Raw genomic sequence first — 72,089 nt, forward strand, 5'->3', positions numbered from 1 at the left:
TCATTGTATCGAGTTACCTATAAAAGACCCAAGGTCCTGCAGTTCTTCAATGCGTAATTGTTTTGTCAAAATAATGAATGTAACGCACGTTCTGTCTTTAGCAAATCAAACCAATATCACGGGTAACCGATACAAACCCGAGATTTGTTAAGTAATTAAATGCTTAAATATGGAAAAAAATGGAAGTTCCGTGCGATTTTTACCGCTTTTTGTACGTTGTTTAATTGACAATTGTTCCGACGGAAAAGAATTAAGTTCAGGGCGATGTTTAGTCCCCACTTTTGAAAAGTGCTCTATAGACGATTGTGCCAACGGAAGATACGAAAGCTTCGCGAGTATTCAGCCTTTTCTAAGATGTTTCTAAAATTATATACACAGTTCCGCGAAAAGTGGATTCCCGAGATTCCTCCGTGTTCCGCATTTTACTGAAGTAGTTTTTTCGTGGAAACTCTTTCCGCGAAAAATGAAAATCCCGATAGTTACTGTGTCATTTTATCTATTTTTGCTGGGGACACTCAAGGCTTTCTTTAAAAAGGCTCGCACGGAGGGGAATCGCTTCACAGCAGACACAATCGTTAAGCAAACTATTGCTCGTATATTATTGTTTACAGCACGTGTTTAGTACATTAAAACATACAGCGCGCGAAACTGCGCATGCCGCAGTGAGTGGATCAGTAAACATCCTTATCGCACCGTATGTGTGAGTATACCCTCCGCCAATAAGGACCGTCTATTTATATGAAATAACTTGTTGATCGCTACTTGTTTAATTGTATGTGTAGTTTGTGCTGGATTAATACAATTGGGAATTGAAGAGTCATGGATTGGTAAGTGATATTCAATACGTTAGTTAATATTGGGCAATTTCAATTAGGTTAAACAATAAGTTAAGAACTTTCCTCGTTTGCTCTATATTTTATTTAAATCCCTACCACTGCTTTTTACATTCTTGAATTTTGTTCACAGATTGTGGAAATGAATGTTTTTAACTCTTTTGTCACATACACTGCATTAGAAAAGAACGCTATAAATCCGATTGCAAAGCGCCATTACGTATGTGGAGGCATACGTAAAATACAGCCTTTGTTTGATTATAATCATAATTTGAAATGGATACAATTATGAAGCGTTTGAAACACAAAAAAGATATTATATTATGTTTAATTTATTTCCTTTCAATTTATTAAAACACGCCGATCACTTAAATCGAATATTTATTCTGCAATAAATTATAACAGTATGAGTGTTTCGAGTGAAAGCCATACCAGTAACGGACACTGATTCGAGTGCCGCTTGAAAAAAGCTTTGTGCAATATTAGTTGTCCTTTCATTATAATAAAGCTGAAGTGTTTCTTTCTCAACTTTGGGCATTTACTGACACACTTCAAAAGTGCCCCAATCAGTAAAGTAGTTATATAAAGACGTGTTGAAGTCACCTATGTTTAAAGTTCGGTCAGTGTAACTTGTTTTTGATTATCATTGAAAATACGAACTTAAAATTTTCGTATTATTTTGGTAAAGGTTCATTATAGTGATGTGGTCTTTTGATAATAACACTAATAAGTACTTACATAAGTGTGCGTTGACCCATGAGACTGATAAAGCGTATTTACGTGGAATCTTAAAATAAATAATTCCTAGAAAACGAAGAAATGCATCCGGTATCTCTATTTGATCTACATACACATATACGTATGCTTTACATTAGATGCATGACTCATTATTAATGGAATGTGAAAGCTTATTCAGTTCAATTATATGTTAAAGGGACACTTGTTCACATATAGTAAAAAAAATTTTTTATCTAAAAGAAAGTTAAAGATAACTTTCAAGCATGCATATTAGCGTTCCGGCAAGAATTTAGTCAAGGTTCAGTAGTGAATACCCGCAGCTGCCTTACATATAGTTATAGAGCTTAAACATTCACAAACATAAGACATGGACAATAAAGTACGGGGGTTGGGGAAGTTCTGATTTTGCAACTTTATGGACATTGATACACTTGCGCTTCGGGCCTTGTTGAAAGTACTGCTTAAATTATATTTATGTCCTATAAAGCTTGATTATCCAGTGGTATTTCAAAAATATAGTAGTTAAATGGCATTTAATATATGAACATCTTCACCCAGCTCAATATATATTTTAAGTTATGACCATAGAATAGTTTTAAATAGTAGAGCTGTGTTTGGCATCATATTAATAACAATATAATGTAAAATTACATGTAAAACGACCAATTATTACATGGTTCTAAAATGAAACAATATAATATTTCCTCTATACAGCATCCATGTTTCTTTCTGTTGTTTTTGTTTTCGTTTAACTTACGAAATTTAAAAATTAATATTGGAATATAGTTTTTACAAAAGAAGTATTGTAGTTTGTAAAAAAGTATGGGCTTGTCCTTTTAATTTTTTTCAATAATCTTGTCAGACGTGTTTATAGATAAGAGCTGCGTTCTGTGAAACGGGGTTAAATGCATGGGCGTAAATTGTCGTCTCGGATAAGCCTTGTAGTCAGCTGAGGCTAATAAGGGACAACACTTTCCAATTTTATATAATTGTATGTGTCTCTCCAGTCTAGACGGAAAGTGTCGTCCATGATTAGCATGTGCAGAGTGCACAGGTTAATCTTGAAGGTACCGTGTGTTCATGCATTAAGTCCCGTTTTCCCAGAGCGCAACTTATAACTTATTGAGCAGCGTTCGGAAAAAACTGGGCTTAATGCATGTGCGTAACGTGTCGTCCCATATAGCTTGTGCAGTCTGTACGGGCTAATCAGGGACGACACTTTCCGCCTAAATAAGATTTTTGCTAAGAAAAGACTACATTTAAACGAAAAATGTCATAAAAGCGGAAAGTTTCGTCCCTGATTAGCCTGTGCGGACTGCACAGGCTAATCTGGGACGACACTTTACGCACATGCATTATGCCCAGTTTTCTCAGAACGCGACTCAATTGATCTTGATATCCTAACTTACGCTTATGTTGTGTGAACACATTACTATCCTTCGAAATTGCTTCTAGCAGACATTATTTTGAATCATTTTTATTTTGATAACCTGATTTTTTAGTTAACATGCGCGTTTACAATTGCGATGAACTGTAAAACAATTTTATAGATCTAAGGCATCTTAGAAAAATGTACAGAGTGCAGCATATTTTCGCTCTTCAAGAATATCACATTCGAGGGCCCACCAGGTTTGATCCAGTCCGCATTTTGTTTGCCGATGTATAATATATTTATAGTATTTGTTCGACTGCGGTATTTGCCTTAATACATATAGCTCTCATAATACATACATGCAATACATAACATATCTTCAGAAAATTTATTCATATACGTGTTTATGAATACGTCTCGACATTTCTAATTTTATGTATATTTGTTAAAATAGGTAACCTTCACAAACGAATTCGTACCGAGTTTTTTACATTCAGTTACCTCTAAAGTGGAGTTAACATGTGACTTAATGTTAAGTTTTATTTGCATAAAGGTTTGTTTCAGTTCGCGATTTAAAATATAAACAAACGGGAAAGTATTTGAAGAGGAAATGATAAGTTACCATAGTTGTTCCGTTATGTGCAAAGCATGCGAATGGCCATGTGTATCATATGGGAACATCATTTACAATATAGGCAATGTGAAACTTCATCTGCATTATTTTTTAAATAGTCTCTGAGAATGTGTAAGACTTCGGGTGTTTATGATCTTAAGGAGCGAACATTTTTTGCAATTTTCTTGTTTTTTCTTTGTGCAATGTTTCGATAAAAGTTTTCTTTATTTTCTGTGACGTCTCTTAAAATGTACCCTGGAACCTTTTTTAATTGCAATTCAAATTTAATAGCAACAAACACGCGATTTTTATTGCTTATGCTATTGAATATTTTATTTGAATATTTTATTTGAATATTTAAGGAATTGAAGATAAATGAAGTGACTATTATTTACTTCTCCTTCAATGTACTTGTTGTGCGCAAAAAAACGACGTTGTTACATTTCAACAGTAATGTGTTTGTTATATTTTCAGCCTTAGAGATTTGTTATTGAAAACGTATATGTTATATTTAAGTGTTCTTGTTAAACCCATTTATACATTTTGGTGAAAGGATGTGACAAAACATTTTTGTGAGATAAAACCCAATAGTATGAACGGGTTCAAACGAGGTCCCATAGCAAGCGTACTACCACCAGGCCACTGTTATCACTTATGTTTGGATCACACATTTATTTAAATACAAACAAAATTGTGTTGATATATTTACGCGAATGATCAATTTTGACACATTCTAATAACATGAAACATATATCGCATCTCGAATTATTATGCACTTGCTCTTCAATGGTTAAATCATCAAAACGATTTTGCCCAAAGTATGTTTGGCCAGTATTGGGACAGTTTTACTATTTCGGTAAACACATTGTGAAAACAGGAAAAGTACCAACCAAATGATGACACATTTATTCATATATCTATAATGTAAAGCAACGATATTGTTTTTGAATACGTTTGGGGATTATATCCGGTATTGTACTCTCAATGTGAGTTATATAAAGAGTTATAATATTTAATTACGATACACATTTTATCCAATAAAGATTTATTGAGTTTATAAAAGCACTCACGTAGTTAATGGTGTTTGATGAAAATATTAGTATAGAATATTAGATATACCCATACCGTTAGTATAAATGTTACCAACTGCGTTTTGGAAAGCCACGGTGTACATAAACTTTTTATTGCATTATAACTTTTTGACATAAAAATTCCACTTTCATTATTTTATTTAGGTTTATTAACAAGCAAAAAGCGTGCGGTTATAAAAATATTATTTCAGCAAAATTATGATAACATATCACTGGGTTTTATTTATCACTAAAATTGATTCCTTTTTAAGTGCTAACTTTAATTATGTTCACCCATCTCTTTTAATTGCGCCAATCTCATAATAATTATTATTATTGTAATTCATAATATTGTTATCATTTATTTTTTGTTTCACATTTACGTTCTATATTTCAACTTTCGTTTTAGTTTCTTTCGTTTTATTGGCATTAATCAAACGTACACTACAAACATGAATCAAAAAAGTACCATACCATAGATTAATTCACATATGTTGTTCATTGGACCATTCTGTTTATTTGAATTAATTTGTATATTTAGTTTTGTATTTCGGTTTGAAAATAGATATGTAGTAACACTGAACAAATTAAACATGGCCAGGTCCCTTTCTTATGCCGAACATCGTTTCATACATAAAGTTATTTAATAGATTTTTTATGACATGGAAATGATTTCTTCTTCTTGACTTTAGTTAAAAATATACATTGTATTGCAAATATATATTATGTCATTTATAAAATAATTATTTTAATGCATAGATTTTTACAATAACAAAGTGTTTGTAATGAAACTCCTCTTCATTTTGTATACTTGTCTATCAAGTATTTCATAGAAGTGCAATTTTATGATAATATTGTTTGCATGTTTTGATTTCCAAATAATTGGAAACACTTTCATAATTTGAGTATTCTTACCAAGATAAACATCAATCGACGAAACATGATTAAGTGATCCTTGATAAATTCTCAGAAACGCCAACCATTATTTGACACTGTTCACAACTTCCGTTGAAATCCTAGAAGTGAATTGAGTTTCCCCTAACTTTGACTTCATGTTCATTACACAACTGTAGTAAAACAGATGTAGGAAAACAACAATAGGTACAATTAAATTATGATCGTTTTGGGTCAGAGCTTTATTAGTTACCCTGATCTGAATATGCAAGTATAAATACAGTTTTTAAAGTAGTATAAAATATGTATAATTAAAATAGTAAGATCAAACTTTTAAATAAAGGACCCTCTTGCTAGCAACGATTACTTGTTGGTTGGTGCAGCTGTATTGTTCACTTTGTATCCATATGTTTTATCAAATATGCAAACTTTGCAAACGAGTATGTATATGTGTTTTTAAGGAGCAGTACATGCTGACGGTCGAATACTTGTTTCTACCATGATCACTTTGCAAATTGTGTTCGGCTTCACTGTGGCCGTGCTTATGGCATCGATGGCTGATTCCATGGTCCAGGGTTTGTATATATATATATTTTTCGCGTGTTACCACTGTTATTTGGATGCATTTGGATGAATAACTTGCATCATTGTTTATGAATATGTGATCATTTATAAAGTGCAAATATACAACAATTCTACTATGAAATGAATTGTCTTACATTTATTGCAAATTATTCCTGTTTTATTAACATAATGCTTCCTGTTGTTGTTTTCCAGAACTAATGAATCCAGCCACTCCCGGTGCGTGCGTTGCTGACGACCTCAACATAACCTGCAATTATACCGGCAACCAACCTAAACCTAGACTTGTGTTTAAATCCGACCCTGAAAGGTCACACTGGACCCAAACCGACGAAATCGTTGCCACCTTCCATTTGTCGAATATTTCGGCATATGACAACTACGTCAATATCTTTTGCTGCGTGGAAAGTTGCGTCCCGTTCGCACCTTTTCGACAACCAGCTATACTCCGTGTTTACAGTAAGATGTCATTATTATTTAAGTAAGTAGTTTGCATGCTGTGTAGTGTATAGTACGACTGCATCAACATCCGGATATTCTAGTTGAAAATACTTTTAGAAAGTATCTATTATTTCAGTTCTGTAGAGCTCAACCAAACACAACGTGCAAATGCTGTAATGTTTGAACGTCACTTGTCCGCCGTTAGTCGCCGCGCGTCGTTTGCATTTCCTTGCATTTTCCAAGCGGCCACAACTTCGACTTGGAAAAGGGATTGTTTTACATATGTCAAAACACTATGATTAGCCTTTAAATCAAATATTTAACACAATCCACATACAATGTATACGAGCATTTGTCTTAATTACATATAGACCGAGTTCGAAACTCAATCACGTGGAGTCAAACACTTGGGCACCAAGAAAATTATAGAAAAACCTTGTGAACACACTAGAGACCATATGCATTAATCAATCTCTATGAAACGTGGTCAAAACATTTTTTACCGTGACATCTCGGCCGAGTTTAACATTAAGTTACGTGGAAAAAATTAAGACAATGATTTTAAAAACTCTTGAAGACACATGTTATGCTCAACCTTCGTCAAACTTGGTCAAAACATGTGCTTAATGATATATCGAAAAAGATCGCAACTGGATGACATAAGATTGAAAGGTCTAGGTCGCTACGTAAAATTAAGAGAAAACATATTGACAATTATTGCCACCACATGTATTTGCTAGTCTCCTAGAAGCTTGGTCAGAATATTTGCTATATAATATCTCGGACGAGTTCAAAACATGGTCACATGGGGTTAAAATAGATATTTGTTCGATTCAACGAAAACGATTGCCAACAATATAGAGACATTTTTATTGCAAAATGTGCATGATATTTGGTCAAACATTTCCAGTAATGATGTACATGTAAGTTGTGACGATGAGGTTAAAACCTAGGTCATTATATATAGTTTAAGAAATTGTATGGAAACACTATAAAACCTATTTGATTGTCCAATGATTGTGAAATTTGTATGCTACTTGGCAAGATCATTTGTTCCAGAGATATCGCCGACGCTTGCAAAACTAGGTCACTTTGATCAATACAAATATAGCTTGAGTAAACATGATATATCGGCCGTGTTTAAATCTGAATTAGTTGTGGTAGAGAACAATCCTATTTGGTCATATTAAAGAAGAATATTGTTACCTCTAGAAACCACATATATTGGTCAGTCTTCGTGATACTTGATCCATTTGTCCAAAAGATGTAAGAGCTGAAATAAAAATTGGATTATTGGTGGGTTTAAACAAGATCAAATAGTCAAACGGTTAAAAATACTCTAAATACACCATTGACTGCAAAATTGCGATGAAATATGATTAAAACATTTTCCTAAATGATATCTCGGCCTAGTTCTTATAACACTTATAAACACTGTAGAACCAATGCATGTTGCCCAAACTTCACGTAATTTGGTAATAGCATAAATTATAATGATTTTTCAGCCATATTCAAAACTGGTTCTTGTGTGGTCGAAAACTAGTTCACTTGGTTATGTTAAAGGATAAGCAGGTGAATGGGGTAAAGCGATTATCGACAATATTAAAAAGTATATAGTAATTCCATTGATTTCAATACATTAAAAAAGCTATGAGTCAAATAAACGTCGGTGTACAAGTTTAAGGGCCAAACTTAAAACTGCAGCGCGGCTAAATTTAGATACTTATATTGAATATTACAAATATAAAATTTGTGCAACACGATGTGTTTCTTTGTTAAATTATTATTATCGTTAATAATTTCAAACCATTGATATACAAACATAATACTAAATTTATATACATGTAATGCATTATGACTACAACAACCATTTACCATAAATGCATCAATGACCAAGATTAACTATTAAATGATATTAACTGGATACTTCTTATTGCAATAAACACATGCATACACATATACTGTGGGTAGGAGGACTTTTTGATCTCAAAACAGTTATAGTTTCTTTATTTTTTGTCATTGAATTGATACTTATTAACGATAACGGTTGATGGATTCATATATAAAAAGTAATCCCCAGGTATGCCCAATTCTGACCTAAGTTTAGAGTAAATTTTGACCTTAGTAGGTAAGACTCCAGTGACAATAAATGAGCAAATAGAAGAACTATATGATTTTACACAATAAGTATCAAACCCCTTAAACGTTGGACATGAAATGCGTCATCAACTTATTGATTACAAGAAAACATGCGGACAAAATAATTAAATCTAATAAAACGTTTGGAATGATCTCTGCAAGTCTTCAAATTATGTCGGACAATGCTGCCCGCCGTATATTTTCCAAACGGTCGTCAATTTGAAAATCTACCGGCAATGCACGACAAGTGCGACGGCCTTGTTGAGTACATGTTCCAATCCGAGTGATTAATCTTAAACTTAGTCACACCGCTTTTATATCATTCGGGTCAAGTAACAGCTGACGACAGATAATGGATCATAAAAGACATTGCATACAAAATCACCTTCTCAAATAACCATGGTGTTTTATAAACACCTAAACATTCTGTGACGTACCACTTTGGGAAATACGATTGATAGGATTTTATAATTAATCACCAGATTGCTACTATGATGGTTTCCATGGAAGCAATGCCGACATAATGTAAAAAAAAGCTGCATTGTAACTGGAGATGTAACAATTACAGATTTTGAAACTAGAAGAAGATAAATCGAAATACAGTCGAAACCGATGGCCATCCGGAAATCGAGCCATCCGATATATAATACACTTTTTTTTCACATCCAGTTGAAGATTACACATATTGTTTGAACTCCATTGTGTACACACCGGTCTTACTGACAATAACGTAGTGACAGTCACCATCAATGTATAGAATGCTTAAACTCCGTACTTCTTTGTACTGCTTTCTGCTTTTGAATTAACAAGTACCAAATATGTACTAAATACTTTATGTACCTTTATTTTATTTTATGTCATCTTTTACTCAAATCAATTAACGATTGATAACCAATTATTGTTGGCCTTTAATCTAGCTGTCCTAATCGTTTAACAGTTTATGCAACCCGAAGCGAGTTGGAGCCATTCAAACAAAAGAACGTGTGAAAATTGTGACCGGGACTGTCACAAAACAGTTCGAGCCATCCGATAATTCGAGCCATCCGACACAATTTTATATGAATATATAGCAATACAAAATCGGTGCTTTGATGAGAGTTCGAGCAAACCGGAAATTCGAGCCATGCGATTTCGAGCCATTGGGTTTCGACTGTAAATCGATTAATAAATTTGAGTCATTTATATTGCCACCTTGCTACTTAAGAGCAAGGTTATAATTTAACTAAACAATTACTTGTTTACTTGATTTCTGGAAAGAGCCCGATACAGTTTGGAAAAAAAAATCGACTTAACCTACAAAGGAAAAGAAACTTTCCAAGAAATACTTTAAAATTAGGCACAAATTGCATCATACAAATGTTCTTAGGGAAACCGGGCCTATACAAGGCCTCTGTCAAATAATGAAAACATCACTGAACGTGAGCAGGCCGATAATAAAGTTCACGCCAGCAATTATACTTTTGTACGAATCCACAATTAGGTATATCATGCTCCTCAACATTTTACAAATAGATGATGAGAATAATGTTTATGACCGACTTAGTCATATCTCGGGAACCTAGTATATCATGCACGTCCGAATATAAGTTATTAATTCTGTTCAATAATACAATACTACAAACTAAAAGAAGATCAATCAATCTAATTATTTATGGTTTTATTTTCTGTTCTGTAGATCTACTACTTTAAGGAATGAGATTTTGAAGGTAGCATTTTGGACTTTGGTTTTTGGTATTAAATATAAGAATTAACTTTAAAAAAACATTTGCAAATGGTACCGATTATTTTAAATAACCAAAGCAGAATTGTGATTTAATTTAGATTTAAAGATTTATATGAATGTATGCACATGAAAAGCGAAATTCATCGAAACATATAATTGGTAGCATTTTTCAAAACACAATTTATTTTTCATAGAACGTGGCTATACCAACTATAATACTGAACCGATTCATTTATTAAATTAAAGACGCTGCTAGTCCTATTGTTTCGGCAACATACGCAATATCGAAAATGATAATGATAATACTGAATTAATTTATTGTAATTCAAAGTGAATAGCTGTTTTTCGGAACAGTAAGACCAATAAACTAGCATGGGATTGTGATATTTTAATTATTAGAACATTGAGAGAATGTTGTCTTAACACGGTATTATTAAAACATCAATCTTTATCATGTGATCAAAGAATGATTTTTTAATAAACCATTTAAATTTGAAATATTAACGACAAAAAATTGATTGAAATAAGTGAAGCATTATAATTCGGTAATATGTAACGGCAATTGTATACATGGGATATCTCCGGGGCATTGTGCATCATAATGCTCAATGGTAGCAAACATCGATAATACATATTTGATGTGCACATTGGGAACAAAGTGTAAAACATTTCTTACAACATAAGATGTTTTAGTAACGAAATTGGCATTCAACTTCATAGAAACCACTAAAATGCATTGGACTGTTCTTTGGTCTGGGCTCTAGTTGTAACATGAAAATTGCAGGGACGGTCTCTTTAAAATGAAGTAACTGCTATCACACTGTTTGTGCTCTCTCCATTTGTTGTTAATTAAAAAAGCTATTTTCAACGAACTCAGTTTTTATTTAAAGCAATATGATTGGTTTTTCATTTTATAATTTTGCGGTTAGATGATTTATCATCCCACATTGGAGCTATTATAGTCCAACAAAAACCTAATATTATCACGTCGCTCGATCTTTGCAATTCAGTAACTGTTAGATTTATAGCTCTCATACGTATTGCTTAAATGTGTAGCAATCACGTTATTGTGATAGGGAAGTGAGGAGGATCCTCTACGACTCCCTTATGTATACGGTAAGCATGCGCACAATTTTCTGTCCAGTTTTCAACAGACATAACTTGTGCAATTCACCTTAATGAAGACGTTTTTGGTACCCTTTCATGAACGCATATGCGAATAACCTTATTAATGTTTCCGTTTGTGTACGCGTATGGTATAACCCCCCTATTTCTATCTAGTTATACAGTTACTTTGTTTTACAGCTACTTGGTATGTAACAATGCTATTTCTGCTTTTTCTTTTGAGTTTTGTTTCGATTCTTTTTTTTTGTTGTTTTGTACGAAAAAAGTTACACTTATGATAATTATGTTGCATGTTGTTTCCTTAATCTCGGAGTACAAATGTCTTAATACAGTTCGCATTTTTTCCTGAATCGTTATGTTATTTATGTATTTCATACTTATAGTGTTTAAATAATTATCAAATTAGTATATATCTTCATAATATATGTATTATGCTAGTTTAGGTGCAAATAATTTGGTCATAACAATTGTTGCATATTTGATTCATTTTAAATACATCACCTATTACATCTTGATTATTGTTGATCTTACTTTGAAATTGCTTGAAAACATAAAATACTGTCCAATATTAACTTTAGGCTGATAGTGGTCGCAATAAAAATAATAACTTAAAAATATAATTGTGGTATATAAAGTCACATGGTAAATATGCAATAAATATGTTGCTGCAACAGTTCAGTCATCCAAGCGCTCTCTGAATTAATTGTCATTTTGTTTAAATCGCAGGTCAGCCTATACCACTACAAAATTTTAGTTGTGAAGTCTACAACTATCATGAACACATGTCATGCACGTGGTACCTGGGTCAGAAGTATCTGAGTACTCCACCAGGCATCGAATGCAATTTGTAAGTAAAGCTGTACATTTAAAGAACGTATTATGTATTTATATATTAAACGACATATCGATATAGGAACAACTATGAGCAGTAGATATAGTGATTATAATACCCTTCCCAGGATACAGGATGCATCGGAATAAGATGGTAAATCAACATCGCAGAGCGGGAGGTGGATTATAGGAATGGCATTTCTGCTTCCTAGGAGGATATCATGTCAAAGAAAAACACAGAAACTTTCATCTGTTACTATTAAAAATACCATATAATACTTATAGGGGGTTACAAACGAAGATGACACATTTAAAATCCCATCCAAATCACAGAGCGTATCAAACGTTTTGAAATGCAACTATCACAGACGTTTTTATAAAGTTGTGGAGATGTAAATAACGCCTTTTTTGCAGTCGACTTCCCAACAATTCTGGTTCATGGACAAACTGCAATCAACGAATCATATGGAAATTTCAAGACAATTTCATCACAGTTGTTTTACGCTCAACGGCGGATGGAGACTTCAGCATGAAACAAGTTGATTTCAAAATGACTGTCGTCTCACAATGTGGCAAAAACGTCTCTGAAGTGTACCAAGTGCATACAAAGAATATAGGTTTGTTTGTAATTATTTATCTATTCCATTCATCGAACTATTCCCGAAAATTAAATATTACATTACCGATAGTTTTGATAACAAATTGCGTAAAATGGAATTCTTGTTTAAGTAAAATAGTCATGCTTCCCTGTATTCAAAAACTTTAACTTCACTGTTTAAAATATACCGATCGTCCAAATTTGGCAGAATATGAAGTGTAAAAGTAAATAGTTTGTTTTGTAATTATGTGTCTGTCAATAAAATTAATAAATCATTTCGCTAAAGATGTGAATTTCAGGTTAGCATGCACATAAATTATATGTCGCGTTTTTTTTAAATTTAATTTTGTTAAAACCATTAATCGGTCATCAAAAATACGCTGCAGAAAAATTGAGCAAACCGAACATTTAAGTATTGTGTAAACAGGACAAAGTCAATCGTACAAGTTTTATTAAATTTAAAAGATCTGATAGTTGATAATATTAATTTGAAGATCTGAAAGTTTGACTACATGAATCAAATGATTTGAACGTTTGACAAGATACAAAACGCACCTTATATTTTCCCAAGATAAAATACATGATCTGACAGTTTTACTAACTCAATCGAATTTCTGACAGTGTGACTAAATAAAAGTTGAAGATCTGATAGTTTCACTACATAAATTGAATGATCTGAGTTTGCCAGGTTACACATTTTCTAGGCCTTATAAACAAGTTTTTTTTAGAAAGGCGTGATTTAAATTTAAAAGATAAATTTTGTGATTTTTTAACCATCAATTTGTTGTGCATGTTGTTGTTCTAAGCGTAATGAAATGTTCAATGAAATAAATTGAAATACATATATTGAATCGCAACTTGTATGTTTTAACATAGACGAATTGCGTTATTTACAAACATTGATATACCTGTAGTTTTATTTATGAGTGGAAACAAGAAAATAACACCGATGTAAAATATTCATTAAACGTAATATTTTTAATAAATTAATCTATTGCATTATTGGTATAAATAAACATATACCAAATAGTAGCTTATTAAATCTAATAAAAATAAAACAATTTGGGTTTGTTTGCGAAAAGAAAGCAGTTTACACTAAATAGGAAGGAACTTAACTAGTCAGTTATGCAAATTGTGAAATTGCGGTTGCATCGGCAGACCCTCATAATAGCATGGTTTCTCTTTATTTATGGTAATCGGTTACTTACCAAAAAGTCTGATTAAGACGGAACACGGTTAAAAGCACAACAATTAACACGCAACAAATACATTAAATTAGTAACACTGGTTTTACATTTTTGTACAGTTATTGCAAAGCTGCGTTTAAGTCAATGTATAATTAAGCTTCAACTTTCCCCTTAGCCGACAAAGATGAACACCACTTCAGACCTGAGCAACAGAGATGTAACTTTCTAAAGCACTATGAAATGGCCGAATCCCTATATGTAATAACATGCGTGTTTCAGTGCGCCCCGCCCCTGCCAAAGATTTATCGACTGTCGTGATCAACAGCACATGCATCGAGTTAGGGTATACACAGACAGTGTACCTTAATTACAGTCTGAAGTACACCCTTACTGTCTCCAGTCGTTGGAATGATACCAAGGTTAATGTTGTCAGGTGTATCTTATAAATAATTATGAAATTTACTTAAACTTATGAGTGACAAAAGTGTCCATATAAGATAGTATCGTTTATATAAATACTTCTGTTTACATGGCCATTAACAACTACTGGATTTAACATTTTATATGTAGACAAAAGTATTCAGCCGATTGAATGCTTTAATTATCTTAATATTTCGATTGGATATAAATGACCCATATTCATATGGAAGGACAAAAGTTACAATGACAAAAAAGCGAGTAAAAATAATGTAAGGGTGTTTTTGGTAAAGGGATCCTCAAAGCGAACCATGTTAAACCATCTAACATGGGAGATGGAAAGATAGAATTACAGGCGGACGGACGATACGACAACTATATGACTCCCATCGGTGGCATAATAAGTGATATTCTTTATTACATGACTAATATCTATGCCTAACGGATTAATCTGGGCTTTGTGCAAAAGTTTTTCTAGCAGAACATGTTCGGAGACGAAACTATAATGTGGAACAACAATTAAGGAAGTAAATGACACACGAACGTTTGAATTTTGAATACATGAAATTTCCATTTTACAAGTTATCACGTCATGAATGTGTCTTGCCCAATCATTGCAGGTTTTCACAGGTGTATCAAAACAGGCAATCAACAAGCAACTGGTGTGCTACCTGCATCCCTACACCGAGTACACGATGACTGTACAGCTTCAACCGGAGCACGGAGGGTTGTTTAGCAGCCCCGGCACTATAAGCAGCATAACCCTCCAGAGTGGTATGTTACTAACATGGAAGAAGCTTTGCAATGTGTCCCTTTTGTTGCATTTGATATAGAAATAATGAAAATCGCTCCTTCCACGTAGGTATGTTACTTATCACGCTCATTCCGCTAATATGACTTTCGTTGTTGGACGGGTAATTTTTCCGCTATGTTATTATCTGAGCAGTTTCGGCGATAAAACTCTATGTTATTATTGAGCAGTTTTTGCGATAAAGCGCAATGTTACTATCTGGGAAGTTTTTATTATAATTATCTGTTTGAGATTTGTTTATTAGCTGTACAATACAGGTCACACAATACAAATAAAAACACTATACTTGAAAATAATTAAAGCTGAAACCGCCACCTTGCAACTTTTATTGTAAACCATTAGGCATTGAACATAGAGGCTAGCAAAACTTCATTTCATAGTCTTTTTTTGATTTCATAATCTGGCTTTATGTTATATGAACAGTTTCAATAAACTTTATCACAATATTCAAAATAGTATAACTTGATATAAGCCAAGTCCTCTCAATACTTGTAATTTACGGCCTATGCATGACATTTTATAGGTATTGTTAATCGCTTACCGCTCAGAAAACCCAATAGTTTACATAAGCTATTCACATATCATAGTGAAAATATTGGTGCTCCAAAACCAAGGTAAACTGAATGCTAACCCAATGCCCCCTCGAAATGTGAAGTTGCACATTAAATTTGAATACACTTTCATCTTCAGTTGCTGATCTCTAGTCCCACATTATTCAAATATTTATCTCTTTGAGTTGTTGATCAAAGTTTGTTTGGGTCCAAGAGAATAAGGTGTTAAGATTTTCCCTTTATGTAAAACGATTGGAACTCTGAAGATTTTGAAACGAAATTAAGAGGATGTATTGAAGCAACTTAAATACAATCAAAATGTGTCATGCTTTAAGTTATCATTCTTGTATAATCATGATATCTTGAGAAAACACAACAGCTTATCAAGATGAATATTTTTTTTGAGCTTCGTAATGAGAAGACTGGGCTTAATGCATGTGCTTTAAGTGTAGCCCCAGATAAGCCTGTGTAGTCCGCACAGATTTATCAGGCACGACACTTTCCGCTGACAGTGGAATTTTGTTAAGACAGAAATTCCTTTACAAAAATTGCATATAATCGGACAATCTTTTCCCTGATAAGCATGTGGGGACTTCACTGGGACGACACTTCACTTATATACATTAAGCCCAGTTTTTCAAGACCTAGGCTTTCTTTGTTTCGCAGTGCCATCATCAGGTCCACTGTTGATTCGCGGTGGGTACCTCTGGAATCCACAAGATTGCATACGCGGCAGACACCGGGACCTCACTGTCTACTGGCAGGTACTGAACCGATTTGTTAACATTTTAGCCGCGCTCTGGGAATACTGGGCTAAATACATGTACGTTAAGTGTCGTCCCAGATATGCCTGTGAAGTTTGCACAAGCTTATCAGGGACGACACTTTCTGCTTAAGCTGTATTTTCGGTTAGAAGAGACTTCATTTAAACACAACTTTTCATTATATTGCTTTTGCTTATAATATACATACATTTTAATCAATGTAAAACCCTTTAAAGTGGTTTTAAAATGGTTTGTTATGTCCAATAAATAGTACTTCATTCATTTTAATTGTACACCTGAAAGAATTGGGCGTTCAGATGGATAAAACAAAGATTTTAATTCACATCTTTGTTGTTCGTCTTATACTGATAACAATACAATCAAAATGAAGACAGATTTAACTGTCTGTCTCGTTGTGAGGAATGTCTTATGGAAAAGTGTTCACTGCCTTAAACAACTATATCGATCAATTATCTATTTCTAGGAGATACCAGACAGTCACAAAAATGGTGACATCATTTATTTCACTGCGTCTTTAACTCCGCTTAACGGCGGGGATGTACTAACCGAGTCAGATGTCGCCTCGAAGGTCCGCCAGAAAAGTTTCCTGGGTCAGCGCGTGAGGTGTGATACGGCCTATACTGTCACTGTCGCTGCGTACACTAATATAGGGTCGTCACCTGTAAATTACACAATTCAAGTTTCCAAATTTAGCACAGGTATATGTAATTTGTTTTTCTTAACTAAAATAATACGATGTTTTCTTTCCAGTGGCTATTTTTTATATATAAAATGTTGCCATGTATTGTAAAATGTAGTATGTGTTTATAGAAAGAGTGTATTATGTCATCTTTTATTTCACAATAATTGTAATAAAGAAGAATAATGATGCTATGGTTACCACTTTCGAAGAAACAGGGTATATTTTTTTGCACATGTATGTCGATTATTTTCTCGGTTGGTGGAATGGTCAGTTCTTTCACCATTTTGTCTTCGCATGACATCTGGAGAATGCATAGACCTGTCATCATCACAATCGGTTGGCGGTTGCTTTTGAGGAAATAAAGATGCCTATGGATTTCGATGTCTACAGTTAAACTGTCAAGGACATAGGGGCTTATAACATGAATGTTAATAGATGCTATGCTTATTTTAAGTACCCAATTTAACATTCTTTAAAATGACTTTACTTGTGATAAAACGCATTGTGATATCAACATTAGACACTGATTTTCATATGTATTCGACTTATTATGAATCAGCTGCGATAACCGAATCATTAATATGTGAAATCTCACCTCCTACAAAAATGACCTAATCCGATTGGCTTAGAGCGGCCACGTGCCCATGGTGTATTTTCCATACACCCCGAGTAATTTCCTTACACCCCGAGTAATCGAGGAGTCGGTTGAGATATAATCGTTACACAGTAAGTAACTGATGGTGTATGGGATATACACCCTCAGTACTTTTATACCATACTCGAGCTTTGTTCTCGTATGAAATAACTGAGTGTGTATATCCCATACACCATCAGTTATAACAGTGTAACTAATAATCCTCTCAAACAAGATGTTTATAAAACAAAAACAATTCCAGCCAGTATGTATTCATATATTGAATGTAATAGTTTGATAATGCCAGCAGTCTGAAAAAAGTCAATATATGAATTTCATTCAATTTCAGTAATGTCTTTATTACCTTAGGTAACACACTTTAAGCAAGCACTTGCCTCCATATAATATTGACAGGAAATGAATTTTAAATGACAAACGGCATTGAAACTAAAACGGATTTCATTGTTTCATTAATATACAAGACAAGGAGGAAGATGATTGGTTACGTGTCTTCGTGAACCATCGATATTGCTTAACATTTAGGAATATGTCGAACACTAGATTTTTCGGGCAAAATGTATTTTTTTATTATGTATTATTCATTATAATTATTAACGTCTGTACCGTGAACAATGCGATCATTACCCACCCCATCTTGTCGTCAAAACAAATGTGTAAATCGATGGTAATTTTCCTTAAAGATATTCCCTAATGAATTATCAAGCACATTTAACAAATGAACGTAGTCAGGAAATAAAATGAATACATTTTGACGAACTAAAACGATTATATCTAATCACTTTCCTCTAAAAATGGTGTTTGACATTATATTTAGATCGAACAAGATGTTATAAAAAGTTGTTTAAATGTGCTATTTATTAATAAGTCTTCATACGTCGTACACCGCTACCGCATTCAAATATGCATCAACACAAACAAATAGGTTCATATAAAACAGCCATGCGCTTTTTTAGAATTAAACTTTTTTGAGTTTGTTTGCTCGCCACATAGAGAGCATTCACTTGTTGGGAAATCCGTTATATCGTGCAATACAAATTGTAAACAATCATAATATGGATAACATTACCTCGATTAAATTTGAATTTATTGTCTTGCATCTTTATAAGCGTATAACAGCACATAGTCCTTATGGGAAACGTGATGCCCGTCATCTGTCAGTGCATGCGTTAACTTTTTCTTCTGTGCGTTTTGTAGATAATTCATTTAAATAACAGTACATGCAGCGATGCAAAATGCTTAATGTTTAAACAAATTACGAATGTTCACTTCTCAAATCTTCTAAATAGTTTTGCCTCTCTTGGTAAAGCCTGACAAAAAAGTAATTCCTTTTTTCCACAAATTGCCAAATATTATCTGTAATTTGCCTTAGAAGAAATAAACAAAAGTTAAAACAAATACGCAAAACATCTTTTCTATTAGAAATGTGGACAAGCTGCCAGATTTGCCTTTTTATGTTACAACACAATACAACTAGAGGAATTCCTCACATTCCCCTTTAATTTTATTAATGTCCTCCTTTTGCATACACATTCTATAGAATTGTGTTCACAAGGACAATACCACAAGGCATATTTATCTACGGGAAAATACAATGACTTTAAAAATGTGTATCTGAAACCAAAATGTACACAGGTTTAATATGTAAGATGTAACATCGAAAAGCTTTTTTCAACACAGTTTTTGTAAACAAATTGCCCCAATGGTTAAAACTGGCTATTTCTCTGGATTCACATGTTTAATATATACTTATATGTCAAAATTTATTTTAAAATATTTTTTTTCAGCACGCGCCGCACTGCACGATATGGTTTATATCATTTATAGTGGTCCTCTACATTTTATTTAACCTTACCTCTGTCATAACAACTTGCTGCACCTCTGGGGTAACTTTTGTCTCATGCTAAACAATGCGACATGCGGCAGCAGGGGGAAGTCTTTGTCACTATAATGACAAGCGCCAGCGACTTTTAGTGTACATGTTTATGTCCCACAAACTGAAATAGCGACATAAAGATATGGAAGCAAGATTTATATTTCCCGCTCATTTTGAAATGCTATTCCAGACTTACCACAGCCAGAGTTCTGGACAGGCATTGTGAACCAAACTAATGTGGTCAATGAAACCCAAATGGTGGCCATACATTGGCCCCAGGTCTCCTCAGAAGTGAAGCAAAAACTTCAAGTTCAGAGTTTCACTGTCTGTTATTGCCGAAAATCCATTGGCAATTGCCAGGTGAGACCATCTGTTTTGGTTAAAACTATTTTTTTCAAACTTTTTATTTAAAGCAAAAGAAGTGTTGGATCATAATTCAATTTAATTTCCTTGCAAAACCATTACAAATAAATATGTGCAACTTGTATTAGCTGACAATGGATTGTTTTTGGCTTTGTGTTGAAAGCAAGAGACGTATTAAAACACATTCCAAGTCCGTTTTCTGTGTATAATTTTATGTATGGTGTCATTTGAGAAGGACCCTTTGAATAACCCTTATTACGGGATCAAACAGTTAGAATCAAACTTATGAACGTGTTGATTCCAATGTACACAACATACCTCTGAGATTCCGGACTCAACACATTACATGTGTTGGAATAAGTAATGAAATCCTTCCAATGGCCATCATTTCCTAACCTCAGACTAAGTTACTAGAGTAAGTATTTGCATTAAGATGGTCAACCAGATAAACCAGGAAAAGTGTGAGTTGGTTAACTTATCGCCATGATATTATTAAACTGCCTACAAATATTATTACAAAGAAATTAAAAATGTTTTCTCTGCTTGAGATTTATTAGTAGAAACATTTGACTTTGCTGAAAAACATGTATGTTATAAAATGGAGCATATAAATTCCAAGTTATGTCGGTTTTTCATGCTCGTGTCGCAAATATAATATATTCAAATATACCGTAAATCTCGGTTCACGATATTGATTCGGGAGACCATGAGAAAACTGTCTTTATTTTTCTAGATTGCTTATACGTTCAATACTGGTGGTATTTGTTGTATTTGTTGTAAATCCGACTGTTTTTTTGTGAGCGAAGCTCACAAGTAATTTAGACGCAATTTTGCAAATCAGTATGGCTTAGCTACGGTAAGGTCCGTAATCCATGACTGCCTGTGAGGATAACTGCAGTAAAATTTAGCAGACGACGTTTGCTTTAACCACCTCATCTGCCTGTTCTCACTCGTACACTACATGGTGTGTATATAACAGCCTGTAAGACAACGTTGGCCAGTCTAGTGTTTTAGTATTGAAATCTGTACATATTTGCTGCTTTCAGGGAAACCGGGGCTTAATGCATGTCAAATTAGATTAGCATGTGCACACTGATTAGCTGTATCAATGATTTGAAACACACACACACACACCTCGACCTGTGCTTTAAGACACACTCTTTATTAATCTGAATGGGTTGTGGTCATTTCAAACTTACGATAAAAAAAGCTATAACATGATTGTGAAAACTGAGTTCGTCTAAGATTATACAACAGCGAACAAATTCAGCGCCTTCAACGCTTTGATTTATGTTTCAGAACGATGTTCCTGTGAGGTGTTCATCAGCAAACGTCTCGGAAAACTCTGTCAATTTAACAGTTTCATTTCCAGAAGACTACTTGTATGGGGTATCCATGACAACGCCTTTAGGTGATAGCGGCTTGATGTGGCAGAGTTGCCTGTACCTCGAAAATGCCGGTAAATACTAAAACCCTTCATTAAAGGGACTAAGAAACATGATAGAAGCTAAGAAAAGTATGACCCTAATATCAAATTCAAAATTATTTTACGAATCAAGCATCGATCAAATACTTATCCGTTATGTGAGTTTTTATTGGTGGTGGAAATTTGTGTCTTTAACATAACTGGCTATTGCCTTGAGCACCGTTGCTGCAATCCTGTTAATTATTGTTTGAAACGCACGCATTTATTTATTAACAGTATAGTGTGCAGTTAATTGAGAACTGTCAAAATAAATTTAGGTGTACATAGTCATACAATAAACCACATATAAACGACTGGACAGTGTAACAGATGACATGCATCTGACAGTTAAAAACATAAAATATCGTGTTTTGCATACCTTTAATATCTTATTTAAACATGTGATAGAATAAATCAAATATTAGTTAAGCGTCTCCATGTACCTGAATTCATCCAGAACTTCTCCGGAAGAAGTGTACTGGTAGGCAAGACTAGCCATGTTAATCTTTGTTCAATAAGTCTGGGAAAAAACAATACACAAAGTCATTACAATTATATTCCTTTTTTAACATCTGCATACTGATTTTTACAGGGGCTATATTACAGTTACTAAGTTAATATGTTCATTGCTTTGGTTTATTTACTATGTATGTATTTCAAAGCAATTGCATCGAAAGCCTTAAGATATATAAGATACTCTTTAATCTTAAGTTAATGACCGTGGTAGAATACGTTTTTTATGTCTGTTGTAGTGATCCAAAACACGCCTTCACATCGGAGATCAAATTATTCATCTTTTGGATGCTAGGCTTACACCATATGCACTACTTTATAGAAACTCACGTTGGTCCGAAACAAAAATATTATTAGATTGTGCAACTAACATCACCCACAGTTCATTTAATAATTGTATTGCAACTTCAAATATATCATTTGTGTGACGTATACAATATGTACACGACACTTTGGTTATCCACACATCCTTTGGGTATTTGCCCTTACAGTTTGCAATGTTTGTTCTAAAGCCCTGGTTTGAATTAATTGTGATCATTACACATTCATTCCCACAGAACCAACCAAGGCACCATTGAATGTGAATGCTCGGACCGGCTCAGGCGACAATACGATTATTGTTCTGTGGTCCCCGCTGCCGTGTGAATCTGGCCAGCCGTACATTGAAAGTTACACTATCCAATACTGCCCCGTGGAAAAGAGTGACATACCCTGCTCAGGTAACAACTAATCTGTTTGTCAAATATGAACTGTTATTATGAAACACATAAACTAATATCTGGAATGAATTGTGCTGAGTTTGCATATTTATGTTGTACATTTGTAAATATATATATATTTTTACAAGCCTGTATAATACAAATGTTATTTCTTCGTCTGTCAAAAACTGGACAAGAATTGAAGCGTTAACGGTTATTAACAGTAATCATAAAGAGTGGCAGATACGGCCGACCTTCTATTGAATTGTTTATTATGGATGCATATGTAAAATTCATACAATAAATTTAGTCTTTGCAAAGTGAGTTTTTTTATCAACTGAATTTGTTATTATTTATTCAGGGGACTCTGCAGTTGCAAATAAGTCAAATATGGGCTGCTGTTATGACTGCAAAGTTGATCAAATATGAGCTTTTGGTAATATTGCAAAGTTTATCAAAGATATTCAGCTGATATCGTAAAATAGAATTCCAGTCAAGAGTAGCTGGTATAAGCGCTAAGTGAATTGCATATGGGTAGCTAAAGGTTAAACAATAAAATAAGGGCCATTGATTGGGTTGCAAATTTGCTATAACTTACAACTGATATTGTTGCACAGTTGGTATGATTGTCATGATAACTTGTATAATTGCTAATTTTATAAGAACAAGAGGACCAGAGGCTACTCACCTGAGACTTCAGGTAACCCAACTTCTCTCAGCAACTTTGTAGGTGTTTCTGAAAGTATTTTCAAAATATCAACTAGAGAGTTAACAAGGTTTCATTTAAGCCATTTGAGGAAAAATGTCCAGCCCAACCCCCCTCCCTGTTGGCCGTTTTTTTCAACGGACGGGACCATTTTCAGACTTAACCCAGATATCACTAGAACAAATGTTCTGACAAAGTTTAATTAATGTGATTTGAAGTGTTTGAAATGTTTTACTATAGTCATTTAAGGACAAATACCCCGCCCAATGGCAGCAATATGTTTAGACGATCCATAACCATTTGAACCTAACAAGGTTTTACTATAGCCATTCAAGGAAAAATGGCCTGCCCCCTGGTAGCCATGTTTTTCAACATACTGTATTTTCGACATTTTCGAAATCAGCCCAGATATCATTATAACAAATGGTCTTACGAAGTGTCATTAAGATTGGATAATTAACGTGACTTCAAGAGTTTTAACAAGGTTTGAGTTTAGCCATGTAAGGAAAAAAAACCCCGCCCCCTTGGCGGTCTAGAAAGAACCGAAAAGATTTTCAAACGCGTCCAAGATATCATTATGACAAATCTTTTGACCAAGTTTCATGACAATCGAACAATTTATGTTGCCTGTAGAATGTTAACATGGCAAATGTCGACGACGAACGGCGGAAGAAATACGACGAATAAAAGGCGATCACAAAAGCTCACCATGAGCACGTTTTGCTCAAGTAAGCTTAACATATATTCAACTTTTATTATAATAAATATACCCAAGTATTTGCTTTTGGTATTAAAGCACATTTTGTGTATGGGCAAATAGGTATAATTGCAAATATTTGTCATAAATGACCTCCAAAACTATAGGCTTCTATTACTAGTGCTATTGCAAACTGGTCTTATATGAGTTTTTGAGTTTGCCGTTAACGCTGTTATGTGTGACTGTCTGGTTTTCAAGCAAGGTGTGTCAAAATTGGGCTGCTTGTTTTTCTTACCCGTTGATCAAATATGGTCTTGTGCTATAACTGCAACGTTTTTCAAATATGGTTTATTGGGTTTAACACATTTTATCTAATAGAGCTTTATGTTACTACAAAATTTATCAAATATGGCGAGCTGGTATTGTTGCAAAGTAAATAAAATCTAGACTTTTTATGACTGACTATCGAATATAGGTTGTCAATTATTTGCCTCTAATATTATTTAAAGGTTTTCAAATATGGTTTAATGTTCATATTGCTAAGTTTGTAATATATGGGCAATTGTTCAGTTTAATATAAAGAAGTGAAACTCCAGCTGCTGGAGCAGTGTTGCATTCCCATTATATGCAATAAGTTGGTCCTTTAATTAAGGCATGTGACGAATTGCCAAAACAGTACGAAACAAAAGCTATATAAAAATGGACATTATCAATTTTCCCAAAGATTGTCAAATACGAGCTTTTTGAATAATTGAAATGCTTTTAAAATATGGCATATTGGTATTATCGCAAAGTTTATCAAATATAGGTTTCTGATAGTTTTTCAAAGTGGCACTCATATGGGTTTGTAGTTTTATAGTAAAGTTTCTTGAGTAATTGCAAAGGTTATCAATATGGATAAAATAGCAACGTTTCTCAAATATGGTTCACTGGTATATTTGCAAAATATATCGAATATAGTAAATTGGTGTAATTGCAGTGTCTCAAATACAGGTAACTTGTATAGTTAAAACAAAATTCAGGTAAAGACTTCTGATATTTCCATGTGCGTGTAATATGGTCGACATATATTATTGCAAAGATAGTCTAGACTGGACCATACTATTTGGATAGCTTTTATTGCACCATTTCAGATCTGTTGCCTGTTATTGCAAAGATTTCATTGTTTCAGGTTTGTGCAATGAGCTGAGTGTGATAGGCACTGCTTCCAGTCACAACATAAAGGAACTGATTGAAGACCAGACTTACTGCTTTACAGTGATGGGTGTAACAACCGATGGGAGTCAGGGACCGGCCAGCAAGCCTGCCTTCGCTGTGGCCCGCAACAATGGTATTTTTACAACAGTGTGTGGTCTTGAGCTGGTTTTGCTTTAATGTCTTAGTTTCCATCCCAGCGCAACTAACCCTTGCTGAATACACTCAGCTAAATAACACAATACTCTTTCGGGCTAAATTCAAAAATATATATATGAATGTCATAGGCATATAGTATGGCTTAGTCAATAAAGATCTCTTCAAAGAGTTATTGTAACCTTCAGCCTTATTGGAAAACACTACTCATGGTACAATATTCACAAAACCACAAACTCGCCTATTATTTATATTTTGTTAGTTCATGTATATCAAATGGCAGTGTGACATATTCATGTTGCAGATTTAAAGCCAGGAACTATTGCAGGAATAGTTATCGGCGGACTGTTCATGCTGATCATTAATGGCAGTGTCATCTTTTTGGTTTTCAGGTATTTACACTATTTCCTGTTATTGTGTTGTGTGAACTATATTAAGATGGGCCTTTAAAGCATCGATACATTCCGTTTATACTTTTTCTAATCACGGTCAGTGTTCACAAGTTCATTATATGTCGAAACATGCAAAAATGTACCCGTTAAAGAACACTGGTAAATTTAATATTTTTACCAAAAAATCATTTGACCGTATGCATATTTGGCTGTTTTGATTCACCATTTATGTCTTTGTGGCATTTGATGTGACATACGGGGAACTATGGGGCATCACAGGAAAATATTTTGTCATAAGTGAAAGCTAAAAAATATATACATGTTTATTCAATGAAAAAAATGATTTCACAAATTCAATTTACTAATATTTTTAATTTAAAAACTGGCATTTTTCAAAGAACTTCAATTAGTAAAATATATTAATATTAGTAGGTTATTTTGCAGAATAAATATTAGTTATAAGTAAATATAACAGACGTTCACCATTTCCCTGAAAGTATCCAATGCTTTCTATTGACCGTTCAAGGCCAGTGACCAATCTTTCATCATTCTTATATTAAGTTTTATTGGTATGTATTGTTGTATAGTGTAATGGAAAATGGCCACTAGCCTTAATACAAAACCAACGGTTAGTAGGAATAAATATATCATGCGCTACAAAGTAAAAGAGACCATACTGGAATTATCATAAACGTCTAATCTGTTCGTCTGTCCGTAGACAAAAAAAATTGTCCACAGATGTACACCAACACCTTTCATTTGTCAAACGTGTGAGGGAAATATTTAATTGAGCCACTCTTTGTGCAACTGCGATTGTTTCTTCCGCCATTAAACAATACAAAAAACAACCACTTGTTCAACTAAGATATCGATACACATATCGACGTGCGGGGTTCGTTTGGGCAAAGTGTATGTATTCCTCGTTAGAACTGTAACAGTCATTAGTCTACTATGTTGCTGGATGTTTCTTTGTTCTTAGATTGAGAGTCAGACGAAGCTTTGGAATGATTGCGTTTTCTAACGTAGCTAAGTATGTACATTTAGTAATTTAAATTCACAGCATTGATGGCTTCAATTGTTGTTACAGGAACTGTCAACAGCGAATGACGTTGTGGAAACGAAAGAAGATGGATATTACGATTACAGAAATGAAAACCACTGGAAATTTTAATACGATTTTTGTAAGACTCTTGATCTATAATCATGAAATTTTCAATGATTTTATAATCAGATTGGAAGAAGTGTTTGTCTGTACTCGTATTTTTTTGTCTTGCATTGATCAATCTTCATGAATAGATATTTTCCAGACACTACAAAACTAGTTCAAGTGATCAGACTTGATTGAAGGTAATTGTGCACCGAAAACAGATGTATATTATCAGTAAGACAGATCATTGTGTGGCTTCACTGATAATGATACCTTAATGTCTAGTAGGATGTTACTTGGACATATTAACCGTGCGCTTCAATATGGTGAATGCTTATTATTTGTCATTTGAACTAAAATTCGTGCATAATAACAATCATGGTCAAATTAAATTTAAGTCATAATGAAACAAATAGAAAGTACTGACATTACAAAACAACAACAACACAACATATCTTTCGTGTAGAATGTTGATACAGTGATGATACATGAACGATGCGACAGTTAGATAATGATTGATATAGTTATTTTGCCCTTTTATCTATTTTTGCATTTTTTCATATTATGTTTTTCCAGGTCATTTCAGGAGAAAAGTCAGAAGAATACGTGTCATCAAATTCTGATGTTGAAGAATATGAATCGAATAATAAAAATGTAAGTAAACTGTTTTGTTGTTGCATTGCAGGGAACATATACCTTTTTTGATAATTGGGCTGATAATAAAACATTATCGATATCTTAAAATTCTCTTTTTATTCATTTATTTACATTCTAGGTCAAACGCATATAACAATATCACAATACATAAAAACATAAAAACATAGCTACACCAATGTTATTCTGACAGCTGTAATTATAAAATAATATATAAATAGTTAAATAAATCCAAATATGTATATATATTATAACAGTTATAAAAATTAGTTATCAATTGAAATGCTATATTTGACCTATGGATAACCCATTAAGCTAAAAGCTTATTTCCAATGGGGCCCATTAAAAGTACGAGAAAAAAATGATCAAGTTGTTATATGATTTAATTTAATCTCGGTAGAATATGATTTTCTAAATCCTGATTGATGTTCATAAAAAATATTGTTTGACGTTAAAAAGATTCCCATTGTATGTACACTTTCTTTCTAAATGTTTTGAAGTTACACTAAGTATACTGACTGGCCTATAATTTCCAACATCTAAATTACTACCTTTTTGTGCAAAGAATTAAACCTAGCTTGTTTAAAGTCACCCGGAACACATCCCTCAGATATAGACAAGTTACCAATAAAACGATTGAAATTTTCAAAATATCTGCCCCATCCTTAAGGAACCTAGCTGAAATAATATCAAGACCCGTACTCTTACCGGCAGTTAAATTATTAAGTTCTTTAAAAACAAAATTCTCTGTAACATGATAAAGGTGCATTTCCTTGTTATTATGGTTCATTGTTTTGTTAAAACTATCCAATGCTTCCAACTTTAAGTCATATGTTTGTGTTGCTACTGGAAGTGTTTGAACCAAAAGTGTAGCAATACTGGTAAAAAAGTCATTAACAGTACTGCAAACACTAAAAGAATCATGAAAAGGCTTTTGTCAAAAGTGAATATACAAATAAACTTATAAACTTATCACATAATTTCTAATCAATCTTATTTGAAAGTATATCGATATCAATAATTGTTTTTGCTTTTTAAAGTATATTACAACATATAAATATATCATAATTACTTACATATAATACTATTATCATTAACATAATAATAATTCTTATATAAATAATTATATATAAATCATAGTATATAAATAAATTAAATTATTACGAAGCTTCTTCTAAAATATTTTTTAAAGTTTCTATGAATAGTCGACTACAAATATGTGGAAAAATATACCGGTTTAACCCTTTTTAAGTTTTGGATAAGTTTGGTTTATCTTTAACAATAATGCTTTGAAAATGTACACACATGACCCATTTGTACAGGTCCTACATTCAGTTTTTCATAAGCAACGAGCCAACATTACACATATGTTGATGCCTTGTTCTTAATTAAAATACGTTTATCCTGTTTGATATTATAGTAGTCCTTACAAAAGAATCAGTTATGCGAATGCTTAGTTCCAGTTATGTGAATGGTTCGTTCTTAATTTTTATATTGGGCATAATACTAGAAAATATCAAAGAGAAAAGAGAGAAAGTTTAAGTGCAATATGTATTTTGACATTTCTAATATGACATTAAACATTTTAAAATTTGCATAGTGTTAAATGTAACTGTTTTTTTAGTGCAAACAGTATGCCTTTTTTAAAGGTACTTCAATAGCTTATGCTGGATTGCTACGCCTTAATTCAGGCTATATCGGTTCAGAAGCAAATGATCCAATACTTTACGTAAAGCTTTGTTCTTATGCAATATATGTCTGCCTGTTTTATTGCATACGCAATTATTAAGCTACTTCAAAGCCATGTGCAGCCAATACACCGTATAACCGGGTTATTTCAGACGCCATTACATAGGTATTTTGAAAGTCGATGTCCAAATGCATTACTTCATGATATCTCATTTAAGAAACCAGTTTCAAGGTACTTTTCCCTATGTCTTATTTCCGGCTATTTCGTTTCAGAAGCTAGTGTCAATTAGCCTTATAAAGAGCTATCTCATTTCAGAAGCCATTGTCCGTACGTTTTATTTCAGGCTATTCGATTGCATAAACAATTGTTTCTATGATTTGTCTGATACTAGTTTTTTCTTTTGTTTCAGATGCGTGATCTCGAGAGGCAGGTGAGCAAGGACAGTGGTGTGGAGGACCCCGCTAGTACCCCTCCCCATGATCAGGGCTTCTGTAATAATGCCAAACAAGAGCTCAAAATTGTGCACGAAGGTGCAGAGTTTCAGAGGGAGACGGGAATCATAGGCCATAATGCCACGACCACACAGTCATGGTCGAGCGGGGTAACTGATTTAAAACAACCTGCTCTAAAATCTGATCATTTTGTTAACCCATCGTCAGCTCATATTGGCAGCTACGCCCCTGTCCCTACACTTGAATCGACGGACGATTGCGATTCTGGTGGACTTCAGAAACGGAACATACACAATCTGAAACTTCATGTTGATGGAGGCAGTATATTTCATCAGGCTTCTGATCCAAGCATTCCCTTTGCAGACTATGTATTTGCAATAAATGAAGAAACGACACCTCACATAACATCAGAATCCCCACACTTGGTCAAACTTCAAACTGTTCCTATACCGATTGCATTTAAAACACAAGCTGATAAACGACCCGACTCACTCATCCAAGAAAATGATGCCTTGAATTCAGTTCTAGAATCAAGCACTACTGCATCTAAATTGTCACTCTGTCATTTTTCAAACACCGAACCAGTCGAAAGCTATTACATGAAAGCAGACGTTGGACTAACAGAGGTATCATCCCTCGCTGATGGCTGCGTTACATTTGGTACGGACGTTAAACAAGAAGACACTCAACCTAACAATATGAGTAATCAAATTATTAATAAGCCTGGGCTGACCAATTATGTCTCCACCGACAGACATGACAACGACAGTCGCCCGTATGTAGTAGCGGGTCACATTCCACTGACCAAGGTTTGAACTCTGACAAGGCCAACCAGCGGATATCTGTGTCGGACAGCGGTGAGCAATCAAACGTTCGTCCCTCTTGGGCATTTCAAACGAATACTTCTTTATGTAAGCGGCGCATATGAGACCATCTTAACCAACAGTTTGCATGTCAAATGAGGTGCCGACTTACAAAATTTGTTAATTCTACATTTAGAAATAAAAGGCCGTTCGCATGGCACTTGTCTGTATTTTGGGATGAATCTGTGTGTGTGTGTGTGCATTCGTAGGATCATTGATACATGCTATCAGGCAATTCTAACTAACTTGACATACATGATTAATATTAGAAGACATTAGATAACTAGACATTATTCACAGGTCAGGGTAACCCATGTCATTGATCAATTTTACAAATTACAATTGTTACAATACCTCAAATTTGTCTTCATGATTGACATGCAAAATTTATCACAGCCCTGATATGCCTTTCGCTTGTTTATTTGCATTCCTATTGCATGCAAATATAATTTTGAACATTCAAATTCATAATGGAACACATATATTTAATTTATATTTTTGATACAGCGATTACAGCGTATGTAAACTGCGATAAAATTTATTGATGAATGGTGATGAATGTATTGAGTTCGTTGGAATTGGGAAATTCGTAATGATATTGATATTTTTATTCTATAGAAAGTACTATGCCATCATTATATAAATGGAAGTTTTTCCACAGTTTGTTCGAGATAAGTTTTTTTTATCTTTCACTCATTGCAGTGTGCTTGGGATTGTTGGATTATTATTTAATCAATATGTTTATAATTGCTTCTTTTGTTGTTCAAATAACAGGATCTTTTCAAACACGTTAAATACGGTTTTCTTCATGGCCATATTGTTCATAGCGCGGTATCTGCACATTATTTTGTTACATTGTCCTTAAATTACCAAATGTGCTTTATCTCGAAATCCGAGCATGTGTATTTCACATATTACAGAAAACATTATAAGCATATCTTAATTGACTTCCGGATTAATGTAATGTGCTTTTACGCAGCTCAAGACCCTATAGTCTCAAACTATCTCAGAATATGACAAAATCCTTTACTGTGACTTCATTGGTGTGCTTTTAATTCTGCATTTTGAGCACTGAAAGTGGGAATGATTATTTCTACTTATATGTCTACTGCCAATGTTCGATCAACCCGCAATAAGTGAATACTTCTGGCCCATAACCTGTTTCCCAAGTAGTAGATAATTTAATGTAGTATTTAAGGGACATATTGGCCAAATAATACCTCTTTAATCGAGGAATCTGAAATATATATTTTTGGGTAGCCACAGCTGGTTAAATCATACCCATATACTTAAGCCGTTATTTTGTTTGATTGAAGTTCTTGTGTATAAGTGCTTAGGTGAATGTGTTGCTATTTTTGCGCCGCTCATGCTTGATATTTTATCTTTATATTGCATATGATTTCCGATTTAAGATAGAGAACTTTACCAATGTATAACCATGCCCCAAGAATGAATTTTTGTAATTTTAATATTCTGATATTTTACTTATATATGCTCTTATAATGTACTTATGCTATTTAAAAACAATGTTCATATACTTTTAAATACATGCTTTTGAGATATAAACTTATGTATGGTCTTTTTTATAAATAAATATTAATAAAGGATATTATTATTTTGTTTTGTTTACAGCACATTTTCTGCTTTTAGTATGAAATAAACGATTTTAATGCTATTCTAACAAAGATATGTTACTTTCATACGGACAATCAATTGCGAAACACAAGCAAAATTTGCCCAAACTCGTGAGTTAATATCCCTAAGCGAACAAATAAATGAAAAGCTTAAACCTAATTTTCGAAATATTTTCACAATAGATGTACCTGTAGGACACTTATCCTCCCGTTATATGTCACACCCTTAAATGTCACTTAGAATAGAAATGAGTGTTAAGAGACACGCACACTTTAACACTTAAAAAACGCTGAATACTAAATTTGGACCACTGTTACTGTTTATACAAATCAAGCCTAATTCTTATTGTGACTTTAAATTATGCACACGTTTCAAGTGTTCAAGATTACCGTGACCAATACGGAAGCGATATGTTTTGCACCCGACACGCAACGATATAATAATAGTGTGCACCAATTTATTTCCCAACATTTAATTATTCTCTACAAATAAAAGAGATTAAAAAATGGAATAAAGGAATTATTATGTCATAAATGCAGCAAGCGTTACGATTGTTGATAACAACACTTTCCTTTGTTGGAAGTGTTTGTCTATGACAGTTGACGCTTTCACCTTTTAATTTGTTTTATACAGGCCAAACTAAATTTTAGGAAGAAAATTAACCAATTGAACTAGTTTCAATTATGTAGTCAAGACTTAATAAGAAGAGAAGAGTACCCGGGGTACCCTTAAGTTAAACTTGACCCGACAACGATTATTTGGGCGCTAATGCACACATAGCATTATGCTATTAAGTAAGTAAATAAAAGAATGTTTAATGGAGCAAGCAGATCAGATGTCCATATTTAATTTTTCTAAATGATATACAAAAGTATAAATACATACTTTCTAGTACAAAAAGAAATGCCTTCGTGCTATATTCCCGTTGTGCAATCAGTCCATAAACTTTCACTTTAACTAAATGTTCATAATTTTCAAGAAGTAGAAGTTTACTTATTTTGCCCTGATAACTGTTCTTACCCTTGCATGTTTCGAGAGGTTCGCTTGCTTCGAACCTCCGTTTTGTCGGTTCTAGAAAAACATAATGCGGTTGCATTATACAAGAATTTGATATTGTGTGGTGAATTTAGACATTAACGATGCAAAACACAGTCTGCACGGTTTTCATCTTTCCAACAATGACATACGGGCCCCAGATGCCCCATATTATCACACATCATCAGCTAATGTCGGAAATTGTTGTTGCCGTGGGCACCGCAAGAGTCATACATGAGACTATAAGAAGCAGTCAGTTGGTTTTTAGTTTCTTCGTCATACGCAATTCGGTATTTATGTTCCTTTTTTCTGGGTTGTTGTCCGTCGTCGTATACTTTTTTCCTTTATAATGTTTCTCAAGTGTTTATACGTTCAATAAAATTGGTTATGTCCGCGAGTTTTAGTCGTAAGATATGGGTTAACATAACGAAAACACCCATTACTATTTTAAATAATTAGCATTCTGTGAGCATATATAAGATAACGAAATGAATACTTGTCGCTTTTACAGTTTCACCATTAGTATGATTACGCACATACACTTACTGACGCATCAAATATAACCGCTACATCAATGTAACACATACAATAACTGACGCCTCAAATACAACCGCTACATCAATGTAGCACATACAATTACTGACGTATCACATATAACCGCTACATCAATGTAGCACATACAAATACTGACGCATCACATATAACCGCTACATCAATGTAGCACATACAATTACTGACGCATTACATATAACCGCTTCATCAATGTAGCACATACAATTACTGACGCATCACATATTACCGCTACGTCAATGCAGCAAGCATCGAAACTTTATGACAGTAGACATATCAGTCGCAAACTTACCATGCAAAAACAAAACAATACAAACCGAAATGAAAATGCTCAACACACTATTTGCTGACGGATAATGTTACATTAATTCACCAGTATTATACATACTCAATACGAGAACTTACCAAAATTAATAAACAAGAAGACAAAACCATATGGGCCGCGCTGAGTACAGGTGTGTGTGTGTGTGTGTGTTATCATTTGTTGTTAGCATATATATGAACCGTGCTCTGTGAAAAAGGGGTTTAATGCATGTACGTAAATGTACGTAAAGTGCCAACCTAGATTAGCAAGTGAAGTCTGCCCAGTCTATCCAGGGACGACACTTTCCGCCTAAACTAGATTTTTGCTAAGAAGGGACATTCTTTAATCTAAAAATACAATACAAGCGGAACGTGTCGTCCCTGATTACCATGTGCGGACTGCACAAACAAACCAGTACTCAATGCAATGGTTTACATGTTTAGGCAGTTCTATAGATCTGCACTTGGTAGAAACGTTAAAATAATATTGTTTATGGAGCTCAATGTTATGGGGTCGCCGTGGAGTACAGAATAAGGAATCCGTCTAGCGACCTGGGGGACACGGCCTCGATCCCCACCGTTGAAGCGATCTTCAGATATTCCCAATTTACACCAAGTACTGGTTCAATCCACGAAACAGACCCTCGAGCGTTTCAATAAACCGTTGGTTTTAAACGCAATCGAGCTTAATTAAATAAAAAGGTTTACACTAAGAGATGAAATGCGAGCAAACCAGCGCAAAGTCAATCAAGATACGTACAAAATCATAAGTTGTTTCAGAGTTTAGAGTCACTGTACAAATATTAAGACAAATAAAGTTATGTACATGTACATGCAAACATTTACGAAAAAAGACGATTCGAACAATCATATGTAATATAGCGCAAATAGTTTTACTAGAAATGCAGCCTCGTACGTATATTTACGTTTAAAATACAACAATATACAGAATATCGTTTGAGTACTGGAAATTGTTAGTTCTTCTTGAATGCTCTGAGCTTTTATGAGTACATACGTACAGCTCAGAGTTCTTCCCGGTAACCGAATTTTAATGTCAAAAAAATATGTCTCACATATGTTTATAAATTCGAGTTCAATCCACCTAATACATCGTTAAAAACACAATACAATACAAAAAAAAATCATCGACATCATTTGGCAAGTCATTTGCGAAAAAACTCAAAACAAAAAACATTACCCAAAAACCGTTTTCAAACCGAAAACCGAAGTTTTGAATAAACGATTCGATGTATCTTACGGAGGATCCGGAAAAAGTTGGTGTATTACGATTGGTTGATTAGACACGAGAATTTTCTCGCGGAGGATTCCGGAGAAAATCGATAGCATACATGTGTATTTTTAAATTCGGAACACTCGTCTTTTTCCATTGCAAAAACTTACACATTTTCATGAACCGTTGACGTGTTTGAAACTTTGGATAAATATCATTACTAAGCGAGCACACCATAGCAATTTGACTAAAAACATAGTGATTTGCCAAGCCGGGGCGACACTTTACGCACATGCATTAGACCCCATTTTACAGAGCCCGACTCAAATTACAAAATACCCAGTCACAAAATGTAACGTTTATATACAGATGCATTCTACGAAGCGAACCGTATGAATATCACAACCTTTCAATGGGTAACATCTTTGTTAGCAGTGGTAATGACTAAATAACTATTGCGATTGAAAACAAACTAGCTCGTGGTAACGACATTATCAACCGATCAGAATAAACGAGTTCGAAAAGTATTTTTTAAAGGAGCGAATCCATCCGATTTATATAAAACGAAACTGTAATAACCTCTCTTGTATCAGTCATTGTTAAATATGCGTTTCAAAATACGTGTGTTTTGATTACCGCGGCCGACTTATCTCGTTCATACGAGTTACCAACTCTCTCTTACAAGTATGTTATCTTGTACCCACGAGTTAGTTATACCCGCTTAGTAAGTCGTTTTTCCGGAGAACTAATTTATTCTCACGAGTAATATGTGTCAATCTCACGATTTTTTTTCGTGAGATCTAGTAACAAAGTCGTTTTATTGACCTATATACAAAGATGAAGTTTTTACATCTGTGCTAACGTAGAGATGCCACGACTATACCACAGGTGGAAGTAACGTACCTTGGATAGTATTTTTTAGGAGCCCAATATATTCAAATAAATATATAAAATCATGTTTATGAGAAAAAAAAAATTGACAAAGAGCCATGAAAACAAAATACCCAACCTCTGATATTGGAATCATAACAAGGTCATTAACTAGACTTTATTATAGACCTGTCTTCGCGGGCCGCAAAAATGTCAAAAAATAGCTTTAATCCAAAGCATCCCTTGATCCTCCTATGGGCAATTGGACAACCTTTCCAAAAAAACTAACTTCAAAAATATCTGTCCAGCCGTTAACTCACAGTCAGTCGAAAACCGAGCAATATTTCGAGTCCGTTTGTCAACCCGAATAAATCTTCTACAGACTTTCAAACAATATTTTTGACTTTTCTCCCCTTATTCGATAGCTCGCGTCCTATTCATTTAAAACAACGAGGCGTGTCACATAATGCATGCATATGCAACCACTTACCCCTAAAAACTAATTCCAAAATGTTATTTATTTTCTTTGCAACAACTGTTTTAACTCTAAATTTGATTTACTAGAACGAAAGTAGCCATCGCTCTTGAACCCGGCTTGCCGGTGAATTACACTGACAGAGCCAGGCACATCAATATCCAATCAACAACAACAACTATGTTTTAATAAAAGTAAATAAATGAAAAATACTTATCATTCTGATTGTTTTGGACTTAGTTTTTAGGGGTAAGTGGTTGCATATGCATGCATTATGTGACACGCCTCGTTGTTTTAAATGAATAGGACGCAAGCTATCGAATAAGGGGAGAAAAGTCAAACATATTGTTTGAAAGTCTGTAGAAGATTTATTCGGGTTGACAAACGGACTCGAAATATTGCTCGGTTTTCGACTGACTGTGAGTTAACGGCTGGACAGATATTTTTGAAGTTAACTTTTTTGGAAAGGTTGTCAAATTACACATAGTCGGATCAAGGGATGCTTTGGATTAAAACTATTTTTGACATTTTTGCGGCCCGCGAAGACAGGTCTATAATAAAGTCTAGTTAATGACCTTGTTATGATTCCAATATCAGAGGGTGGGGATTGTTTTTCATGGCTTTTTGTCAATTCTTTTCTCATTAAATATGATTTAATATATTTATTTGAATATATTGGGCTCCTAAAAAAAATTACTATCCAAAGTACGTTACTTCCACCTGTGGACTATACGACAAATTAAACACTAAACGATTTACTTTCAATTGTAACCTTGAACAGTGTCACTGACTCATGCTTTCTGCACATCTTCTCAAAGACATTAACATTTAAAGGGGCCTTTTTACGTTTTGGTAAATTGACAAAATGAAAAGTAAATTTTTCAAAGTCAACCGCAGAATTCTGACGTAAAAATCATATTTTGTACATGAGTGTAAATGTATCTTGATTGTATAATATTCCATTACTTTTTTCATAAATGAAGTCGCCATTGTTCAATATTAGTTATCAAATATACTGATTCTAGTTGCCTATTGCTATTAAAGCGAAACAAAAAACACAGGTGGGCCGGTCAACTCATACCTAAGTCAACTCGCACCTGTTTGTTTGGTCAACTCGCAATATTTGAAGACAATCCCCCCCCCCCTAAACAAAAAATAAAAATAAATAAATATTCAGCAAAAGATGTAGGATATAATATAATCAGTAGTTTATAAGTATCAATCATACATATGATGTCTTGTTTAATTAACAACAACAACAACAACAACAACAACAACAACATTTATTTCGGCAATTAAGCTACAAATAAGCTTCTAGCCTACATTTTGATAAAGCAAATGGTAATTCTTCAGGTGAAGATTGCTGTGATTGTTAGTTGAATACAGAGGAAGAAAGATATTAGTATTACAGGTCAAAGATCGTGAATGTAATGTTAGTGCTTGATGGTTATTGAATATTTATTTGTATACATGAACATAATATACCGAAATCGCTTTTTTGGCATAATGAGAAAACTATTTAGAATATATAAATATTACAATATTACAGAAGTACATGCTTTTGACAAATGAACATAGTAAAACCAATATTTCACATAGACAACATAGTATAAAATGGTACATGTTATCGATGAAAAAAGTTGAATAATGTACATATATATGTTATGTATAGTATTTCACATATACATTCAACAAATAAAATTATGTATTTTATCGATGAGAAAAGTTGAATAATGTACATATACACAGACAATTAGTTAAGTCAACTAGTAATTCAATTTTCCTTGACGTTTGAAGCAATGATAATTATTTTTGTCCGAAAGTTAAATGCTTACGATTTCTTCTCTTAGTCTACTTGCATCGTAAATATATTTTGCAATTTGAAGTAGTTCATATTTATTTGTAGTTGACATGAGCGCTTTAAATTTTGTTAATGTTGGCCATCTGCAGTAATATGATTTGAAGTATTTTCTTCTTAGATGTGAGTATTGTGGGCATGTTAACATGAAATGATATTCGTTTTCTATTAAATTTGTACAACATATTTTGCATTTTCGTTCTGCTCTCTCTATATTATAGTAACGTCCTCGTTCAATTTCTAGATTATGCGATGATAGCCTGAATTTACTTAGTGCTATTCTATATTTATTTTGTTTGATTATGTGCAAATACGGTTCAAATTCAAAATTGGTTTTAAACATACAATATGTGCTAAGTCTGCCAGATTGATTAATGTTACTTAACAAATTTTGTTTAAATTGATCTAATATTCTAATTTTTATGCTCTCTAATAATATAGTAACACGTTCTTGATTAATCCATAATTTTGCTAAACCTAATTGCTCTAACATTTCTTTTATTTGTGACGCCCAATTGTTTTTGTTTTAATTGATTCCGTTTTCGGCGTCGTTTTTCAAAAGGAGATAAACTTGTTTTAGAATACTGTTTTCGTTTAAATTTAACATTTTTATCCAATATCGGAACAAAATAATTTTTCTGTGTTCATGCGTCGGGATTCTACCTAGATCTCCGTATAATCCTACAAGATTGGTTGATGATTTTACACACAATAATTTGCTTAAATTTTTGAATGTATTAGTTTGATGTCTTTTGCCATATGATTACCCCAAACTTCAGCAGAATACTTGAGAATTGGGGATATTAATACATCAAACAATTTGAGTTTCTCTTTTAATTTAAATTCATATTGATTGAACAAGGAAAATAATTTATGCATAGCTTTTGATGCGTGTTCAGAGATGTTCTTTTGAGTTCTGTTCCAGTTTCCGTTTTTAAAGAAATTAACCCCTAAGTATTTAAAGGAATTGACAACTTCGAGCTTTTCGTTGTTTAAGAAAAAATCTATATTCGTATATCTGGTGCTTCTTTCAAATATCATGATTTTAGTTTTTAAGGTGTTTATCTTTAATTTCCATGTATTGCAGTATAGTTCAATGTCCTTTAGCATAGATTGTAACGCGGTGGCTGAAGTCGCAAATAAAACTTGATCGTCTGCATAGAGTATTAAAAATAACTTTATTTCATTGATGGAAAATACATTGTCGATATTCGAATCGATATTGTTTAAAATATCGTTCACGAACATCATAAACAGTAACGATGAGCCGCAGTCGCCTAGTTTCACCCCTTGGTGTGAGTATAGGATATCCGATAGCTCATTATTGTTTTTCACTACAGATCTGACCGTGGAATACATCGCTTTAATAGCATTAATAATTTTCGTGCTTATATTTTGCGAAGTGAGTATTTGCCATAAGAATGAAGATTGATTTTGTCGTAGCATAATCGATAAAGGCACTATATAATTTATGTCCACTATAAATGACTGTTGTTATTATAGCTTGTAATAGGAAAATGCAGTCAGTGGTGCTTTTCATCTTTTTGGTAACCAAACTGATTTTTAATTATAGTTTCGTTTTTTTCTGTCCATTTTGTTAGACGGTTGAAAATAATTTGCAAATATATTTTGGCAAGAATGTTGTTTAATGTTATACCTCTATAGTTTTTAGCTGAATTCGGGTCACCCCCCTTTAAATATAGGTACAATGTAACCTAGTCCCCAGCTTTCTGGATACTCGGCGTTGTTGAACAGTTTGTTATAAAGTGTGTAGAGGTACGGGGATATGATATCAAATGCGTTTTTTATAAGTTCTGCTGATATTTCATCTGGTCCACAAGCTTTGTTGTTTTGTTGTTTAAACACTGCTTGATGTATTTCATTTAAGGTTATTTCGCAGTCTAAATCTGCATCGTTAATTGAAGTATTTTCTGCATTTACGTTATTTAAATTTTCATTTGTGGGTTGTGTTTCTCCTAATAGATTATTGAAATGTTCAAATAGGTCCGTTATCTGTTGATTGTTTTTCTTTTTCTTTTTATTTGTGTGACTTTGTTTAACTGTCTTCCAGAATTTTCTAGGCTGGGATTAAGCAATATTTTCGAGTTTTTTTGGGTGATTTTATAATCAGTTTTGGCTCTATTTCTATTTTTATTATACATATTTCTCCGTTGTGAAAAATAATTTCTATTTTCGTTTGATTTACAACGGTTGAATGCATTTTGTGCATTTTTGAATTCGCGTTTTGTTTCATGACACTCTTTGTTAATTAAACCACGGTGGTTTTTTGCTGTGTACTGCGATTATGTGAATTCAGATTACCCCCTTTAAACGATTTACTAAAAACTCGCGTTGCTTGCTCATGCATGAAGTCCGTGAGCAGATTTACCTGATCGACCGTACCCATGCCACTTAAATCACGTAGTTTATGTAAATTTGCATTTAATGATTCTCGATAGACGTGGATTTAATCTTGGTTAAAAATTAATTTCGTTTCCGTTACATTTTTCGTGTTATTATCTTGAACATTATCTAATATGTGATTTTTTAATTTTAATGACAAATATAATGCAGCATGATCTGAAAATTTATTCCAATTAAGTACTTATAAGTCATTGATAATATGAGTATGTTCTATATAAATAAGTAAGTAGTCTGTGACGCTGAGACCTCGTGTTGATAAGAAAGTGTATTGTCCCGTTTTATCGTTTTTAAATCGTCCGTTCGCTATAATGTGACCCGTAGATTTGCATAGTGAAATCAATTTTTGTCCGTATCTGTAACGCGATCAGCGTTAAGTCGAACGTTTAAATCGTCAATATTTTTGTTATCCTACACGTGGTCTCCCGTCACATTTAAGTATATATCATTGCTAATAATATCTGATAAATTTCCAGTCCTAGCATTGAAATCACCAACAATACATGTGGCCCCAAGTGGCCCATAATGTTCTATACCTTTTTCGATTTCCTCGAAAAAATCAAAGTCATGGCTTATTTCACTGCTTATCTTTATCCATATTAAGCCATTTTTATTGTGTTCGATAACTGATATTTTAATATTTAGTTTTTTTTATGAAAATAAACGCTAAGGCCGCCGCTATAACAACCTTTCTTTGTTCCGTGACTTTTGTTTCCGAAAAGATAGAAAGAGATGTATTCATTTATTTCTAGGTTAACATTCAGTTTTGAGTGTGTCCATGTTTTAGACAGTAAAATCAAGTCGTGTTCTGCAATAAAGTTTAAAAAATCTTCATCATTAATTTTTCTTACTAGTCCATTCACGTTCCAAACGAGAGTTCTTAGTTCCTCCTTTTGGTCCTAGCATGTAACTTCACGGAATTGCTGCTGTTGTTGCGTACCGGGATCCAGCCCACTTGACCTGCTTCCCGGATGATTTTTCAAGATTGAATACGTCATTCAATTGCCGCCGCTTGTTTAGAACTGCCTTGGTTAGCTGAATGCCTATGCCAAGGCCTGCATTCCTTCGGAATAAACGGTTGTCACAATTAACGTATTTTTACACCTGTGGTCGGTGTTTTTCACGGGTTATATGTCTGTGTTAAAGAGGTGTAAATGTTTTGTTTAAAACGAACATTAATTAAAATGGCATAACATTAATCAATTAAAGTTAACTGGTATGCTAATTTATCAGTTGTACTTTAATGTCTGTCACAACACGGATAATGGTGTTAAAGGTGTTGGGCAACGCGTGGATCAAAAGAAAAACATGTTTTATTGCTATTATGACTACAAAGTTATATTTATCATACAAGTTTGTGTTGCAATTTTTTATAAAAGTAGACAATGCATGGATGTTAATGTCATCTAATGACAGCATTTTAATGAGCGCAAAATTAAATAAGCCGATTTCATTTATTAAGTTCATTCAATTTGGTGGTTTCTTGACAAAATAAGAAGGACACTAAAGTGCCTGTACTGGTGCAAATCACCATTCCAACTAGGCATGGAAGTTGCACCAAGTTGGCAGAATTTTGTGTATGACCACCTTACAGCTGCCATAAATCAAGCTGGTGTCATAAAATAGTCGGTCCTGTTTGTTTCGGAAGTCATGTTATATGTGATGTACTGCTATCAATTTTATCTGCACAGACGGTAATAAAACAAGCAGATTATCTGTCAGTGATGTAGTTCTGTAGTTTTACAATACCTATAAAAATATACCAAACAAAACGTTTAGAATAAGCATCAAATATGATCTTTAAGACAGACAAAGAAATGCATCAGAAAACAATATTAATTTGTTTTAAAACTGTTCGAAACTAGTTAAGTCAAAAGAGAATAAAAGGAAAGAAAAATATCCGCTAACTAGTCCCCATTCAAGTACTACTTAAGTCTTGAAAAAAAAGCACTCCTGTCTTTGAATATAAAATTCAATGAATATTTCAGATAAGGGTTTCAAATTATCACACACAATATTTTTGCATTATTTTAAAAGCCTTTGAGTAATTTCTGAGATGAACAAGGTCAACTGTATGACTTTGCTTATGATTTTTTCTTGTAATTATCTTTGAGATAATATCTTATTATTTCAAATATATAAACATAACATGTAATATTTAAACAAACAATAAATAAACGTGATAAGTACTTACCAAACTCAGATGTATATGCTGGTTAAATCATCTTTGAAAAAAATAGATACTGATAGACATTGGTGTCTGCATACTTGTTTTATATGGCAAATTAATATCAAGGGGGAGTAACTCAATAAATTTATAGCACCCACAATCAGGTAATCTTTATTTACAATTATAGTCATATCTTTCAGACAGTTTAAAGTTGGCTCAGTGGATAAACATTGTAATGTTTTCTAATTAAATTTAAAAAAAAATACTATTGAAAATGGTACATTTTTTCATTAAAACCCTATACAGTACTGATATGAAAATCATAATTTAACTTTTAATCTATGAATTCATAAAACATTTATTCTTAGTTAACTATTTAAGCTAGCTACCTTCCAACTTCGTCAACACGGCTTCTTAGACTATCTCACATTTTGCTGTCAAAACTTCTGTTGATTTCAACAGTTCTGCGGGTAAATTGTAAATAAAAATCACGCGCTATCTTGGAAATGACTTCATCGAGAAATTAATTATATGGTTACCTGTCGGTAGCCAAGTGAATTCAACATTATTGAAACGCTTAAATACGAAGACTCACTGGATTCCGGGAAAAGATAAATAACCGTTTTTGCGTCGAATAAAGTTGGATGCAACTTATATTACAATTATTTTTTTACTCGTCAAAAATGTTTTGACGCACTCAACGCAACCCCCCTCCCCCGGCTACGGGTATGCATTCTTTCTTGACCTCGGACTGAAGATTTCGGATATGGAGCGGGCTAACATACACAATAATTTCAAAACCTGAAACCAAAATCAGACACTTTTCACAATATCTGTGTCAGAAGCTGAACAGAAATATGCACACAGTTTGACAATCATTTGACTTGTATGATGTTAAGCCTTTCATACAAATAAGATATTTCGCCACTTCGAAGTCGTTAACAGCAAACGTAAGTATTTCCAAAAGTAAAGTCATTTTTATCAATGACATTTTAATGTGTGGAAGCTTTTGATTACTATGCTTGTTTTTATTCCTGTTTGTTTGGCTTATCATAAACGAAACTTCCCACTTTTATGGAAGTTTTCGTTTCTTCGTTTTATGGAAGTTTCTTCTTAACACAAATCCAGTCGTGGCGGAAATTGCATTTCCTGACTAGCATGTACGGACGGCAAGGCCATTGTGGGATGACTCTTGACGAACATGCATTAAGCCCGGTTTTCTCAGTGCGCGGCGTATTTAATTATGATTGTTCTTCGAACGAGTTGATGTGGCGTAACAGGTTGGCATCTGTAACAAAATTGTGAAATGATAAGGCAGATTCGATTCTTGTTTGCGTTTCGGCTTGACTCGATACCATATCAACACAATTCTCAAGCTACTAGACACCTAACGATTGTAAATATATCTGTCGAGCCTTTAATTAACAATTAACAATTCTGGTATAAAGTGTTATTTCTAATCATCATCATCATCATCATCATCATCATCATCATCATCATCATCATCATCATCATCATCATCATCATCATCATCATCATCATCATCATCATCATCATCATCATCATCAACATCATCATCATCATCATGTACTGATAAATGCGCGTTAAATGAATGTTGTAGATGTCTGCTGTACCGGTTACATATCGGTTATGAATATATATATATAATGTCATGCCCATTAAGCATGTTACGCTTGACAGAAGAATGCATTAGATTTATGGCAATTTTTTATTTAGAGAACCAGACCTGAATTTGAGATATGTATCTATGATTAAAGCAATGATATTATTAATGATATAATTAATGTGTTTATAAATGTCATTCTCACCACCTAGCAAATGCAGAATATTGTAATTGACATCTGTCAACTTTCAATAAGATTTTTATTTAAATATCGATCGACCAATCAGCAGTCGATAAACAACATGTGTGCCATTTTTCAGAAAAGCCGAATGCCTAGTTTTCATTTTAAAACGAGTTTCGTTTATTTTGTTCGAAAAAACAACAACAGAAATTAAAGATGGTAAAACGGTGTAAATAGGGTTTATTCAACTAAGAAAGTCAGTATCTAGAAAGATAAGTTAGAGGAATTGAATTTATACCATTTCCAATGCGGACACTTGGTCTTGACAAGTGGGAGTGGAAGCTCCAATGTGAAGCATTACCAAAATCCTGCTCACAGAACATTAATTTATTTCAGAAACTAAAAAAGTCATATTAGAAATATTAAGTATGAATTATATCACGTTTATATGTACAAATATAGGAAATTTTTGGTACCCGCTTTGCGTTGAACTTAAAGAAAATGGAAATACATGCGGGAAGGACCATTCATCAAGTTTCAACTATCTCCTTTATAGCAGATAGGCTTATACGATGGAAACGAAGTAGGTATTTCACTGATTTATGTGATTGTTAATGTATAACCAATGTTTTAAGTAATAAATAAAATGTAACGTTAATAGTCAGTTTCATATCCAGTAGGGATAATACATGTATTTGGTATTAACATTTGGATGAAGAATTTATATATGCGGTGTTTACAATTTTCATAATGAATAACTCTGACGGTCAGCCTAGGGTCACCAATGCCAAGCGTCGTTTGGAGACACTTATTCCAACCTGTCGAAGTTCTTCAAAGAACTACCATGACAATCATGTCTTTGTTTTGTTTGTCATAATAAGTTTAATGTTTAATATCACTAGTATCACTAGTCATTGATAAATCTATTTTCCTTTAAACGTGTTTGATTGAATGATTAAATGTGCCTTGTTATTAAATAATTAATGTTGTTATTTCCCTGTAACATTTTCAAGTCTTATTTATAGAAGAACGCATTTCACGTGCAATTTCAAACTAGGTTAGCAAATCTTACTGCACTGAGTAGGTTCCATCTCACACATGATATATGAGATGTATGCATGTTTATATGTTTATGGGTTTATTATAGGCGTTCTATTTTTTTATCTATTTATAATAATTATCGAATTTTTTGCTCATCTTTATGCTCTCATATAAAAATCTCAAATTCAGTATGGCGTTTCTGGAAAAGGGGGGTAACCTTTATTGTAAAGCGGTATTTTTTCGTTTTCACTGGTGACCCCCATTTTTAGCTCGACTTTTATATATGAAATATATATATATAGTGGAGCTATCCTACTCACACCAGCGTCGGCGTGAGCGTGAGCGTGCAAATGTTAAAGTTTGCGTAACACCCCAAATATTTCCTATGTGCCTTGACATATTGCTTAAATAGTTTGCATACTTCTTTACCAAGATGACCCCAACCTATAAACACGAGCAGACAACTGTATCAACCATTTTGTAAGAATTATGGCCCTTTGTTCACTTAGCATATGCATATTATTAATGTTTAAGTTTGCGTACCACCCCAAATATTTCCTATGTCCCTTGACATATTGCTTTAATATTTTGCATACTTCTTTACTAACATGACCCCAACCTTTAAACATGAACAGACAACTGTATCAAGCATTTTGTAAGAATTATGGCCCTTTTTTCACTTAGAATATGCATATGATTGATAAATTTATGTTAAAATTTGCGTTCCACCTCAAATATTTTCAATGTTCCTTGACCTATTGCTTTCATATTTTGCAAACTTCTTAACCAACATGACCCCAATCTATAAACAAGAGCAGACAACTGCATCAAGCATTTTGTAAGAATTATGGTCCTTTTTCCATTTTGAATATGCATATTATTGATAAATCTATGTTAAAGTTTGCGTACCACCTAAAATATTTTCAATATCCCTTGACATATTGCTTTCATATTTTGCAAACTTCTTTACCAACATGACCCCAATCTATAAACAAGAGCAGACAACTGCATCAAGCATTTTGTAAGAATTATGGCCCTTTTTCCATTTAGAATATGCATATTATTGATAAATCTATGTTAAAGTTTGCGTACCACCTAAAATATTTTCAATATCCCTTGACATATTGCTTTCATATTTTGCAAACTCTTTTACCAACATGACCCCAATCTATAAACAAGAGCAGGCAACTGTATCTAGCATTTTGTAAGAATTATGGCCCCTTTTTTGTCTTAGTAACTGAATATTTTTTAAATTTTGTGTTTAGATCCACTTGAATTCTAAAGTATCAAAGCTATTGTTTTCAAACTTCAAATATTGTCTTACTACCATGAGGGTACTGTACCTGGCAAGTTAAATTTGACCTTGACCTTTGAATGACATTGACTCTCAAGGTCACAAGAATAAAGTTTAGTTAAGGTAGCGCACCTCTAATGATTTCCCGCGATTTCTTCGAAGGTTGAAGAGCATACTATTAGGTGCCGTAGCCTAGTGGTTAAGGCGATAGACTAGAAATCATTTGGGATATTCCCGCGCAGGTTCGAATCCTGCCGACGACGTATACTTTTTTGCGACGCGTTTTATTTATTTTCTAACGTAATTTGATTTAATATGGCATATAAGCTATATTTATTGTTAAATATGTTGCAATTTTTATGCACATTCTTCAATTATTAAAATTAAAACAACGTTATGGCGAAATTGGGTCATTTACTGTTGAAAATACGAACCATGCATGTTGCATTTTTATTTTTATTTCAAAAAGTAAACGGTAAATCCGTCTAGTTCTTGGTATTTTTGCTGTATATAGTGTTTCTATAAAAACTAAGTTTTAAATATGACTTAAATGATACTATTTTGAATTTTATGACACTTTGTTTTTAACCGACCCAATTTTTACTTGGCTGAAATCACTTACATTTCATGGCGCTCTTCCATAGATAAAAAATTGTAAAAAATAAATGTCTGTAAAAGAATACTTATTTCATCTTGTTTAAACTTTAAACACATTTACAGCATCTGTACACACCAACTGCATGCCCATATTTGGAAATTTGAATGAATTATGGAACTTTTATATACCCCAGGGGTGAAAATAAACTGGACAAAAGCCGAGCGTGGGGGTGGTTTTGAAAAAATCGGTATATTTTTTTTAAAAAGCATGGAAAGCCTACCTACAAATTTGCATGTAGTTAAGTGAAATGATGCTGATTAAGAAAATAATTAATTAGATTATATTTGGATATGTGCCCATTAGAGGTGCGCTACCTTAAATTGTCATAACTTTTTTATGTATGATAAGATTTTATTCATAATTTTACAATACAAAACTTACCTGAATACCACAATGGACTCCACCCAAACAAAACAATACCCCATGCCCCAACCCAGAATCCCTGCACCACCCGCCCCCCTCCCCAAAAAATAATTTGTGTTTCCTTTTTTATTTTTGAAAGATTGTCTAATAAATGACCACACCCCACATTATACCCCCGCTCAAACCTCCTCCCTCTACCCAACCCAAAAACAATATATATTTCTTTGAAACATGGTTAAAAAAATTAAATATTTATTTACTTTATTTTTGAAGGACCGTCCAAACATACCACCCAAGCTATTGCTATCAAACTTGAAACAAAAATCTTATTAGTTTGTTTTATGTCTTTACAAATGTTCAATATTTTGTTGAAAATATACCTGAACTATTACCTTGACCTTATTAAATAATTTGAACAATTTCCCCATGATGTTATACTGTCAAGCACTCGAATAGTCGAGCGCGCTGTCCTCTGACAGCTCTTGTTTTCTTTATTTTTCATTCCAGCATACATTGTAGATGATTTCTATGTTCGAAGATTGTAATTTCCTTATGCCATGTTTTTTTTTGGACAATTTATTTAAAAAAAGACTCGTGACTAGAGATTGCAATTTTTTCTCGTTTTCGAAGGATGATGACATCACTTGTTTGTTATTTTTTATGCCCCCGGTAGGGTGGCATATATCAGTTGAACTGTCCGTTAGTATGTCAGTATGTGTGTATGTGTGTATGTCAGTCTGTCCGTCCGTCCGAAAAAAACTTTAACGTTGGCCATAACTTTTGCATTATTGAAGATAGAAACTTGATATTTGGCATGCATGTGTGTATCTCATGAAGCTGCACATTTTGAGTGGTGGAAGTTCAAGGTCAAGGTCATCATTCAAGGTCAAAGGTCCAAACAAAATTTGTTTTTTCAAAGCGGCGTTCTCATGAAGCATCACATTTTGAGTAGTTGAAGTTCAAGGTCAAGGTCATCTTTCAAGGTCAAATGTAAAAAAACCCGGTCAAATTGTTTTTTGTTCAAAGCGGCGTGCTCATGAAGCTGCACATTTTGAGTGGTGGAAGTTCAAGGTCAAGGTCATCCTTCAAGGTCAAAGGTCAAATCTTTTTCTTTTTATTTCAAAGCGGCGCAATAGGGGACATTGTGTTTCTGACGAACACATCTCTTGTTAGTTAATGTATTATAACAGTTACTTTTAGAAATTAAAATGTTTATGAATCATTAAACATTTGTTGATGTTTCAAGGATTTTTTTATTAATAATTTGAAAGACAAAAAGCGCATTGTCTTTGGAAAAAGCTTATTGTTTCAGCACATGTGCACTTAAAAAACTCATTATTTAAAAATTAAAAAAATATCACTGTCCGTCTGTCCGTCACACTTTGCGTTTAGGTTTCGAAAAATGCTCATAACTTCTATGTCGCTTCAGATAGCAATTTCATATTTGGCATGCACGTGTATATGGACAATGCCTTTCCATACGCAAAAAAATTTTGACCCCTGTGACCTTGACCTTGAACTTAGGGTCCGCGTTTAGGTTTCGAAATCTACGTTTAGGCTTTCTTATGGTGACAGCTCTGTTTTTTTTATTCCTTTTGTCACATGTTATACATTATCATATTGGTATATATTATACATTTATCCATTCATACATACTAAAAAAGTGTTGTTTGTTCAACATTTGGATGAATAAGAGTGAATTTTGTAAATAAATGGTTCACAAAAAAGGAAAAACAAATTTGGGGGGTTCAAAACTGAAAATGTCAAAAAAAAAAATATTGTACGGTGAATTGTATTTAAACTTTAATGATCAATGCATAATACCACAATACTTAGACATATGCGAAGTAAGAAGAGAAAATCAACATGTCAACACCCTCAATCTGCGCAGAAAGCGTTAACTTTTTTATACAATTTTCTTTTCTTTCATTTTAATGAATGCCGTTAGAGTCCCGGTAGAGCTACGGTACATAAGGAAATCGGCGCTCTGCCGGAATGCCACCGGCATTCACCTGGGCTCCGCCTTGGCATAACCGGCCGACGACCGGGGTGAAACCGGGGCGTCGCCGTAGCTCTGCCGGGGTCTGATGCCGGTATAGACACGGTGAGTGCCGGCGGTGTTACGTTATACCGGGGCTCTGCCGAGACGCTGCCGGCTTTCACCGGGGCACTACCGGCGACAACCGAGGCTATGCCGGGACGCTGCCGGCTTTCACCGGGGAACTACCGGCGACAACCGGGGCTCTGCCGGGGCTTGACCGGGATAAACCGTAGCCTGTCCAGGTTGACCGGGACTCCGCCGGGCTGTTGACCGGCTTCAACCGGGGCGGCACCGGAAAATAGTGTGACTGCGTTAAAAATGTCTACGAAACATCCCGGTCCTCGCCGGTCGACCGACGTTAGCAAACCATGATGGACCGGGGCTCTACCGGCAAAAGTGAGACTTGGGCTTACATGTAAGTGGAATTTTCTTTTGTATACACATTACAAAGGAAGTATGAGTGTTTTCCTGATCTGTTAATTATGTGATAGACAACTATTTTAGGCTATTGAAAGGTATTTATTTGACGCCAACAATAACAGTTTTTTGCGGCCATGTTGTTGTTGTATATCTTCACCGCCTATGTAGACGAACCTCTACCAGATCTGTAGAGTTGAACAAAAGGTTATCGTTCCCACAATCAGTATCGTGTTGTCCTCCACCGTCTATGTACACTGTAGTATATACACAACTATTGTCTTTTCTTGCAGTCTCTGAGCTTCTGCACTCAACCGCTAGGGTCAATCCGTATAAATTCGGACAAAGGGAGAAATTCGGTCAAAACATCCTAAATGCATTTTACGTCACACTAAAACTAGCCCCAGGCCTTTAGCGCCTACAGCGCTTTGATTATACGTAATAACATGGGGGATTTCGGTTCCCGCTCGGCGTCCGAAAGCGTGAAATTTTAACCGGAAACCCAGCTCTAAAGCGCTTGTTCGCGTCAAATACATGTGAAAATGTTTCGTTAATATTTTTGTAAATATCATGGGTAAATACCAGTGTTGAATTATTAATTTATTACTAATACCACCATTACACGTAGTAATAGATCAGATATCTGTAAACGCGCAAGCGTTTGAGAGCGTGTTTAACGTACCGAAATACCCGTTATAAATAGACGTGTGTGAAGTTAGCCTATTTAGCCTATTTAGCAAGTTTAGTACATAGGTTAAAACTTTTATCCTATTTAGCCTATTTTGCCTATTTAACACCCTTTTCAGCCTATTTAGCCTAATTAACAAGTTAAGTACATAGGTTGACACATGCACCCTATTCAGCCTATTTAGCAAGTTTAGTAAATATGTTAAAACATAATCATATTAAGCCTATTTAGCCTATTTAACACCCTGTTCAGCCTATTTAGCCTATTTAACAAGTTAAGTACATAGGTTGACACATGCATCCGATTTAGCCTATTTAGCACTCTTTTCTGCCTATTTAGCATATTTAACAAGTATAGTACATAGGTTGACACAATCATCCTATTTAGCCTATCTTGTGTATTTAGCACCATTTTCAGCCTATTTAGCCTATTTAGCAGCCTTTTCTGCCTATTTAGCCCTTTTACAAGTCTATTACATTGGTTTTTACATGCATCATATTTAGCCTGTTTAGCGTATTTAGCACCATTTTCTGTCTATTTAGCCTTTTTAACAAACATAGTACATATGTTGACACAGGCACCCTATTTCGCATATTTAGTACCTTTTTCAACCTATAGGTATATAGCCTATTTTACAAGTTTAGTGCATACCGGTAGGTTGAAACATGCATCCTCTTTAGCCTATTTAGTGCCCTTTTCAGCATATTTAGCCTATTTAGCAAGTTAGTACAAAAGTTGACAAATGCATCATATTTAGCCTATTTAGTCTATGTTGCACCCTTTTCAGCCTATTTGGACTATTTAACAAGTTTAGTACATAGGTTGAAACATAAATCCTATTTAGCCTTTTTAGCCTATTTAACACCATTTTCAGCCTATTTGCTTATTTAACAAGTCTAGTACATAGGTTAAAACATGCATCCTATTTAGCCTATGTAGCCTATTTAGCGCCCTTGTCAGTCTTTTTAGCCTATTTAACAAGTCCAGTACATAGGTTGGAAAATACATGATACTTAGCATATTTAGCATATTAAGCAGCCTTTCCAGCCTATTTAGCCTATTTAGCAAGTTTGGAACATATGCTAAAAATTCTTTCTAATCAGCATATTAAGCAGTATTTTCCGCCTATTAAGCCAATTTTGCAAGTTTAGTACATATATTAAAACATACAGTCAGTCGAAACTGACCTAACGGCCACCTGAAATTAACGGTCACCTGCAGACAACGGTCAGTCTGGAATCCCCCCGACGAAAAACACTATATATTACACTTGAAAATAACGGCCACCAGTCCATAACGGCCGACGGCCACTATATTCCATTCCGAAATTCATGTTTTAAATGAATTCAACGGTCAAGCGTCAGTCGTCTCGAGTCGCGAAAATTAAAAACACAGCACATCATTTGTCCGTCTATTTTGCGGTTAAAGCGTCTGATAGCGGTAATTGCCTTTGATATAATAAAAGCGGCCCGCTGCGAATAAACAAATAATAAGGTGTTGACAAGGTTTTTTGGCCGGGGATAATTGTGGGGGTATCTTCAAAAGCAAATATGTCAGCGTTTGTGACACTTTTAAAGAAATTATCGCTCATAAAATGACCGCAAATTAGTACATTGTGCTTACAACCTTGAGTATCGATTTGAAAATAACATTTTTGGAACATTCTATAAAAGAGCTTTCAAGCGTACACAACACTTTTAATAGCAATCGGAACAATAAATCACGGAATAACTATGCGAGTTTTTTTTGCGTGGAGTGAATTGTTTTGATTGTTGCGAGTGATAATGGTTGTGTGTTTTTTGAAGTTTTTTGCGTGATAACTTATCTTGTTTTTTGTGCATGATGTGCTATGTTTTTTTTTATAAAGAATGAATGAATGTTTGTATTTTGAATGAGGTTGTTGAATGAAAATGCTGTTTGTGTGATGTTTGCGAACGAATAAATTTTTACAAAATGTGTGCGTCTTTTTATTTGAATGAGAACGGTAGCGAATCCGCTTTTATACACTTGTACGGACGTGACGTCAATGGCACGTGACAAGCTTTATTTACTGAATGAAAGAGATGCATGAGTAAACAATTACACTTGCGTTGATAAAGTCATTGCTTAATTTTAACAATATGAAATTAAACCAATCAGATATTATTCTGTATTATTCAATGTAAGTTAATTCTGTTATTATGCTTAGTTAACGGCAATGAGCATTTGTTTTACACTGTATGAAACGACTGGGTGGGGAAACGACGTAGCAATACTACCAACTGACCAACCATCTTTAAATTGTGGTCCGAATTCAACGGTCACTTGTGGACAACGGTCACTTTGGTCATTTCCCTTGACTGACCGCTGAATTCAGGTTTGCCTGTACATTCTTTTTAGCCTCTTTAGCCTATTAAGCAGCCTTTCCTGCTAATTTAGTCTATTTAACAATTATATCAAATAGGTTGAAATATTAATGCTATTTAGAAAACCTATTCAGTCTATTTAGCTTTAAAGAACGTTTATTAAATAGGTTGAGACAAACATTCTATTATTCACTTTAAGCATATTGAGCACTGAGCAGTCTATTCAGTCTACTTAGCGAGTTAATTAAATAGGTTGAAACATAATTATTTAGCCTAATAAGAAGCCTGTTCGCCTTAATACGCCTTTTTCGAAAGTTTATTAAATAGGTTAAAACATATATAAGGCTAAATAGCATCATAATTAATGCTCAACCTATTTTACATTTTTAGCAAAATTTAAATAGGATAAAATATACAGCCTGTTTAGCAGGCTATTGACAAGCAATTTCCACAACGAGTTTGTATGCACCTTTAAGAGCCTCTTTTAGACAACCAAGAGTTATACCCCGGAAGCGACCTAGTTAACGCTGACCTCCCGTCGGCTGCCTTTCAGACTGATTTAATTTCGGCAAGGGGTTTTAATAAGGGTCGGCGTCACATATAGACTATTTAGCGTATTATGCGCTATTCATAGTTAGAGTGGGCATGTTCCTTTAAGGGCCACCTGCGGACAAAAAAGAGTTTTCCCACGGAAGCGACCTTTTGCAAGCTGAACTCACGTCGGCTGCCTATCGGGCTAACCTAGTTGCGGCTCGAGGTTTTAACTTAGGTCGGCGTCACATACAACCTATAATGTGTATAATGAGTTAGTTACATTGCGAGTTGATATGCACCTTTAATGGGCATCTGGCGGATAAACAAGAGTTATACCCCGGATCCGACCTAGTGCACGCTAAACTCCCGACGGCTGCAAGTTGGTCTGATCTAGTTTCGACCCGGGGTTTTAATTTGGGTCGGCGTCACATGCAGCCTATTTAGCGTATGATGCTTTATTTAAATTGCGAGATGGTATGCACCTTAAAGGACCGCTTTCGGACAAACAAAAGTTACCCCCGGAACCGACATAGTGCACGCTGAACTCACTTCCTTTGCCTGTCGGACTGATCCAGTTTCGGCCCGGGGTTTTAATAAGGGTCGGCGTCATACATAGCTTATCTAGCGTATTATGCGTTATTTATATGGAGAGTGGGTATGCACCTTTAATGGCCGCTTTCGGAAAAACAAGAGTTATACCCCGGAAGCATTCTAGTGCACGCCGATCTCCCGTCAGCTCGCTCAGTCCGTCGTTTAAATTATGGTCAGCGTCACATACAGTCTATTCAGCGTATTATTTGCTATGTATATTGCGCGTGGGTATACACCTTTAAGGGCATTTTTCAGACAAACAAGAGTTATCGTAAGGAAACAACCTTGTGCACGCTGAACTCTCGTCGGCCACATGTCGTGCTAACCTAGTTTTGGCCTGGGGTTTTAATTAGGATTGGTGTCACGTACGGCCTATTTAGCGTATGACTAGTATGCGCTATTTTCATGGCGAGATGTTATGAACATTTAAGAGCTTTTTTCGGACAAACATGAGTTATCCCCCGGAAGCGACCTATTGCAAGCTGAACTCTCGTCGGCTGCCAGTCGGGATGATCTAGTATCGAGCGGAGTTTTTAATAAGGGTCGGCGTCACCTATAGCCTATTTAGCGTATGTATTATGCTCTATTTATATGGCGAGTGGGTATGCACCTTTACGGGCCCTTTTCGGACAAATAAGAGGAAGCGACCTATTGCAAGCTTTACTTCCGATGGCTGCCGGACGAGGTGCCTAGTTTCGGCCCGGGGTTTTAATTAGGGTATGCGTCACCTACAGCCTATTTAACGAATTATGCTCTATGTACATGGCAAGTGGGTATGCTCCTTTAAGGGTCCATTTCGGACAAACAAGAGTTATCCCCAGGAAGCAACATTGTGCAAGCTAAATTCCCGTCAGCTGCCTGTCCGGCTGATCTAGTTTCGGCCCTGGGTTTTAATTAGGGTCGAAGTCACCTAAAGCCGAAATAGCCGGCGTTTTAATAAGGGTGGGCGTCACCATTTAGCGTAGTATGCACTATTTACATGGCGAGTGGGTATGCACCTTTAAGGGCCCCTTTCGGACAAACAAGAGTTATCCCCCGGAAGCGACCTAGTGCACTCCGGTCGGCTACCTGTCGGGCTGATCAAGGTTCGACCCGGGTTTTTTATTAGGGTCGGCGTCACCTACAGCCTATTTTAGCGTATTATGCACTTTTCACATGGCGAGTGTGTATGCACCTTTAAGGGCCACTTTCGGACAAAAAAAGAGTTATTCCCCGGGAGCGACCTATTGCACGCTGAACTAACGTCGGCAGACTGTCGGGCTGATTAAGTTTCGGCCCGGGATTTAATTAGGGTCGATGCCATCTTCAGCATATTTAGCGTATGTATTATGCTCTATTTACAAGGCGAGCGGGTATGCATCTTTAAGGGCCCCTTTCGTTCAAATAAATATTCACAGGAAGCGACATAGTGCAGCTGAACTCCCGTCGGCTTCCTGTCGGGCTGATCTAGTTTCGGCTCGGGGTTTAAATAAGGCTTCACCTACGGCCTATTAAGCGTATGTATTATGCTCTAGTTTCTTGGCAAGTGGGTATGTACCTGTAAGGGTCCCTTTCGGACAAACAAGAGTTATCCATCGGAAGCGACCTTGTGCAAGCTGAACTCCCGTCGGCTGTCTATCGGGCTGTTTTAGTTGCCCGGGGTTTCAATTAGGTTCGGCGTCACCTACAGCCTATATAGTGAATTAGGCACTATTAAATGGCGTGTGGGTATGCACCTTTAAGGGCCCCTTTCGGACAAACAAGTGTCATCCCCCGAGAGCGACCTAGTGCTAGCTAAAATCCCGTCAGCTGCATGTCGGGCTGATCTAGTTTCGGCCCGGGGTTTTAATTAGGGACGGCCTCATCAGCAGCTTTTTTAGCGTATGTGCTATGCTCTATTTAAATGGCGAGTGGGTATGTACCTTTAAGGGCCCCTTTTGGACAAACAAGAGTTATTCCCCGGAAGCTACCTAATGCACGCTTACCTTCGGTCGGCTGCCTGTTTAGCTGACCTTTTTTCGGCCCGTGGTTTTAATAGGGTCGGCGTCTTAAACTGCCTATTTAGCGTATTATGCGCTATTTTTATGACGAGTTATTCCGGACCTTTAAGGGCCTTTTTTCGGACAAACAAGAGTTATCCCCCGGAAGAGACCTAGTGCATGCTGAACTCACGTCGGATGTCTGTCGGGCTGATCCAGTTTTTGACCGGGGTTTTATAAGGGTCGGCGTCACATACAGACTATTTAGCCTATAAGACGTAATTTACATGGCGAATGGGTATGCACCTTTACGGGCCGCTTTAGGACAAACAAGAGTCATCTCCCGGAAACGACCTAGTGCCCGCTGAACTCCTGTCGGCTTCATATCGGGCTGATCCAGTTTTGGCCCGGGGTTTTAATAAGGGTTGGTGTCGTATACAACCTACAACGTATACAACGTTGTATTAAGCACATAAGGCGCTAATTACATGGCGAGTTGGTATGTACCTTTAAGGGCTGCTTTCGTACAAACAAGAGTTATCCCACCGGAAACTACCTAGTGCACGCTGAACTCACTTCGGCTTCATGTCGGGCTGATCTATTTTCGGCCCGGGTTTTAATTAAGGTCGGCGTCACCTGCAACCTATTTTGCGTGTAAGGCGCTATATACATGGCGAGTGTTTATGCATCTTTAAGAGTCGCTTTCGGAAAAACAAGAGTTATCCCTCGAGAGCGATATAGTGCACGCTGAATTGGCGTAGGCTGCCTATCGGGCTATCCTAGTTTTGGCCAGTGATTTTAATTAGGGTCGGCGACAAATACAGCCTATTTAGCGTATAAGGAGCTATTTACATGACGAGTGAATATGCACCTTTAAGGGCCGCTTTTGGGCAAAAAAGGGTTATTCACCGGAAGCGACTTAGTGCACGCTGAACTCTTGACGGCTGCATGTTGGGCCGATGTAGTTTCGGTCGGGGGTTTAATTAGGTCCGGTGTCACCTACAGTCTTTCAAGCGTATTATGCGCTATTTACATGGCGAGTGGGTATACAGCTTAAAGGTCAGTTTTCGGACAAATACGTTATCCCCCGGAAGCGATATAGTGCACGCTGAACTCATGTCGGCTGCCTGTCGGGATAACCTAGTTTCGACCCGAGGTTTTAATTAGGGTGCGCGTCACATACATCCTATTTAGCGTAATAGTCGCTATTTACATTGCGAGGTTGTATGCACCATGTAGGGCCGCTTTCAGACTAACAAGAGTGATCCCCCGGAAGCGACCTAGTGCACGCTAAAATCCCTTCGGCTGCCTGTCGGGCTGATCTACTTTCGGCCCGGGGATTTTAAGTTGTTTCTTCTTCACATAAGCCTATTTCGCGTGTTATGCTCTATTTACATCTCGAATAGGTATGCACTTTTAAGAGGCGCTTTCGGACAAACAAGAGTTTTCCCGAGGAAGCGACCTAGTGCACGCTGAAATCCTGTCGGCTGCCTGCCGGGCTGATCTAGTTTCGGCTCGGGGTTTTAATTATTGTCGGCTCCACCTACAGCCTATTTAGCGTATTATGCTCTATTAACATGGCGAATGGGTATGCACCTTAAAGGGCAGCTTTGGGACTAACAAGATTTTATTTTATCTAAAGGGACTAGCAATCATGATATATCAACTCTCTCCGGAATCCACCGTGAGATTTAAGCAATAAATCGTCTGCTGATCCAGAGTGCGGGACTAGTTTACATATTGACATTTTGACAATGGTCCGAAAGCTTGTCACACATTTGAATGGAATGGAAAAAACCCCACAATAGTGTGAATAAAGAAGAGGATAAAAAACATTCGAAAAAAAGTAACAGATAAATGTGGTATTGATTGTTCTTATTAATCATGACTGCACATTATTCATGTTAGACTTTTTAAATTATAATTGACATGTATCATTATAATTGGTGCCACTTGTTGTATTTGGCTACCTACGTTTAGGGTAACTTACTGATGCTCGATTGATCATTGTCGGCTCGGCTACTAGTTAAATGTACCCCGGGTACTCTTAGATATACTTAAATGTATCTCGGGTACGAAAAATATACTGAAACTAACCAGAAATCTTTACGCGAAATTGGACGTTGCCGGCGAATTATTTTCAAATTAAGTATGTTTATATTTATGTCAATATTCTGTAATATTGCCTCTATATTATCGCAACTCCTACTTAAAGTGGCCTTTTCACAGATTTTGGCATATTTTGAAGTTTGTCATTAAATGCTTTATATTGATAAATGTAAAAATTGGATGTTAAAAGCTCAAGTAAAAAATCAAGAATAAAATTTAAAAAAGGAAAAAAAGGTGCATACCCACTCGCCATTTAAATAGAGCCTAATTCGCTAAATAGGCTGTAGGTGACGCAGACCCTAATTAAAACCCCTGGCCGAATTTAGATCAGCCCGACGGGCAGCCAAAGGGAGTTTAGCGTGCACTAGGTCCCTTCCGATGGATAACTCTTGTTTGTCCGAAAGTTGCCCTTAAGGATGCATACCCAATCGCCATTTAAATAGAGCCTAATTCTCTCAATAGGCTGTAGGTGACGCATAACCTAATTAAAACCCCGGGCCGAAACTATGTCAGCCCGACAGGCAGCAAATGGGAGTTCAGCTTGCACTAGGTCGCTTCCGGGGGATAACTCTTGTTTGTCCGAAAACGGTTCTTAAAGGTACATACCCACTAGCCATGTAAATAGAGCATAATACATACGCTAAATAGGGTGTAGGTGACGCCGACCCTAATTAAAACACCTGGCCGAATCTAGATCAGCCCGACAGGCAGCAGTCGGGAGTTCAGCGTGCACTAGGCCGCTTCCGGGGGATAACTCTTGTTTGTCTGAAACGGTCCCTTAAAAGTGCTTACCCACTTGCCATGTAAATAGAGCATAATTCGCTAAAAAGGTTGTAGGTGACGCAGACCCTAATTAATACCCCGGGCCGGAACTAGATCAGCCCGACAGGCAGTAGTCGGGAGTTCAGCGTGCACTAGATCGCTTCCGGGGGAATACCTCGGTTTAAGATGCATGCCCATTCGCAATTTAATTGAGCATAATACATACGCTAAAAAGTGTGTAGGTGACTTCGACCATAGTTAAAACCCCGAGCCGAACCTAGATCAGGACGACAGGCAGCTGACGGGAGTTAAGCGTGATCTAGGTCGCTTCCGGGGGATAACTCTTGTTTGTCCGAAAGGGGCCCTGAAAGATGCATGCCCACTCGCCATTTAATAGAGCACAATGCATTCGCTAAAAAGTTTGTAGGTGACTCCGACCCTAATTAAAATCCGGGCCGAAACTATATCAGGACGACTGGAAGGTGACGGGAGTTAAGCGTGATCTATGTCGCTTCCGGGGGATAACTCTTGTTTGTCTGAAAGGGGCCCTTAAAGGTGCATACCCACTCGCCGTGTAAATAGAGCCTAATTCGCTAAATAGGCTGTAGGTGACGCAGACCCTAATTAAAACCCCTGGCCGAATCTAGATCAGCCCGATAGGCAGCCAACGGGAGTTTAGCGTGCACTAGGTCGCTTCTGGGCTATAACTCTTGTTTGTCTGAAAGGGGCCCTTAAAGGTGCATACCTACTCGCAATGTAATTAGAGCCTTATACGCTAAATAGGCTGTAGGTGACGCATACCCTAATTAAAACCCCGGGCCGACACTAGATCAGTCTGACGGACAGATAATGCACTAGGTCGCTTCCGGAGGATAAATCTTGATTGTCAGAGAGAGGCCCATAAAGGTGCATACACACTCTCCATGTAAATAGATCATAATACATACGCTAAATAGGCTGTATTTGACGCCGACCCTAATTAAACCCCGGGCCGAAACTAGATCAGCCCTACTGGCAGCCGACGGGAGTTGAGCATGAACTAGGCCGCTTTCGGGGGATAACTCTTGTTTGTCCTAAAGGGACCCTTTAAGGTGCATACACACTCGCCATGTAAAGAGAGCCTAATTTGCTAAATAGGCTGTAGGTGACGCAGACCCTAATTAAAACCCCGGGCCGAAACTAGATAAGCCCGACAAGCAGGCAACGGGACTTCAGCTTGCACTAGGTTGCTTCCGGGGGATAACTCTTGTTTGTCCGAAAAAGGCCCTTAAATGTGCATACCCACTCGCCAGGTAAATAGAGCATAATACATACGCTAAATAGGCTGTAGGTGACGCCGATCCTAATTAAAATCCCGGGCCGAAACTAGATCAGCCCGACAGGCAGCCAACGGGACTCCAGCTTGCACTAGGTCAATTCCGGGGGATAACTCTTGTTCGTCCGAAAGTGGCCCTTAAATGTGCATACCAACTCGCCATGGGAAGAATGCACAATCGGATAATATATTCTTCAACTATGTTCCAAACTTGCTATATAGGCTAAATAATCTTAATATTTCATCTCAATAGGCTAAATAGGATTAAAAGATTGTATGTATCAACCTATGTACTTAACCGGCTAAATTGGCTAATTTGGCTAACTTCACATACGTTATAAATAGCTGATGTTCTTGATACTAACATAATTTGCATTTGCATAATGAAAGCTTTGCATAATAATATAATCAAAGCGCTTAAGGCATTGCAGTTGTTCGCTCTTTGAACGTATTTAATATTACTTACAGTAACAGGACATGAAGTTCGACATTTAAACATCAGTGAAATTTACTTTTAATCGTCTACAGTGATGACATTTTGAAAAAAGGAAGAAAATGCCACTGATTTACAATCTTTTATAATTTTAAACAGGATTTAAACACATTCCACTTATGATTACAAAGATGAAAAAAAAAACGGAAGTAATCGTATATCTAAGTTGGCGCTAAAGAAAAGCCTGTGAGTCTAACAAAGAATGAATGACAACATAATTGTAATGATGAATTGGTATCAACGAGCATTGTATTGAATTCTCGATCAAACCACATATTAAAAATATAAAATATTTAGCCTTAAATAAAATAATTCATTAAATGTTTTTTCATTTCGTTATTATTCATTTTCATGTACTGATATTAACGCGTAGCTCCTCTACTCCACCCGTCATCAATACTTTTATGAACGTATCATCTACTGAAATGTTTAATTCGTAAATTAACCTATTTTTTCTATAGTTTCAATGGGGCAATACTTTCTCATTGTGCGCATTTATTCCGATTTAAATTGTTCATCCTAACGTACTTAATGTACTGAATTGCACGTCTATATTTAGTTACAGCACCTGGTATGTTGCAACACGCACGCTTTCCATGCATGGAACTTGATAGACGACAGCAGCTATTTCGAACTCTTATAAAACACAGTTTTTAGATGCGTACAAAGGGACTTTAATCAGAAGAAAATGGCTATACAAAAGCGAAATATACATGTACTGAAATTAAATTGCTACCACGCGGTTTTTAGATTCTTTAAAGGTTGTTGTGTTCACAACTTACTCGCCAGGTGGATTCAGCTGCTCACCATTTGCTTTTAACTTTTTTTTATACGTAACTATTGTTTAAAGTTTAAAGATGTGATGATGATACCCGACATTGTCTTCAACGTAATGTATTAATTACCGTTTTATATTACGTACATGGTAAAACTGTAATTATCTGTTAAACAATCTGCTGTTAACGCTAACTTCGTTGAACGACGTCAATCAAAAATATTAGTCGCCAGTTAACCCCGTCCTCATAAGCATTCTGGGAACCGATTTGACGGCAAAAATTACAGTTTGGCGACTAGAAAGTAACCTGCGAATTTCTCGTGACGCATCTTTGTCAGCAAAAATGACTGTAATGTGGCTTGTCAAATTTACCTCGGCTGCCCGGGTATTCGCCAACGAAATAATTTGTATCCAAATAGACCAGTTCACGGTGGCAAATTTGCACTGGTAGACAGTTAAACGGCAATTCATGTGTGGTTGCCTTTAAAAGGACAAGGTAACTATGCAAATGGAGTGCTGAAAAGTAAAGGAGATCTACTTCCCGCTCCTCGCGCGCGTTGCTGCCTCTCTAGACGCCACAAGCTGTCGACCCGAACCCTAGAACGGTTTCCCAAGCATACTGAGCGTACTGGGTAACGCCGTCCTTCGACACTTCTATTATCTTCATAGGGCCACATCACACCCAAAAGGTCCGCAACGCCCGTCTTCTACGCTGCCACGTCCGCTGTCACCGTTCATATTCCGGCGATGTAGTGAAACCACTATCTACAAACGGACAATTACCATTCCGCTTAGCGATCCTTCCAAGTTCTGGGATTCTGTGAAGTCAGAAGGAGAAAACGTCCGGGTCGAGGGATGACGGTACTCGCTTGACTAACAGAGCCGCCCGAGGAAGTTCTTATGTCTTACCCTCCTCAGGCGATGTAGGGAAACCACTATCCTCATTCGAACAATAACCATTCCGCTTGGCGATTCTTCAGAGTCTGAATCTGAATCTGAAACGATACGTTGCAGAGTCTTGTAGGGCGTTGAGTCTTCAAGACAATCTTCCGCGAGAGACTCCCCCCCCCCCCCCCCCCCCCGATCGCGACGTGCATGCTCCAGCTGCGGACCGAGCTCTGTTCCACGAATGAATACCGATACTATATCATTTATAAACTTACCTTGATTTTTTGGACAATCGCTATTTTCTTTAACAATTTCGACTTGAATCGCGAGCTGACAGATTCATTGCCATTGGCGATTTTGTTGATCGGAAACGACGCTAAAATATAATATCGTGTCTTTGAAATAAAGTTAGAAAAATTCGCGTTAAATAATTTAATTAAACAAAAGTATTTAAATTGTGGTTGTTGTTTTTTGTCACTTGTTTGTCGCAAATTCACCGCTGAAATTTGTGTTATTTATTGCACGTGTATTGAAACCACACGTACATGTTTGTAAATAAAAATTATAATACGGAAGATCACATTATGGTATTCAACTATTATTTGTTAGCATGCAGTTTCTTTCGACATCCAGTTTATTTTTCGACACATTCAAATCATACTTTTCCAGCCGTGTCATGCGAAAATAGGTCTTATGGCGAGTTGGCTAGCGTAGCTCAAGCCCTGTCTGCGCAGTAGCGCAAGGTTTCTTGTTCTCATTATGTATCTGCTGACCTACTGCAAGATGTGCAGGTTGGACCATAGCTACGCTAGCCGCATATGGAAAAAGACCCATTTTCGTATGACGCGGATCTACAAATATCATTTTTTTCTTATGAATGGAACATCGGAGCACAATACTTGTCGATAGGGCATTGAAGCCAAACTGTGTTTTTTATAGCGATTTCAAATATCGGTAGAATTGCAATCTTTCAAGAACGACTTCCATACCGACTGAAGAGTACGGCGAACATTTGTGGTTAGATAATGAAACGATTTCCGTCTTATCATGACACTATATTTTTCGGTAGGTTTTGTTTCTCATCTCGAAGCAATACTGTGTTATCAACGTGTATTGATAGCCCATATGGAATTCATAAGAATATTAAAAATAAACGTTTTTCTTTTAATAAGTTTTTTGCTTGATTTATCCGTTTTTCTTCCGTTCATATGATAAAGAATCGCCCGTTATTAAAGTTGTAAACTGATAGCCTCATCTGCGCACGTGTATATGTGAATTTTAAAGTTCATTTAGAAGTCCTGCTGCAGATTTCCCAGCCGTATTAGACCCCCCTCCACCGCTGTACTTCAAGAAATCAGTCAAGCACTATCTATCAATATGGTTACGCAAGAGACGCATGTTAGTCTTTGCAATTTCGACAGCAGTCGTTTTTTTCCCTGATCTATTAAAAGCCTCAGATTTGGAATGAACTGTACCACTTGAATAACGTAGAACGTATTGGACTATTTTAATCATTCATAAAGTTTCTCTTCCGCGACACGTATAGCTTCAAAACAGTTTTTTGACTTTTTATATATACGATCCTTTCAAAATTATTTCATTAAACACGATATTCATATTATGTTTCAATTTGTAAATGATTGTAGTACAAGAACTAAAACAACGCCGCGAATTATTTCTCGGCGCGGATGCAGGCAGTAATCAGACTTTGTGTCATCAGCAAATGTGGCTTGCAAAACTTGCAAGCGAACAACTACAAATGACACACACAACTTTTTACCAGTGTTATAGGCAATAATAAAGAGGGGGGTCTATACAAATAATCCGGAATATATCGTAATCTAAAGGCAATCTAAAGGCAAATAAGCCACTAAGATGTTAGCTTGTTTAGGTTGTGTATCTACAAAGTCACGTGATTAAGTTGGCGAAGCGATCATCATCGAGCCGAGATGTCAAGTGATAACGTTCTTGAAGTCACGGTATGAACAGAGTAATTGTGTCATAATAGTGATGGTTAATGTTATATTGTGGTTAACATTAGGTATATGAATCCACAAATGCATGCATGTCAAAATCACGATGTCAAGCTCTCAAGTAAATGTGTAAAGGTAATTGGGAATTTTGAGATATTGTTGCTAGTTGTTAGAGTTTTATTTACTAAGGCGATCTAGTAAGTTGTCATGACGATATTTAAAAATCACTAACCGGGTTAATAATGACATCATTATGAATAACTGATGCAGAAAAAATGCCAATACATTATATACAAACACAGCAGCCTTCAAAATCTAGGACACATAAATGCGGGTCCCAGAAAGACTTTCCATACGGAGCCAATCAAATAATTGTATCGAGTAACCTATAAAAGACCCAAGGTTTCTGCAGTTCTTCAATGCGTAATTGATTTGTAAAAAGAATGAATGTAACGCGCGTTCTTTCTTTAGCAAATCAAACCTTTCTCGCGGGTAACCGATGTAAACCCAAGATTTGTTTAGAAATTAAATGCTTAAATATGGAACTATATGGACGTTCCGTGCATTTTTTATCGCTTTTTGTACGTTGTTTAATTGACAATTATTCCGACGCAAGAGAATTAAGTTCAGAGCGATGTTTAGCCCCCGTTTTTGAACAGTGCTACATGTATATAGACGATTTTGCCGACGGAAGATACGAAAGTTTCGCGAGTTTTCAGCCTTTTCTACGATGTTTCTACAATTATAAACACAGTTCCGCGAAAAATGGATTCCCGAGATTCCTACGTGTTCCGCATTTTACTGAAGTAATTTTTTCGTTAAAACTCTGTTTCCGCGAAAAATGAAAAATCCCGATAGTAACTATGTCATTTTATGTATTTAAGCGGGGACACTTAAGGCTTTCTATAAAACCGCTCGCATGGTGGGAATCGCTTCACAGACACAATCGCTCAGCAATCTATTGCTCGTATGTTAGTGTTTACAGCACGTGTTAAGTACATTAAAACATTTAGGGCGCGACACTACGCCTGCCGCAGTGAATGGATCAGTAAACATCCTGATCGCACCGTATGTTTGAGTACACCCTCCGCCAATAAAGACCGTCTATTTATATGAAACAACTTGTTGATCGCTACTTGTTTAATTCTATGTGCAGTTTGTGCTGGATTAATACAATTGGACATTGAAGAGTCATGCATTGGTAAGTGATATTCAATACAAAGTTAATATTGGGCAATTTCAATGAGGTTTAAAAAATAAGTTAATAACTTTGCTCGTTTGCTCTATATCTTATTTAAAGCCCTACCACTACTATTTATATTTTTGAATTGTGTTAACATATTGTGGAAATGGATGTTTTTAACTCTTTTGTCACATACACTGCATTAGAAAAGAACAAACACTATAAATCCGATAGCAAAGCGCCAAACGTATGTTGAGGCATACGTAAAATACAGCCTTCGTTAATTTATAATAATAATTTAAAAGGGATAAAATTATGAAACGTTTCAAACAAAAACACGATATTATATTATGATAAAGTTATTTCCTTAAAATTTTGTTAAAAAACGACGATCACTTAAATCAAGTATTTATTTTGTAATAAATTATAACAGTCAGGTTGTATACATGTTTCGAGTGATAGCCATACCATTAACGGACACTGTTTCGAGTGCCGGTTGAGAAAAGCTTTGTGCATTATTGTTTCTCCTTTCATGATCATAAAGCTGTAGTGTTTCTTTGTCAACTTTGGGCATTTACTGACACACGTCAACAGTGCCCCAATCAGTAAAGTAGTTCCTAAAAGATGTGTTGAAGTCACCTATTTTTAAAGTTCGGTCAGTGTAACCTGTTTTTGATTATCATTGAAAATACGAACTAAACATTAATTTTGCATATTATTTTTGTAAAAGTTCATTAAAGTGATGTGGTCTTTTGATAATAACACCAATAAGTACTTAAATAAGTGTGTGGTCCCCCTTGAAACTGATGAAGCGTATTTACGTGAAATCGTGAAATAACTCATTCTTAGAAAACGAAGAAATGCACCCGGTATCTCTATTTGATCTACAGACACATACATGTATACATATAATTTAAATTAGATGCATGACTCATTATTAATGGAATGTGAGAGCTTATTCTGTTCAATGATATATTAAAGGGACACTTATTCACATATTATTAAAACATATATATATCTAAAAGAAAGTAAAAGATACGTTTTAAACATGCATATTAACGTTTCGGCTAGAATAGAATTTAGTTAAGGTTCAGTAGTGAATACCCGCAGCTGCATTATATATAGTTTACATGTTATATTTCTTTATTAATTTCTACATAAGTTTAGAGCTTTAACATTCACAAACATAACACATGAACAATAAAGCACGGGGGTGGGGGCAGTCCTGATTTTGCAACTGTAGGGACAATGATACACGTGCGCTTCACGGCCTAGTTTAAAGTACTGCTTAAATTATGTTTATGTCTTATAAAGCCTGAATATCCAGTGGTATTTCATTAGAAATCCTCCCAACTTTGTCTTAAAAGTAATAATTTAAGAATGTTGTTCAAAATATAATAGTTAAATGTCGTTTAATATATATGAACATTTCCACTCAGCTCAATATATTTTTTAAGTTATGACCATCGGCTCTAGATACAAAATATACAGCATAGAATAGTTTGAAATAATAGAGCTGTGTATGACATCATATTTATAACATTGTATAGATAAAATTACGTGTAAAACGACCAATAATTACATGTTTCTAAATAGATCAATATAATATTTTCACTATACTGCATACGTGTTTCTTTCTGTTATTTTTGTGTTCGTTTAACTTACGAAATTAAAAATAGATATTGAAGTATAGTTTTTATAAAAATAATAAAGAATGGGCTTGTCCTTTGATTTTTGTCTGTGAAAATAATCTTGTCAGACGTGTTTATAGATAAGAGCTGCGCTCTGTGAAACGGGGTTAAATGCATGGGCGTAAATTGTCGTCTCGGATAAGTCTCAGCTGAGGCTAATCAGGGACAACACTTTCCAATTTTATATAATTGTATGTGTCTCTCCAGTCTAGACGGAAAGTGTCGTCCATGATTAGCATTGCAATGAGTTTCCCCTAACTTTGACTTCATGTTTATTGCACAACTGTAGTAAAAAGCTGTAGCAACACAACAATAGATACAATTAAATCATAATCGTTTTGGGTCATGGCTTTATAAGTTACCGGTAACTGATCTGAATATGCCAGTAATAATACAGATTTTAAAATAGTTTTTAGCTTTAATTAAACAAATATGTATAATTAAAATAGTAAGATCAAACTTAAAAATAAAGGACTCGCTTGCTAGCCAAGATTACTTGTTGGTTGATGCAGCTGAGTTGTTCACTGTGTATCCATATGCTTTATAAAATATGGAAACTTTGCAAACGAGTATGTATATGTGATTTTCAGGATCAGTACATGCTGACGGTATAATACTTGTTTGTACCATGATCGCTTTGCAAATTGTGTTCGGCTTCACTGTGGCCGTGCTTATGGCATCGATGGCTGATTCCATGGTCCAGGGTTTGTATATTTATATATTTTTTAGCCTGTTACCACTGTTATTTGGATGCATTTGGATGAATACCTTGCATCATCTTTTATGAATATGTGATCATTTATAAAGTGCAACTATACAACAATATTACTATGAAATTGTCTTACATTTATTGCAAATTATTCCTGTTTAATTATCATAATGCTTCCTGTTGTTGTTTTCCAGAACAAATCAATCCAGTCACTCTCGATGCGTGCGTTTCGGACGACCTCAATATAACCGGCAATTATACCGGCAACCAACCTAAACCTAGACTTGTGTTTAAATCCTATCCTGAAAGGTCCTACTGGACCCAAACCGACCGTATCGTTGCCACCTACCATTTGTCGAATATTACGGCATATGACAACAACGTCAATATCTTCTGCTGCGTGGATAGTTGTGACCCTGGCCCGCCTTCTATTTTTCGACAACCGGCTATGCTCCGTGTTTTCAGTAAGATGTCATTATTATTTAAGTCAGTAGTTTGAATGCTGTGTATAGTATAGTACGACTGCATCAACATCCGGATATTCTAGTTGAAAATACTTTTGGAAAGTATCTATTATTTCAGTTCTGTAGAGCTCAACCAAACACAACGTGCAAATGATGTGCTGTTTTGATCGCCACTTGTCCGCCGTTAGTCGCCGCGCGTCGTTTGCATTTTCCTTGCATTTTCCAAGCGGTCACTAATTCGACTTGGAAACTGGATTGTTTTACATATGTCAAAACACTATGATACCCTTTAAATTAAATATTTAACCCAATCCACATACAATATATACGAGCATTTGTCTTAATTACATATAGACCGAGTTCGAAACTCAATCACGTGGAGTCAAAAACTTAGGCACCAAGGAAATTATAGCAAAACCTTGTGAACACACTAGAGACCATATTTATTAATCATTATTTATGAAACGTGGTCATAACATGTTCCACCGTGGCATCTCGGCCGAGTTTGACATTGGGTTACATAGAAAATTCTTTAGACAATGATTTTAAAAACTCTTGAAGCCACATGTTATGCTCAACCTTCGTCAAACTTGGTCAAAACATGTGCTTAATGATATATCGAAAAAGATCGCAACTGGATGACATAAGATTAAAAGGTCTAGGTCGCTACGTAAAATTAAGAGAAAACATATTGGCAATTATTGCCACCACATGTATTTGCTAGTCTCCTAGAAGCTTGGTCAGAATATTTTCTACATAATTTCTCGGACGAGTTCACAGCATGGTCACATGGTGTTGAAATAGATCTTTGGTTCGATTCAACGGAAACGATTGCGAACAATATAAAGGCATTTTTATTTCCAAATGTGCATGATATTTGGCCATAACATTTCCAGTAATAATGCACATGTACGTTGTGTCGATGAGGTTAAAACCTATGTCATTATGTATATTTTAGGAATATTTTATTTGATTGTCCAATGAATGTGAAATTTGTATGCTACTTGGCAAGATCATTTGTTCCAGAGATATCGCTGACGCTTGCAAAACTAGGTCACGTTGAGCAATAAAAATACAGCTTGAGTAAACATTATATATCGGCCGTGTTCAAATCTGAATTAATTATAGTCGCGAACAATGCTTTTTGGTCATTTTAAAGAAGAATATTTTTATCTTTAGAAACCACACGCATTGATCAGTCTGCATGATGACTTGATCATAACATATGTCAAAAAGATGTTTAAGCCGAATTCAAAACTGGCTTACTGATGGGTTAAAAGAAGGTCAAATAGTCAAACGGTTAAAAATACTCTAGATACATCATCAACTGCAAAATTGCGATGAAATATGATTAAAACATTTGCCTTAATGATATCTCGGCCTAGTTCCTTATGAGTCTATTTCAATTGGTCAAATCACATATAACACTTATAAACACTGTAGAAACAATGCATGTTGCCCATACTTCACAAAATTTGGTAATTGCAAAAATTAAAATATCATCCATATTCAAAACTGATTCTTGTGTGGTCGAAAACTAGTTCACTTGGATATGCTAATGAAAAAGCATGCGGGTGGGGTAAAGCGATTATTGGCAATATTAAAAAGTATATAGTAATTCCATTGATTTCAATACATTAAAAAAGCTAAGAGTCAAATAAACTTTAGTGTACAATTTTAAAGCCCAAACTGAATGTGTTTCTTTATTTAATTATTATTATCGTTTAATAAGTTCAAACCATTGATATACAAACATAATACTTAATTTAGATACATGTAATGAATTATGACTACAACACAAAATTTACCATAAATGCATCGATGACCAAGATTTACTATTAAATGATATTAACTGGAAACTGCTTTTTACAATAAACACATGCATACACATATTTGGGGTACTGTGGGTAGAGGGACTTGTGTTTTTGATCTCAAAACAGTTATATTTCCTTTATTTTTTGGTTATTTAATTTATACTATTAACGACAACGGTTGATTGATTAATATATAAAAAGTAATCCCCAGGTATGTCCAATTTTGACCTAAGTTTAGATTAAGTTTTGACTTAAGTAGGTAAGACCACAGGGACAATATATGAGCAAATAGAAGAACTATGTGATTTTACACACTATATCAGTATCAAACCCCTTAAACTTTGGACATGAAATGCGTCAACAAATTACTGGTTAAAAAAAACATGCGGACAAAATAATTAAATCTAATTAAACGTTTGGAATGATCTCTGCAAGTCTTCAAATTATGTCGGACTTTGCTGCCCGCCGTATATTCTCCAAACGGCCGCCAAATTGAAAATCTTCCGGCAATGTACGACAAGTACGACGGCCTTGTTGAGTACATGTTCGAATCCGAGTGATTAATCTTAGTCATACTGCTTTTATATCACTCGGGTCAAGTAACAGCTGACGACAGATAATGGATCATGAAAGACATAGCATACAAAATCATCTTCTCAAATAACCATGGTGTTTTATAAACATCTAAATATTCTGTAAC

The 72,089-nt window shown here is 35.3% G+C and overlaps 1 protein-coding gene across 1 annotated transcript; it reads left to right on the forward strand.

The window, feature by feature from the left end:
- The first annotated feature begins 579 nt into the window (after nt 1-579).
- Nucleotides 580-32,525, forward strand: LOC127867102 (uncharacterized). Its single transcript, XM_052408096.1, has 17 exons — nt 580-827; nt 5,982-6,095; nt 6,298-6,561; nt 12,257-12,377; nt 12,776-12,978; nt 14,426-14,565; nt 15,184-15,337; nt 16,592-16,689; nt 17,174-17,408; nt 20,111-20,280; nt 21,583-21,742; nt 22,819-22,980; nt 25,534-25,692; nt 26,017-26,104; nt 27,192-27,285; nt 27,828-27,905; nt 30,005-32,525. Exons 2-17 carry the CDS (start codon nt 6,020-6,022, stop codon nt 30,860-30,862), a joined length of 3,060 nt encoding a protein of 1,019 aa, XP_052264056.1. The 5' UTR covers nt 580-827; nt 5,982-6,019; the 3' UTR covers nt 30,863-32,525.
- Nucleotides 32,526-72,089: the final 39,564 nt, after the last annotated feature.

This window comes from Dreissena polymorpha, chromosome 1 (assembly GCF_020536995.1).
Source record: "Dreissena polymorpha isolate Duluth1 chromosome 1, UMN_Dpol_1.0, whole genome shotgun sequence".
NCBI classification, from domain to species: domain Eukaryota; kingdom Metazoa; phylum Mollusca; class Bivalvia; order Myida; family Dreissenidae; genus Dreissena; species Dreissena polymorpha.

Bases quoted from the DNA above. Each gene is read 5' to 3' on its own strand.
- LOC127867102 (XM_052408096.1), top strand. From the start codon at position 6,020: ATGATCACTTTGCAAATTGTGTTCGGCTTCACTGTGGCCGTGCTTATG. The intron at 12,979-14,425 runs GTTTGTTTGTAA...TGCGTGTTTCAG, and splicing joins AGTGCATACAAAGAATATAG to TGCGCCCCGCCCCTGCCAAA. The intron at 15,338-16,591 runs GTATGTTACTAA...TTTGTTTCGCAG, and splicing joins CAGCATAACCCTCCAGAGTG to TGCCATCATCAGGTCCACTG.